Source organism: Durio zibethinus, chromosome 20, assembly GCF_047325235.1.
Source record: "Durio zibethinus cultivar Kanyao isolate XHJ-2024 chromosome 20, ASM4732523v1, whole genome shotgun sequence".
In the NCBI taxonomy this organism is placed as follows: Eukaryota; Viridiplantae; Streptophyta; class Magnoliopsida; order Malvales; family Malvaceae; genus Durio; species Durio zibethinus.
Genome location: NC_143181.1, coordinates 10,505,841 through 10,577,929, shown reverse-complemented (window position 1 = coordinate 10,577,929; position 72,089 = coordinate 10,505,841). Strand labels below are relative to the sequence as shown.

The window sequence follows — 72,089 nt, the reverse complement described above, 5'->3', positions numbered from 1 at the left end:
TGGGAGATTTATGAGATCAGTTCATAGATATTGAGGATCATATCCAAAATATGGACTCAACATAAGAGAAACTCTAAAAAGAGATACATGGTGCTTTGACCCGAGATATGAAAGTGCTCACACAGCACAACAAGGCTCTAATGGATCAAGTGATAGCTGTAAGAGAAGAACTAGAGCAACTCAAGTAGGAGTTTGTTATGTTTCAAGCTACTATGGTTGCAAAACAGTGGTTTGGGACTTAGGGTGGAAGTGCTCAAGCCAAAGCCATTCACTAAAAGTTATTTTATCAAAGAAGTTAACAATTTCGTATGGGGCATGGAGCAGTACTTTCAAGTGACTGGTATAGCTGAGGAAGCCAAGGTAAACACTATTGCTAGGTACTTAATTGATGTGGCCCTGTTGTGGTGGCGTCAAAGGTGCAATGGCATGCAATGAAAAGAGACTATGATCACCACATGGGATCAATTTGGGAGGGAACTAACGAGACAATTTAAGTTGGAGTATGTGAAAAAAAAAGCTCAAGCAAACTTTTACTGGCTCACTCAGAGGGAAAGAGTGCGAGACTGTTGTTGGGAGTTCTCGAAACCTGTCGCTTATGGTTCCCAGCATGGGTGAGTAAGAAGTCTTATTCTACTTCCTCGATGGGTTAAAGTCATAGGCAAGAATTGAGTTAAAGTGACGTAGAGTCCAGAACTTGAGTCAGGCAATTGCAATTGCCAAATTATTGGTCAAGTATAAGTGCACTAACTCTTTTGATTCTAAGGACAACGGCTTAAGTTGAGGAGACAAGAGTAGCAGCTTCTCATCAAAGAACGAGGATGAGGAGAAGCCCCGACATCGCAAGACAAGTGCCAAAGAGCCTAACAAAAACAAAGTTAAAAAGGACATTACCTTTAACTGCTTCTTGTATTTAGGATCACATAAGTCTAGGATTTACGCATAATAAAAAAAGCTCATAGCCATTGTGAAGACTTATGAGGAGTCTAATGGCAAGAATAATGGTAACCAAAAGCACTTTGAAGACTCTACAATTATGTTGAGGTTAGGTGCTATTCGGTTGAGTCGAAGGGAGAAAACCTCTTAGGCTTTTAGTGAATATGATAAAAGTGTGGTCGCAGAGAGCCATTAGTCAAGATAAAGAGATAAGTCAGACCCCCCATCAGAATGCATAGCTGGCAACTATTATAAATAAGTCAGTTCGACAATAGATGCATCGACGTTAAGGCAAGAGAAATGGATGATCACAAAAATGTGCCAAAAACCATTAAGACAAGGGACGGACATTGATCTAGTATGCATGTGCAGTGAAGGATCAACATTCCTCTAGCAATGAGGGCATTGCTAGAACAAGTGATAGAGAATATCACAGATCATGCACGAGTTAGAAACCAAGAGGGTCATGTGATAAGACTTGCTCGAAATGGTATGGGTAACGAACTAGGAAGGATAGGAACCAAAGCCTTAAAGGCACATACTTTACCCAAGTGTGCGACTAAGGCCAAGGTCAAAATGTAAAAGTACACTCAAGGTGAGCTACACAGTGCCAAGGATGAGAACTGCTCGTTGGAATGTTCTAGAAAGCCCTAGGATGTGGCACATGCAATCAAGCATAAAAAGGCCTAGAATTGCCTAGAGACAAGCCAGGCGCAAGGGTATCGAAGATTCTAGAAGGGCCAGGCATAGGCATAGTAACGGGTATTGTAGCACCCACACGATGAAGTTTCTAGAAGGCCCTAGCTGTGGGCAGAGTGGTGCCTATATAGAGAAAGCTCTAGAACCCACTAGGCGTAGGCACTAGTAGGAGTGCTCGAACTTTTCCAAACCTAAGGGCTTGGCAAGGAGCCTGAAACCAGTAGATCTCTAGAAAAGCCTTAGCCGACCTTATTGGAACCTGGGCACCCTAGAACTGTCCAAAAAGCCCATAGTATAAATAGGAGAGCCTCCTTCTCATTTGTAGAGAAGCAATAAACAAAAAGTGACAACATAAGGAAGCAAGAGTGTGAAGTATTAGGGACTTAGGCCTTAAGAGCCTTTGTAAAAAACACATAGGGATTGTATTCAAAGAGCAAGTGTACACACTCATCAAGTAAATAAACTACTCTTACCTTAATTATTCTCCTAAACTCTTAGGAAGTTAATCGAATTCCAGTACAAGTGCACGGCATAGTCAGTTAGTGCTTAGCATAGAGTCAATTTAAAAGCTGACTTAGGCATACGGATGGTAGTTTATCAAAGATATTTTTCACTCGCCGTTCGTTTTCTTATTCCTCTAATCCGACAGTCGGATTCTCGGATCTGCACGTCGTGATACCATTGACTTTGGCTTTTCCTTTTGGCTGCCTGGGCTGGTTTGCTAGTCTGTTAGTGGTTTGTGACTGATTACCTAAAGAGATTGAGCTACGGTTTTTTTTGCCCAGAGTTTCTTCTAGATCAGTATCGGTCGCAAGAGCAGCGAATCTTGAGTCGTTACCTTGTTTGCCATCTTTATTAACCCCTTGTGACTTCCTTATGTTCACCCTTGGCTTTCTCTTTTCCACAACAGTCCATTGGCCGAATGGGGAATCTTTTATTACCTTTTTCTTCTGCTGCTGGGTGGTTGTTTCTTCAATTGTGGTGGCTTTTGCAAGTGTGGTTTCTTCACCTGGGTTCAACTTTTCAGCTTTTGGGCAGGATTCTGCCCCTTTCTCATGTCCATAACTGCCACATTCAAAACAAATATTCTCAAGTCCTTCGTATTCCACCCTTTGTAGATGGGGCCTAATAGCAACAGCATCAACTATTGGTTTTGTTAAGTCTATTTGGACGCAGATTCTGGCAAATTTCCCTCTTGCAGAGTCTTCAATTGTTCTGTCTATTTTGATTGTCTTTCCTATTAAGTTGCCAATTCCATTAAAGATTCTTGGATAAAAAAGTTCCAATGAGAGTTCTGGTAATCTAACCTATGCGCCGTGGATGAAATCACCTCTTCATATGGCCTAAACAGTGGCTGCTATTTCCTTACAGTGAGATAGTATCCTCCCATGACTCAAGGTCCTTCGGTAAGGATTCTTAGATAATCTGTTGGGTTAAGCACCTTGACTAGATAGAAGTTACCTAGATCAACTAGGGAGAAGCCCTCCGTGAGTTCCCAGATTTGCTTTAATCTGGTTATTAAGAAGTTAAAGCCTAAGGATTTCCCTAGGATCTTGACAATAAGGGTTTTCCTTCAAGGCTCACAAACTTTTTTGTGCTCGTCATTAGAAAATTTGAGGATCGGCCATAAGTTAGCATTCGTGCCTGGTGTTGATAGATCAATATTCATTTCTTCCATGCTGCCTATTGCTTCCTCCCACGATAAATCGAAACTCGATCCACCCTGCAAGACTGCTGTCATGAAAGAGCGATTGTATTGCCCTTGAGGTATCACATATTTTGGGGCTGTCTTTTTCCATTTTGGAAGTTCCATTGTCGCAAGTTCTTGATCTCTGGATTCACACTATTCGGCGTTTAGGGCCGCCAATATTGTCTCCTGGCGGTTCAGGAAAGTGTGTTCATTTCCACACTGGATTAATTAAAAAAAAAAAAAGTTAAAAGACCCGAATCCGAATAAATTCAATTAAAATCAATCAAATCTGAAATAATTTAAATAAAAAACTATTTGAACTTGAAATAGTTCAAGTTCAAATAAAAAGTAGTTTGAATTTGAAATAATCGAACTTGAGACTAATTTAATTTGAAATATATAAAACCCAAAATTTTAACTTGAAAATACTAAAATATAATTAATTCAAAATTAATTGAACTTAAAAATTAAAACAGATGAAACTCAAATAATTTTGATTTTTTTTAAAGCAAATAGCTTTGAATTTAAAATATCAAAACTTGAGATTTATAATTTGAGCCTATAATTATTTAAATTAGAAACAAACTATTAAAATGATCTAAACATAAAATTATTTAATTTTAAAATTAATCGAAATACATGAACTAAAAGCATGATCAATATGAAATCGCTCAATTACAACATCTACTACACAACCCCACTGTTATAACCAATAACTAAAAGAGTACCACGGAAATTAAACAAAAAAAAAAAGAAAAAACTTAGAATTGAGTCTTTGACATAAAAACTATAATACTATTCTTATTGTCATTATTTTGGCCAAGAATATCATTTCTTTTTCTAATAGACTACAAAACTTATAATGGTTTTTTTTCCGGCAAAAGTAGTTACAAAACATATAATTATCTTATTATAATTTCTTTTTATACTCTAGTTACATCCCGTTCTCACCATTTTTAGGTAAATCTTGTTACAAGGCTAAAATATACCATAGTTTCCTAATTTTAAGTGACTTTATTTTGCTCACTCATTTAGGAAATTTAATATTTGTCATTAGTCTTTCACTTCGTGGCCTAATGGTCACAGAAATCGTTAAGAAAATATAATGGCTTGATTTCGGATCAAACCTCTCGTTTTCCTTATAATAGGGTATTGTCCCTTGAAAAAAAAAATATTTGTATATTTGAGTAAAAATTATTTAGGGCCCTTCAATTGTTAGTTTTTAACGGAATACTGACAAAACACATCATGTATGATTATGTTAGTGATCACATGACATGCATTGAACTAACGTGCCACTAAAAACTAAAATAAAATGGTTTGGTCCTTTTCTACATGTTTGCTGACAATTAGTGGTAGGAAAATAATTAGGTATTATGTAACTTAACAAAATATAGATACAAGTTTTTTAAAAATATTTATTTACAAAATATTATTTAATATATATAAATAATTTGATAAATTTTAATTATTTATTAATTTTGTAAATATTAAAAAATAATTTATATGTTAAATAAATAAATAATATAAATATAATCGTTTGTCATATATTATTCAGGTGACATCAATTAATAATATAACTAAAGACAATATAATAAAGGATGTAATTAGATAATAAAGATGTACACAACTAAATCAAACATAAGAGTCTAAAATTCCTAAAAATTTATCAGATAAAGTAATTAGGAGTGAATCACTCCCCCCCAAAATTTAACATTTTATGAACCAAATGCATCGTAAGGATTTTTAAAATTCACCCAAACATTCCTTATTGAAATACAATTGATAATTTTAAACCTTGTATCTATGTTGGTGAGATGATGGCTAAAAATAACCAATGATCAGCTAGCACTTTCACACAATTTAACAGTAAAGGTCTGGAACTATAAGATTAAATCCATTTTTACTGCAGAGTCTCCTAGAGGTAGAGCTCTGTAGGAATGAGTTCTAGTAGGAAACAAAATCTGCGTTCAAGATTTCTTCTGTGAAGTGACCTAGAGGGCTGGTAAGTTTAGTGATTAGTAGTAGTAGTAAAAGCGAGAAGGAAAGACTTCGGTAGTTTTAGCAGTTATCAGGAAGATGAGTTGGAAGGAGTTTAGAAAAACTTGACACTGACAGAGGAAGAGAATGATTGAAGCAGAAGGAATTGTTGATGGAGATTGTTCGATGGTGGGGAAACTTCTTACTAAACTCCCTTTCAACTGTGAAGCTATGATAAACACTTTTCTGGTTGCATGGAAACTGGTACAAGAAGTTCAAATCTGTGTCTTAGATAATAACCTCTTCCTGTTCAAGTTCGGCTCCAAGAAAGATAAGATAAAGATGGTGGATGGAGCGCCTTGATCCTTCGATAAAAAGCTTCTTCTATTCCAAGACTATAATGGAGATCTCAGGCCATCATATTATAGTTTCAACAAAGCTTTGTTCTGGGTTAGAGTGTATGATATCCCATTAAAGTCGATTAATCAGGAGGTGGCAGAACACATAGGTCAGAAAATCGAACTATCAAAGGGATAGATGACAATAGGGATAGCTTGGGTTGGGTACGCTTTTTACGAATAAAAATAGAGCTAGATGTCAGAAAACCTTTGAGAAGGTTCGTAGTGCTAGCTAAACCAGGAGGTGGGGATAACATATGGGGTAAACTGAAATATGAAAGAACCGAAATTTTAATATGTGGAATGCTGGACCATATAGAAAACGAATGAATAAAAACAGATGAAGACGGAATAGGACAAGAAAACGAGAAGTAGCATGGCGACTGGATGAGAGTGTCACCAATCAAAAAGGGATACCAACAATCACATAGCGAGGCTCGCAAGATTGATAGCTCTTGGAACACGGAGGCTGATGGGGGGAAGCTGCATACACAGGGAGATGGCGGAACTGAGGGGCACGAAACATGGCGACAAAGGGTGGCCAAGATGCATCGGTAGGGAAGAAGAGCTAGTATGGAATCAAACATGCAGAGCAATCTAAGCCGAGATTCTTGAAGACAGTTAGGATCAACTCATCAATCAAAGACCTAACAACTAATGTTAGGGGCCAAATCCACGGTGAAGATACTAATGAAAGGGTGGAAATCACATGTGGAAAATCAATAGAAAATGGAAATCTAAAGGAGGTGGCGCGACAACTATGGTGCTATAATGTGAGACAGGGCAGGAGGGACACAAGTCAGATGGCTGGTGACGTGGCACCAATGCATGTGACTATAAAGGAGGATATACTACTAGAGAAAAGTGGGGCAGATAAGGTGGCACTAACAGTACCACTAAGGGAAACAGAATCTAATATATTCAAAGAGAGGACATGCTGGAAGAGAAAAGCTAGTAACTAGACCATACGCTCGTGTACGTCAGAAATGAATATGGAAAAGCGGAAATCTGATGAAATGGATGAAGGACCTGACAATGACTTGATGATATATAAGAACCAAGTGAAGAAAAATAGATCCGAATGACAGTCCATGGAAGGAAGCTCTATTGAAACGGCGGAGGCTGGGTGCCAGCCTTGCCGAAGTAATGAAATTGCCTAGCATGGAACTGCCGTGAAAGTAAACATTCCATTTTATCCGAAAAATTTGTAAAAATTAAAATGGACTTTGAATTAAAAATTGAACCTCAATTAAGCAATTGAATTTTAGGTCAAAAATTTGAAAGCCCACAATTTTATTTTTATATGTATTTTTATTTTAGTTTAATTTTTTTTAGCTTCATTTTTATTTTTATTTTTATTTTTATTGTTTTTTAGTCAAAGTCAAAGAGTTAAAAAAAAAGGAAAATAAAAAAATATAAAATGTGGAAACTTTTTTTTTTTTGAAATTGGTAGAAAACCTTGGATTGAGTTTTGGTCTTTGGACATCATTTTTGGGGCTTTGGACCCACGTTTCAGCCAATCAAGACCCCCGTGCCAACCCGTTTTTGACTCGACCCGAATCTCAAGTTTTCTTTTGTTTATTTTCTTTTTATTTTTTATTTTGATTTTCTTTTGATTATTTTGGTTTTGTCTTTTTATTTTATTTTATTATTTATTTATTTTAATTGTGATATATATATATATATATTTGTATGATATTTTGCATGAATTTAATTTATTGCATGATTTACTTATGATATTTTGTATAGATTTAATTTAATTGCATGATTTATTATATATATTTTTTCATTATTATTTTTGCATGGTTTATTATATTTTTTATTTTTGTATGATTTATTGCATAATTTTTTTTTATATTTATTGCATGATGTCTTGGCATGATTTATGGTATGATTTTTATATTAGCATGATATTTATGATATTTGCATGATTGCATGGTTGCTTGATATTTTTGATAAAATTTTTTGTATGACAATGTTGTGAATTAATAAAAGGAATTTGAATTTGATAAGAAATTTGATAAATCCAATGATGGAGCCTCTTCAAGTGAACAAAAAGTTTATAAGGTGATAAAAATTTCTTTTTTGGTGAAAGCCTATAGACTTTTTTCCAATATTTTAAATATCGAAATTAATAAAAAAAAATCATCTTTGATTAAGGCTTAAATCAAATAACATGTGATTAATTTGGTACAAATTTTAGGTATAGTGGGGTGTTAAAACCTTCGTTGAACATAATTGACTCCCGAACTTAGTTTTGTTTATGTAGATTAGAATCTATTTTTTTTAGAGACCCTTTGTCACGTTTAGGATAATCTTAAAAAGGATAAATTTACACATGTGGTCAATTACAACTAAATAAAAAAGATTGGTAATGGCCCCATAACTTTTGTATCTAACAGGTAGGTTCTCCAACTTGAACAATATGATAGTTTGGCGGCTCCACTGGAGACTTTAGAGAGTTAAGCCATTAGTTAATTATATGTTATATTAAGCCTTGCTTTGGTGGTTGCATTATTATGATTTTTCATGTGTACTAACCTATTTGTTTATTTTGTTGCTTATGATTGTGTAAGTATGCTAATATATTTATTTATTTTGATTTTACATGTGTATCAATTTATTTGATTATTTGGGTTGACATATCCCTTTACACACACCACGCATGCATCCATGCATGAGTTATAGACTTGAGCTTTATTCTTTCTTAAGAGGGAGCAAGTATCTATACTCTCATGAGGTGATAAACTTTATGTGAGCTAGCAAAAACTCCCACTCAAATTGAACATTTTTCTTTGGAGTTTATAATGGTATGCGAGGATTGGGATGCCTTACCAATCTATAATGGACAATGATGTAAGGAACAATTTGGGCTTTAAATTATCAAACCTTTAAACCCAACATGTATATAAACCTTAGGATCCAAACCTAAGTTAGAGCCATGCCTTCCTCTTTGTTAGAAAATCCTAAGTAGGTCACATAAAAGGACATTTATTACTATTTTACTTGTTAAATTGTATCTTATTCCTTGTATATATTACGTTTGCTAACTTTTTTCATTTACTATGTTTTAATGCATTTACATCATCAAATTTATAACAAAGATTGATTGCCATAAAATAATTTTAACCAAAAAAATCTTAATACATCAATGGAAAGCCCAACATATTAGCCTGAAAAAGAAGTCTAAGTAATTGAAGGTTGCAAACAAAAGGCTTAGAAAGAAAGTTCAAACACTCAAACAAAAAAGGGATGAATGGAAAAATTTATTCATTGACATTAACATAATGCATTAACATCATCAAATTTATAACAAGGAGTGATTGCTACAAAATAATTTTAACAAAAACAATCTTAATACATCAATAAAAAGCCTAGCGAAATCCCCTATTAGCTTGAAAGGAAGTTTGAGAATTGGAACTTGCAAACAAAAGGCTTAAAAAGGAAGTACAAGCACTCAAACAAAAAATGGATGAATGGAAGAAGCTATTCATTGATATTAACATAATACATTTACATCATCAGATTTATAACAAGAAGTGATTGCCACAAAACAATTTTAACAAAAAGAATCTTAATACATCTATGGAAAGCCTAGTAAAATCCTATATTTGCTTGAAAATGAAGTCTAAAGAATTGAAGCTTGCAAACAAAAGCCTTGAAAAGGAAGTTTAAGCACTCAAATAAAAAAAGGATAAATGGAAGAATCTGTTCATTGACATTAGCACAACACAATTATCCACCACTTGTAAGTTGGCCCAACTCTTAAAAGAAAATGAATAGTTACCAATAAAGGTGCAAGAAAGAAATGAGGCATTCTCTAAGGCATAATGTACATCCAAATGCTGAATGGGGTTGTTAAAATTGAAACGCAAATATGGGCTGTGAAAAAGGAATGTGAGTAAGCAAAAGACACATATATGAAAAAACATGATCAATTGGAATACTTGCTTGATCAAATCACTATGACTACTTATGAAGCCAAAGACATGGTAGAAAAGGTCGAAGAATGGAAGATAAGGGTGCCATTAGTGGGAACACATGGCCAAGAACTACTAGATTTCTTTAATAAAGTATATGACCAATATGAACAAATTAGGAATTTCTTTACATAAAAAGCTTTAGACTTTCTATGAATGTAGTTTTGAATTTGATTAGAAATAACTTTTAATTTAATAAAGATTTTTCTTGTTAACAATTATTATGTGTTAAATCCTTTTCATTGCATTCATGCATTTATAATTTATCTAAAAATATGATGGTTTCATAAACATTTATCTGAATATGCACCATCATTATGGTAAATTAAGGTTTAATGATAGTTTAATCTTCAAACAATCTGAGGCATTACAACACTGATACCAAGCAAAGATCATGGAAGAAGAAAATAATTTTTGTTTTTAAAAGTTAGAAAAGGCACAAGAAGAATTGAAGGGACAATTAGAGGCTATTACTAAGTTACTGGAAAGCATGAACATGGAAAAAATGATGGAAGAGATAATGGTCCAAACTATAACTGATCCATTTTATTCTTTTTGGTTTTAGCCCATACTCAGCACAAGCATCTTAAAGAGCCATACATCAAATGTCGTTTATTGTAGACTACCTTTACATGCATATTAACATGCCATCAATAGCTATTCTTACTCATATTGCTTTTGTTTTTGATGTCAATATATCTGATCCAACCTAAGTTTTTAATCTAGATGATCTAAAAGAGCCAAAAAAAAAAAAAAAACTAAAGATAAGCTTTGTAAAAGCCAAAGAGGACTGGATTACAACAAAAGATAGACCTTATAAAAGAAAGGCTTAGAACCATTAAAGGGACATATTTTTATGGATCAATGGATGCTATTGGATTATACTTAGTTCCTAATGTGGTAATCCTATTCAAATTCAAAGTGCTTGAATTTAAGAACTATGATGGAACCAAATGCCCCATAATAAATGTCACTATGTACTATCACAAGATGGCTTCATTTGCATATAATGAAAAGTTACTCATCCATGTCTTATAAGACAGTTTCACTGGTTTAACTGTTAGATAGTATATGCAATTAGATAGGTCTTGCATCTATGGCTGGAAGGAACTACCAAAGGCCTTTATTTCTTAATATAAACATGTAATAGATTTGGCATCAAGTTGTTTATCTTTACAAAGCATAGAAAATAAAGATATTAAGAGCTTTAAAGAATATGCCTAGTGGTAAAGGGATGTTGTTGGCTAAGTTTAACCATCGCTCGCTAAAAAATAGACTATGGTCCTATTTATCAATATTCTCATGACATCTTTTATGAAATGATGATTGAAAATGCCATTAAAAATTTTGTTGATATGGTACTTTTTGGAGAAATCATTCAGATTGCTATAAAGAATATGAAGCTTAAAGGTTATGATGCAACTAATGTAAAGAAATTGGCTATACTAAAAATAAATAGATGTTCAAGCTGTAATCCATGAAGGAAAACTGGTTGAAAGCTTCACCTCATATTATCCTAATCGATGTACCAACCTTATTACCTAACCATAAACAACATCTTCCCTAAGTCCTTATGCTTATCAACTAGCCTTTTAGTCACTTACATATGTACCTAACCCCATCACTACACTATTTGCAAGACTAGACAACCAAGTAAATAGTTTGAAGAGATTTTGAAATAACCAATAAAAAGCTCATATTAATCCTATCCCCATGTCATATGTTAAGTTATTCTCAGAACTTGTTAAAAATCACTGGTAGCACTTGTTAAACTGGAACTTCTAAAGTCGTGCTATCTTAAATGGTGTGATACCAATGTCATATATGATTATCATAATGGAAATATAGGTCATTTCATAAAAAAGTGCCTACTTTTAAGCATAAGGAGCAAAGTTTAATTAAATTAAGCGTTGTAAGTTTTGATCAGCCAAATGGGCCAAACATTGGTAAAATCCCTTTACTTGACCGTACAATGGCATAATCATAAGAATGATAAGGAAAGTTAGAGTTAGGTGAAATTGCTGTCATTTTAGGATTTCTTTTAGGATAATGCTAAGATTTTTTTAATGTATTAGGATTTCATTTTATTTTTTATCATTTAATAAAAATAAAAAATATGATGCATTTTCATGACATTTCCTCTTTCATGTGAGTCATCATTATAATGCTTTTATATTCTTATATATTTTCCTATACCTATTTCATATTCCAAATAATGAATGTTTAGATAATCATGACAATAATTCAAGATTAAATTTTTAAAACATTATTCATATTGGTAATTTGAGACTCTTAATCTATTGAGGTTATTAAAGTAAAATGAGGCAAATTTTATAAAATTAGTCAAATCTAACAAAAGAGTTTTGCTCATTAAAAAATGAAAGTAATGTGGTATGTGGTTTTTATGATGGTTCATTCACAAATTTATTCTTAGTCAATAAATATTCTTTATTGAGAGTATTAATGTTCGAAATGAGAAATGATCATTTTCTTCTACTTTTTACACAAGGAGTAAAATTATACATTTGCTACCCCATTTAACCTTTTTTAAGTTTTTTTTGAAAAAACCCTAATCAAGGATCACCCCCCACATTAGAGGCCAAAGTTTGAAAAAAGCTTGTTCACAAGAAAGAAAGTGAAAGTCTTAAATGATTTTAGAGGCAAAACTTTTTTGTAATTACGAGATGTTTAATTCACAAAATCTTAGATTCTGAGGAAAAGTATGATACTTGGAAAAGTGTGATACCTAGGGTTTTGTTTGATTTTAAGGCCATCTTTTTTTCAGATTCAGTCATTTTATTTGGGAGAATGTCTATTTATTAAATCATGTCTATTTATCATAATATCCTTAACAACCTGTAGGCAACCTTTCATTTTGTTAAAAAAAAAACTAAACGAAAAATGATGCATTTATCATCAAATGAAATACAAAGATTTATTATTTTTTAAAAATTAAATATACTCAATTATGGCATTTAATTACTCATTATGCTGTAATTGAATATTTAAAAATAAAAAACCAAACTTTCAATTACCGTATTTATTGCACATTATATCGTAATTGAACATAAAAAAAAAAACCCACCAATTACAGCGCTTCATTTCAAAAAATGCCTTAATTGATGAAGTCTAAGAATTGAACTAAACTTTCAATGACAGTGTTTGTTTAATAGAAATGCCGTAACTGAATGAATATGTGTATTTATGGGTTTCAATTAAAAAATTTATATATCAATTTTTTAATTTCATTTATAAATATAAAAAAGTTATTATTATATATTAACAATTTTTGTCTTTCTTTTAGTCACATTAATTATTTATCATCTTTAGAAAAAGTAGAGGCCTGTACCATGTTAAATGCCATAACTTTAATTATGTTGTTGGTAGACAAAGTGCTATGTGTCAATTACAGCATTTTTAAGTAGTAAACGTTGTAATAGTTAGATTTAATATCAATTATGGCATATTTACATGGTAAATGTTGTAATAGCCAGATTTTAAATGCAATAAATACTCAATTACGGCCTAAGTTTAAGTAAAATGTTGAAAATGCAGTTATAATATATATATGAAAGTTTATATAAAAAATGTACCAATTATTACATTTTGTTCAAAAAAATGTCGTAATTGACTTAAAAAAATTTAATATCAATTCCAAACTTGTTTTTAAAAAGGGTAACATAGATAGAAGACATTTTTTATTTAGGTCAAATGTGGAATTCAAGTAACTTTTCACTCGGAATCTTAAAATACCATATGGAGATGTGAGTTTCCAATTTTGAAACTTTGAGTATTATTGGGAATTTTATATTTTTCCCATGAATTGGATAACCCTAACTAAATGTGGGAATCAAATACTCATAATCAAGATTTCGAAAAAAACTTTTTGGATTCTTTTAAACCAAACACTCTCTTAGATCTTTCGTGAAAAATGATTAAAAGTGCAAAATTAAAAATGAAAGAGAAAATATGACAAAAGACAAAAAAAAAAAAAAAGAAAAGAAAAAGAAAGAAAATTGATGAGGCAAAATGCCATGTCTATATGGTGAGAAATAATCCTTTGGTTTATAATCCTTTAAGCACATTTTAGGCCTATTTTATCCATTTTTTTTATAACCCCTCACCTTATCCTACATTACATACCTTAAGAAGTCTATTTGATCAAATATGAATGCTCAAATGGAAAATCTTAAATTAAACTAATGCAAACTTGTAATAAGAATGTTTAGGATATTGATTATTGTTGGATCAAGAAAAAAGGGAATGAGATGAAAAAATGAGAAAAATATGTGCAACAAAAAAAAAGAAGACTTAAATTGAAAACCTAAATAGGGGATTTAAGTGAAAAAAATGTTTAAGAAAAAGACTTGAAAACAACTTCATTTAAGGATCCCATGGGATATGGTAGCTTGAAGGCCTTATCACGACAATTAGAATTTTACGACATTGATTGACATTTGCATTACATGCATTGCATTCATAATAGTGGTTTGATGGATAAGAAATTTTAATTATGGATTTTGAAATTAAATTCAGTGAAAAGATGAGGAATTTTCTAAGATGATTTTGTTCCTGAGATTAGAAAATTTTTCAAAATAAGATTTTGACCTATGGATGAAAATTGTTAAGATTTTGACTCTTGATATTAAAGATTTTTTTGAAGTGGATAAGGAAGATAATTTGAAAAGATTTTAAAGTTGTTAAGCTTCTATTTAGAGGAGCTTTTTTTGTCACAAGATAAAAATCCCTAATGTGAATCCTTGAGACATTGATTTTTTAATGTAAACTTTTCAAATGCAAATCTTTGAATTTTGGATATGAATCTCTAAAAGTTCCAAACAAGAATCTTTGAACTTTCAAATGTGAATCTTATAATTTTGGATGAGATTATCTAAAAGTTTAAAATGAGAATTTTTGAACTTTTCAAATGAGAATATTTGAATTTTCGATGTGAATTTCTAAAAATTTTCAAATATGAATTTTTGAAATTTTGGATCCTTAAAATTTTTCAAATAAGAATCTTTGAATTTTAGATATGAATCCCTAAAACTTTCAAGTGAAATCCTTTGAATTTTATATGTGAATTTCTAAAATATTTCAAATGTGAATCTTTGAAACCTTGGATGAAAATCCTAAAATGTTTGTAATGAGAATGTGAATCTCTAAGATTTTCAAATGTGAACCTTTAAATCCTGGATATAAGTCTCTAAAATTTTCGAATGTAAATCTTTGAAATTTTGGATGTGAATCCAAAAAAATTTTCAAATGCAAATTTTAAAATTTTAGAAGCTTCGTTTGTTAATTTTCAAAATTTTTGCAAATCTTGAATCATTTGTGAATTTTGGATCTTTACAAATCTTTAGATTTTTGTAATCTTGAAATCTTTGTAAATTTTGAAATTTTTGTGAATTTTTGGATTTTGCGAACTTTAGATTTCTACAAATCTTTGAATCTTAAATCATTTGTGAATCTTTGGATATTTGTGAAATTTGAATCATTTGTGAATCTTCAGATCTTTACAATTTTTGAACATGTTGTGAATTTTTTTTTAATTTTTGCTAATCTTGAATCTTTTATGAACTTTGAAATTTTGTGAATCTTTTAATTTAATGGCAAAACGTTAAATTTCAAAGGTGTGAACCTTTAAATTTCAAGTTAGAAGCTTTTTGAGAATCTTTTTTTCATATGAGAATTTTTGAAAATTTGATTTTTCCTTGATCCAAACAAAATGTATGTCTTTTGCCTTTATACAATTCCCGTTTCATAGAAAATGTACAGAGAGGAGTAACTGTAGATATCTTATTTTGTTCAAAAAATATTTTGAGATCAAAATAGGTTTTGAATTGAAAATTGGACCTCGATTAAGCAATTGAATTTTGGGATCAAATTTTGAAAGCCTAAAATTTTATTTTTATTTGTATTTTTATTTTAGTTTAATTTTTTTAGCTTCATTTTTTTAATTTTTATTATTTTTCAGTAAAGTTAAATAGTCAAAAAAAAGGAAATCAGAAAGTAGAAAACATGGGATTTTTTTTTAAATTGGTAGAAAACCTTGGATTTCGTTTTTGTCTTAGATTTAGTCTTAGATTCTGAATTTATTGATTAATCATGCATGGAAATTCTTGGACCCTAATTCATGAAAGAAGGAAAGATTAAAAAATTGAAAGTTTTCTTAGATTCAATAGAACTAAAAAATTTCCAAGTTGAAAGGGATTAAATCCATATATAAAGACCCTCAATCTATGAACAATGGACAAGAATTAAAGAACAGAAATCAATTAAGAAGCTTAAAGAATTTTTGGGTTTAGTTCTAGGTTCTTGAGTTTCAATTTTTTTTTTTTTGGGATTTGATTCAAGATCTGAGAATCTTGGGATTATTTTGAAGTTAAAGTGTTTTTGGAATTTAAATTTGAAATTCTAGTCTTTCTTATGTGTTTTTAGGATTTTGTAATTGCTAGGATCTTTTCCAAATTTTTGTTAGATTTTTGGGTTTTTAGGAATTTTAGGGATTTTTTCTAATTTGGTTTGAATTTCTAGGTTTCTAGTTGAATTTTTTGGTGGGATTTTGAATTTTTTGGCGAGTTTCATAGTGGTCGGTGGATTCATGGTGGCAAGATTCTAAGATTTTTTTGGTTTTTGGGTTTTGACTGAACTTTCTAACACTATTTGAATTTTTCAACACTAGAATTTGAAATTATTAGTTGGTCGATTGAATTTCTTGGTAGGATTTTAGTGAAAGAGAGGAGTAAATTAAACTTAGGGAGAAACTAAGGCATTTTTAAGAAAAATCAAAGTTTTTTTGGCTTTTATATGTGATCAAAACGACACCATTTTTGGGGTTTAGGATCCACATTTCAACCTTTAAAACTTGTGTCTTAACACAATTTTTACCCAATTCAGATCCAAGGTTTTCTATTTTTTTATATTTTTTATTTTCAATTTTATTTTTAAAAAAATTTCTTTTGGTTTTGATTATTTTATTTTATTTTTTGCTTCATTTATTCTTTTTTTTTTTTGTGATTGAATTAAAACATATGAGAAAAGAAAAACTTTGATATGAATTTTTTATGTTATTTTGCATGATTTTTATTGCTTGATTTTTTTATTTGCATAAGCTTTTATTTTTTTGCATGAAAAATTATAATATATATTTGCATGATATTTTACATGAATTTAATTTATTTCATGATTTATTTATGATATTTTGCATGGGTTTAATTAATTGTATGATTTATTACATATATATAAATATTATATTTGCATGATTTATTATATTTTTTATTTTTACATGATTTATTGTATAATTTTTTTTATATTTATTGCATGATGCCTTGGCATGATTTCTAGTATGATTTTTATATTGGCATGATATTTATGATATTTACATGATTGTATGATTGCATTATATTTTTTATAAAATTTTTTGTATGACAATGTTGTGAATAAATAAAAGGAATTTAAATTTGATAAGATATTTAATAAATTTGACAACGGAGCCTCTTCAAGTGAACAACAAGTTTATCTTGAATTCTTTTAAGGTGAAGAAAATTTCTTTTTTAGTGAAAGCCTAATGACTTTTTTTAATATTTGAAATATCAAAATTAATTAAAAAAATCATCTTTGATTAAAGCTTAAATTAGATATCATGTAATTAATTTGATATCATTTTGGATGTAATAGGGTGCTAAAACTTTCTTTGCACATAATCGACTCCTAAACTTAATTCTGATTATGTAGACCAGAACTTATTCCTTTTAGGGAGTATTAGTCAAGCTCGCGATAACTTTAAAAAAGATAAATTTGTATAGGTGGCCAATCACATTTAAATAAAAAAGATTAGTGATGACCCTATAATTTTTGTACTTAATGGCAAGTTCTTAAATTTGGACATTATCATAGTGAGCTTGGGAACCTACATGCAGTTTGAGCACTTTGGCATCTGCTGAAGATAGAAGATCCCCATGTAGTGTTTTTTAGCTACAAAACTACATATAGGAAAGATAGACCAAGTTACAAGGAAGTGTGGGATGACTACATGTTTGAATGTAGATGCATATGGGACCGATAAGGGTTTAGCAATGCTCTGGAAAGAATAAATTACTATCAACCTGTTAAGCTATTCAAAAAACCATATTGACATGGAAGTGCAAGAAGGAGAAAGCACACAAGTATAGAGACACGACGTTTTATGGGTAACCTGATATAAGGCTAAAGTGGCAATCATGGAATGTATTGAGAAGCTTGGCAACAAACATATAATGCCATGGTTATGCATGGGGAACTTCAATGAGATAGTGTTGTCCCACAAAAAGTTAAGGAAATGTTTTCGACGTGGAAGATAGATGGAAAAATTTCGTGAAGCATTACATAAGGCCAGTCTTAAAGATCTAGGGTACAAGAGTTTATGGTACACCTACAGATGAGGTAATGACCCCATCAATAATGTGTGAGATTAGACAAAGGGGTCTAAAACCATGCATGGTGGGGAATGTTTCCATAATATACAGTCAATCATCTTGTGATGTTGGTGTCTAACCATAACCTAATTTTAGTCAATATTAACAATAGTCAATGATTCAATAGAAATGCAAGGAAGCAATCTCGATTTTGCTTAAAAAATATATGGGTAAAAGAGAGAGAATGTGAAAAGGAGGTTATGGGCACATGGTTAGCATGTAAAGGAGAACAGATTACTTAACAATTAGCATACACAACCGAAAAGCTTGCCAAATGGCATCAAGAATGCTTCTAGGGCATTCATGAGAAAGTGAAAAAAACTCACTAGAGAACTCTACTATATGAAAAACTTTAGGTCGAATAAGGAAAACTTAGAGAATGTGGGAGTGATTCGAGAGGAATTCAATTTGGCCTTCAAAAGAGAGGAATGATTTTAGGCCCAAAGATCACCGGCAGACTAGTTTAGGGCAGGGGACCATAATGCGGCTTTCTTTCATTCCAAAGCTAGCTAATGGAGAAGATGTAATAATATAAGAGGCCTGAAAAATAGTATGGGATAATTGTGCAAAGAAGAAGACAAGATTAGAGATATAGCCATTAGCTACTTTAAGTACTTATACCAAGGAAATGGACACATGGAAGAAATTTTAGAGGCAACTGAAAACCAAGTGTCAGACAAGATGAATGATCTCCTGCTAGCGGAGTTCAATGTCGAAGAGGTCCTGACAGTCATAAAGCAAATGCACCTAACAAAAGCCCCTGAAACAGATGATATGCTTGTCTTATTTTTCCATAAATTTTAGCACATGGTAATGATGTAATTTGATTTTGTCTATCTTTTCTTAATAGGGAAGGGAATTTAAGTGATGTTAATCATACCATCATTATCCTGATTCCTAAAACATGAGATCCTTGCAGCATCATCTAATTTAGACTTATTAGCTTCTGTAATGTATTATATAAAATTATTGCAAAAGTGTTAGCTAATAGGCTAAAGTGTGTCTTAACATCATGCATAAGTGAGACTCAGAGTGTATTTGTTCCTGGGCATCTTATTACTGATAATGTACCAGTTGCATATGAACTCTTTCATAGCTTAAAAAATAAGAGAGAAGCACAAAACAGTTTCGTTGCTCTAAAGCTTAGTATGAGTAAGGCTTACGATAAGGTGGAATGGAGATTCTTAAAGGCAATGATGGAAAGAATAGGATTCAAGTCTAGATGAATATTTTTTCAAAGCATTGTGTTGCATTTTGTTTCATATTCATTTATTGTAAATGATTGTATCACCAACAAAATTTTGGTCAGGAAGATGTCTCAAACAAGGTGATCCACTATCCTCGTTCTTATTCTTATTATATAGTGAAGGATTTGTTAGGAAAATGAGGTCCAGCTTCATGTAAGTGGTTTTGGACCAAGTAAAGGCCATAGACCTTGATTATTTATTTTACACAGAGCCCTAGCTACTTAATAAAAAAGAGGTGGGGCTATTTTAAGGGAGTGTCAAAAATCAAGTAGAGAAAGAAAAAAAGTAGAGAGAAAAAAAAGAGAGAGTTAGTTGAACGAAAGTCGATCCGTGGTCCGATTGAGTTGAAACCTTGTTAGAAAGTTTATGATTCAGAGTTCTACATTCTGAACGATGAAGATCAGATTTGAAGCTCTCTAGAAACAAATCCAGGGTGCATTGTTGAGTCACTTATTTGGTGAGATTTCTCCAATTGTTTCTCTAGTTGTTGATTAGCTTTAGTTTTAGCTAGAGAAGAACTTTATATACCTATTATTTGATAGTGAAGATTTTTTTGGTGGTCCGTGGTTTTTTACCTCTACACTTGAGGGTTTTTCACGTAAATCTTGGTGTGTGCTTTATTTTTTCTGTATTTTTTTTATTATTGATTGTTGTCTATTGCTTCTGTATTATTATGATTATTGCTTCAAGCGTAACAAGTGATATTAGAATGAAGGTTATTTTGAGACATCGATACAGAAGCAACCCAGGATAGAAGTAAATTCTATTTGAGATCATAGAGGGTGATACAGGTTTCATGATAAAAGTGACAGTATCGAATTATTCAATTTAGAAGCCTATGATGTAAGATCATCTATACTGCAAAGATTTGTTTGAGTTAGTATTAGGTGATTCGGCTAAACCAGCGATATAAAAGATGAAAGATAAAAAAAGCTAGGTAGAAAGACGCTGGCTACAATAAAAAAATGGGTTGATATCAGCGTGTTCTATCATGTAGCGCAGGAGTCAAATGCGCACATTGTTTGAGAAAAATTGACAGCATTGTATGAGAGAAAAATAGGTATGAATAAAGTTATGCTTGTTAAAAAGCTTACAACTTTACAGTACAGGGATGGACGATCTGTTACAGAGCACTTGAGTGATTTTCAAGATATATTTAATCGGATGACTACTATAGAGCTTAAGATGGATGACGAAATGAATGTGTTATTTCTTTTGGGTTCATTGCCAGACAGTTGGAATACTCTAGTTTTGACTGTTCTTAAAATAAACTACTGATTATAAGGTGACATTAGAGATGATAAAAGACAGTATGCTTAATGAAGAAGCAAAGTGAAAAGATGTAGACCTTGAGAATCAAGCTCTGGTCATAGAAAACAAGGGTAGAAACATCGACAGAGGTCAGGACTCAAAAAGTCGTAGTAAGTCTAAACATAGATTCAAGTCTATAGGTAAAGTGAAGTGTTTCTATTGTGGTAAGGCAGGTTATATAAAACGAAACTGTAAAATCTTGAAGCAATAGTAAAAAGATGAGAAAGGCAAGAGTTCAGATGATAGTAATGTTGCAGCAGTGAATTCAGATAATGATTCAGTTACTTTGATTTGTACACATGATAATTGTAATCATGTTAGTGATCCCGACATTGAGTGGATAGTTGACACAAGAGTGACATATCATTGTGTTTCTAAGAGAGAGTTGTTTACAACTTATAAAGTAAGAGACTTTGGTTGTACCAAGATAGGAAACAAGAGTGTGTTACAGACTGTTGAGATTGGTGATGTTATTGTACAAACTAGTACAAGCTGTATATTGATTTTGAGGGATGTCAAACACATTCCAGATATAAGAATGAACTTGCTTGCTATTAATGTCCTTGATAAGGAGGGATATAAAAGTCGACAAAAGAATGGACAGTGAAAGCTTCTCAAAGGATCTATGGTAGTTGTAAAGAGAAAACTATACTGCACAATGTATAAGACATAGATGCAATTGAACGGTAACCAGGTAAATGCTGTTGAAAATGATGCTTCAGTAAACTTGTGGCACAGAAGGGTAGCACACATGAGTGAAAAGGGGTTATAAGTTTTGGTAAGATAGTCTCTTATTCCCTTGACCAAAGGTATGTCTCTCGATTCATGTGATTATTATTTGTTTGGTAAGCATCATAGAGTTTCTTTTCGTACAAGTTTTCAGAGAAAATAAAATAGATTGTAATTAATTTATTCTGACGTATGTGGTCCCATTGAGGTTGAGTCATTAGGTGGTAGCAAATATTTTGTTACTTTTATTGATGATGCTTCACGTAAGACTTGGGTGTATATGTTGAAATACAAAAGTCAGGTACTACAGTATTTTCAAAAATTTCATGCCATGGTTGAAAGGATGATAGGGTTACCCTTGAAGTGTATTCGAACTGATAATGGTGAGAATATACATCTAAAGGCTTTAAAGAGTATTGTTCAAAGCATGGGATCAGGCATAAGATGACAGAACCTGAAACACCGTAGCATAATGGTATAGCTAAAAGAATGAATCGCACCATTGTGGGAAAAGTCAGATGTATGTTGAGGATGGTAAAATTACCAAAGTCATTCTAAGGTGAAGCAGTCAACACAGCTTGTTACTTACTTAACAGGTCACCATCAGTTCCTTTGGGCTTTGACATTTCAGAAAGAGTGTGGACAGGAAAAGATACTTCATACTCTCACTTAAAAGTTTTTGGGTGTAAAGCATTTCATGTATGTGTTGAAAGAACAGAGATCAAAGCTTGACAGTAAAGCCATACAATGTGTGTTTGTAGGATATGGTGATGAGAAATTTGGTTACAGGGTATGGGATCCAGTAAAAAAAAAGATAGTCAGAAGTAGAGATGTGGTCTTTTATGAAAAAAAAATTATAGCAGACCTTGAGAAAAATGAGAAGACTACACGGGTTACTGTTGAGTGTGATGTTTCAACACCGATAGAGATTCCATAAGAAAGAGCCACAGATGGTGGAAATGAGCAAGAAACAGAACTTGGGAATATGAATGAGCTAGCCACAGTTGGTGATGAGCCAGATGCAATTAGTTTTGAGTAGGGGGAGCAATCCTTTCTACCTGAGAGTGTTGAGTAGAGGGAGCTACCTTTGGCATAAAGTGATGTAAAGTCTCAGCCCAAGAGATCTACTAGAGAGCGCAAGCTATCTACCAGGTTTCCAAGTTTATATTTTATTTTAGTTACCAGTGAAAGAGAGCCAGAAAGCTTTCAACTGTGTAGGCTACTCCGGATAGAGAACACTGGTTAAAAGCAATGAAAGAAAAGATGGAGTCATTACGAAAGAATGGTACTTATGATCTTGTTAAACTTCCAACAGGAAAGAGGCCATTAAAGAATAAATGGGTGTTAAAGTTGAAAAAAGATGGTGACAAACTAGTGAGGTACAAAGCTCGATTAGTAGTAAAAGGTTTTTCTCAGAAACCAGGCATCAATTTTGATGAGATCTTTGCTCCAGTTGTGAAGATGAGTTCTATTCGAGTGTTACTGGGATTAGCAACTAGTTTAAATCTTGAGCTTGAGCAACTTGATGTTAAAACTGTATTTTTGCATGGTGATTTACAGGAGGACATTTATATGAATCAGCCTGAGGGTTTTAAAGTGAAAGGGAAAGAGCACTTAGTTTGCAAATTGAAGAAAAGCTTGTATGACTTGAAACAAGCTCCGCGATAGTGGTACAAAAAGTTTGATTCTTTTATGGTGAGTCATAGTTATAAAAGAACAGCAGCGGATTCTTGTGTGCATATTAAACAATTCCCTAATGGCAACTTCATTATCCTATTATTATATGTTGATGATATGTTGATTGTAGGACAAGATGCTAGTATGGTTTACAGGTTGAAAGAACAATTGTCTAAGTCCTTTGACATGAAAGATTTAGGTCTTGCAAAGCAGATTCTTTGTATGAACATTATCCAAGATAGGAGAGCTGAAAAGCTATGGTTGTCACAGGAAAAGTATGTTGAGCGAATGCTTGGTAGATTCAACATACAACATGCTAAATCAGTTAGCAGTCCACTTGCCAATCATTTTCATCTAAGTAAGAAATCTTGTCCAGTGTCTATGAAAAAGCAACTAGCTATGTCTAGTATTCCTTATTCTTCTGCAGTCAGTTCTTTAATGTATCTTATGGTTTGTACAGGGCCTGACATTGCTCATGCAATTGTGTAGTGAGCAGATTTATTTCTAATCTGAGAAAGGTTCACTGAGAAGCAATGAAATGAATTTTTAAATATTTGAGGGGTACCTCAAAAATGTGCTTGACTTATGGAGTTTCACAACCAGCTTTAGAAGGGTTTACTGATGCTGACATGGCAGGCGATCTTGATAGTAGGAAATCTACTTCAAGGTATTTGTTCACTTTTACAGGAGGAGCTGTATCTTGGCAATCTAAGTTGCAGAAGTGTGTTGCTTTGCAACTACAGAAACTGAGTATATTGCAGCAACCGAAGCATGTAAAGAAATACTTTGGATGAAACATTTTCCTCTTGAATTGAGGTTGAATCAGAAAGAGTATGTGGTATTTTGTGATAGCCAGAGTGCTTTAGATTTGAGTAAGAATACCATGTACCATGCTAGAACAAAGTACATTGATGTTAGATATCATTGGTTACGTTCAGTGATTGAAGAACATCAGATACTATTGAAAAAAATCCATACTGATAAGAATGTAACAGATATGTTGACTAAGATACTTCATAGGGAAAAGCTTAAGCTCTGCAGTAACTTGGCCGGAATGAGTTTCCTGGCCAAGGTAAGTTCCAAATGAAACTGCTATGGTGATGAATCTCCTCCTAATGGGGCTGGAGGGGGAGATTATTAGGAAAATGGGGTCCAGCCTCATGTAAGTGGTTTTGGACCAAGTAAAGGTCATGGGCCTTGATCTTTCATTTTACACAGAGCCCTGGCTACTTAATAAAAAAGAGGTGGGGTTGTTTTAAAGGAGTGTCAAAAATCAAGTAGAGAAAGAAGAAAAGCTAGAAAAAGCAGAGAGAAAAAAGAAAAGGGAGAGTTAGTTGAACAGAAGTCGATCCGTAGTTCGATTGAGTTGGAACCTTGTCAGGAGGTTTATGATTCAGAGTTTTACATTCTGAACGGTAAAGATCGGGTTTGAAGCTCTCTAGGAACAAATCCAGTGTGTATTTGTTAAGTCACTTATTTGGTGAGATTTCTCCAATTGTTTCTCTAGTTGTTGATTAGCTCTAATTTTAGCTAGAGAAAAACTTTGTATACCTATTATTTGATAGTAAAGATTTTTCTGGTGATCCGTAGTTTTTTTCTCTACACTGGAGGGTTTTTCACGTAAATCTTGGTATGTGCTTTATTTTTTCTATGTTTTTTTTATTATTGATTATGGTCTATTGCTTCTGTATTGTTATGATTATTGCTTCAGGCGCAATATGATTGTCATCTTTGTTAGCTAATGCTCAGAGAGAAGCCTTTATCCATCGAGTCTAAGCCAGTCTAAATGGCCCAAAGTCACTCACTTTTTCTTCGTAGATGATAGCTTACTTTTTTCCAAGGCAATAGCAACCAAGGACGAAAAGGTGAAGAGTATGCTACAAAAATACAAGGAACGCTCTAGATAACAAATCAATTTTGACAAATCAACTTTGTTCTTTAGCAAAATACTAGAATGGAACAAAAGGAGCTACATAAAGAAATGTTTGAAGTCCAAGCTACAGTGAATTCTGAGAAATATCTTGGTTGGCTATCAATGGTGGGGCGAAATGAATTGATAGCATTCAGAGAGATTAAAGAAAGGATCAAAGCAAAGGTGAGTGGATGGAGAAATATGTGCCTTTCAGAAGATGGGAAAGAGGTCTTCATTAAGTCTGTCCTCCAAGCTGTACCAGCCTATGCTATGGATTGCTTTATGCTGCCACAAACCCTGTGCTAGGAAATAAATAACATTATTGGTAAATATTGGCGAAGTCATGGGACGAGGGCGAAAGGCATTCACCGGCTAAAATGGAAGGATCTGTGCTTGCCAAAGTCTAAAGATGGACTAGGGTTTAGAGAAATAAAGGCATTTAATAAGGGGGAAACAATGCCGGAGGCTCGTGTCAAAGACGAACACTCTCGCATATTAGGTCCTACAAGCCAAAAACTTCCTGAACGTTCCATTCATGGAATCCAAGATGGGACATAATCCCTCTCACAAATGGAGGATCATATGCGGTGCTAGGGCCGTGATAGCAAGATGGTTGGGATGGAGGGTGGGCAATGGGCAATGTATTCGCATATGGGAGGACAGGTGGCTTCCAACTAATTGGCCATTCAAAGTATAAATCTCACGAGATCAAAATGAAAACGGTTTAGTTGCAGAACTAATGGACCACCAAGCACTATTAGAAAAAGTTGATTTAGCAACACTTAATGTCATTTCAAAATATCAATTTATCGTTGCAAAAATCTTTTTATAATGACAAAAAATCATTGTAAAGTCGTTGCCCATACTTCCATTGTTAAAAATATATGCAACAATTTTTATCGTATAAAAAATCATCTAAAACATATTTATTGCAATGACTTTTTGTTGTTAGTAAATAAACTATATTTTAAGTAACAAGTTGTCAAATCTTTTTTTGACAACCATATATTTGGTTGCTAAAACTTTTAAGTAACAATAGTATTTTAGTTAAAATTTTTTGCAACACTATTTGTTTTGTTGCAAATAATCTTTGACAACAATTATTTTATTATTGAAATAGTTAATTTAATAACGACAATAATTGTTACCAAAGTTCTTATGAAACCACAATTTTATGCTTTTAATTTTTATTACAATGATTTAAAAATTTTAATAACCAGTATTATTGTTACAAATAATCTTTGCCAACAATATTTTTGTTGTTATAAATAGTAAACAAATATTTAGCACTAATTTTATTAATTTTAAAATGTTTATTTAAATACATCAAAGAACTTAAAAATTCATGCAAATATTAAAAAATAGAAAATAATATTAATTTGAAAGGTAATATATTTATTTATTATTAATTACAATCTTCTCAAAGTTTAATATAACAAGTGGCATAATCTATATAAACTTGAAACTGGTTTGTCGATGAAAATTCAGTATTTGACAAATCGGTATTTAACATCTGCTTTGAAAAGGCTCGTAACTCAATTGGTTTCTTAGGAGCACCGACAAGAACAAACTTCCCATGAGTCTTCGACAGCCCAATCAAAGGCAGCAAAGGGTTTTTGAACAGATACCGTAGGAGAGGTTTCGATTTTTACCGAAAAATGTTGCGACAACTCTGCCCCAACCCTGCAACAAAATTGAAGTTCAATCAAGTTAATTAGGATCTTTACTACAAAGTAGGCAAATAATTCTTTTTAATCATAGATGCCAACAAAAAGAATGGACCAAAAGTTAAAAGAGAAAAATCAGTAGCTTCCACTAACAAAATTGTGAAAGAAACTGGAAAAAAAGCTTTCACTTGCAAAATTGTGAAAGAAACTGGAAAAAAAGCTTTCACTTGCAAAATTGTGAAAGAATTTGGAAAAAATATAATATTACCAGGAAAGAAGATCATTCTAGCATCTCTTGCTGCTTGACATGTTGAACCAAAGGAATCAAGACAACTCTTTGACTCTAGTTTCCACAGCTTTTTTGATAATCATTTTGTTCATAGAGAAACTTTTTCCACGCCAATAATTAAAATTCATTGCTAGTGCTAGAAAAAAAAAAAAGGAATTATTTAGCATAAGCATTAAATAACAAAATATGAACTTAAATAAAATATAAATGAATTAAAGGACAATTCAATCGTATTATTAATACTAAATGACTACTAAAATCCTAATTATCTTAAACTTTCAAATAAACTTAATCAAAGCCCACTACATGTTCACTGTTACCGAACTAACAAACTAAAACATTGAAGATTTAAACTAAAGGGGAGCTCCTCTCCTGGTCCTAGTACCATAGTTATATGCATTACCAGACTTATCATTAGATAGCAAACAAATGAATATCTGGGTTTGAAGCTTAATATTCATAGTCAATGCAATTTCAAATGCCTTGTTTGAGTTAAGCATAACACTTTATCCATAACTTTCATCGCAAAGTACAAGTCAGTCCCACATAGTTCCTCCATATGCACACTACCAAAAAAATATTCAAGCCTTACCGTATAGAGGTTTCAAGGAGAAGGGATTAACATTCAAGCCTTACCGTATTGGCGCCAGGAAGATCCCTCACTGCTTCATCAACATTTGTTTCACCTGCAAGCAGCAATTATGCTCATTTTTCAAATCAATTCAACAAAATTACAAATATTTGATAGAATACACAAAAAACGCATATACCCATAAAACAAAAAAAAAATTATTCAAAAGTCTAGCTTTTTCTAAATTGATTGGTTAATTAATTAATTGTGAAGCAAAGAAATATAATACCCATAAAACAAAAATCAAATAATTGTTATGGCAAAATCAAAATATAATAAAAATGTAGAATATAAATTATTTTTATTGTTCAAAGTCCAGAGATCAAGATGCCCTAATATAATTTAAATTAAAATTGAAGCAAATAAATTACTTCAAAATTATGAAAATAAAAGAAAAGTTCCGTAAAAAAATTAAAAGCAAAAATAATAACAATGAAATAATTTTAAAAGGAATCAAATAAAAGAAAAGGAAGAGACTCGAAGGAGGAAAAGGGGGCAAAGCTCGCTGAAAGAAAGGGGGATGGAATAGGGTACTTGCCGTCTCTAGGGAAGGGGAGGCAATCGGGTTTCCTTGAGGATTATGGCCGTGTCTCTCGATGATTTTGGGAGAAGAGGAAATAACGGAGGAAAGGGACGATAAATGAGAAGTGTTGGTCGTCGGCATATGGGAAGAATGGGGACTCGCCGGCGACGGAGAGGAATAGGGTTTCGGGTTGCTCAGAGGCAGTTGCGTGATATGTTGGCAGTTGTGATTTTGGAGAGAAAGAAGAATGTAAAAAAGACGGTTAAATGCTTAAATAAGGATCATGATGTTACTCAATTCAGGATTTAATGTTTTAATTCGTTCAAATAAATATTAAACGTCAGTGATTTATAATAATATAATATTTATTTCAACGGTAAAAACAATACAAGTGTTACGCACAATTAAATTATTTGTGTAAAAATCATCACAGATATGACATAAAATATGATATGAAATTAATTTATTCATGTGTAACGATAACCTAGTTAAGATTTTGATTGTTTTTTTAAACTTATTATGTTTTTTATTTTGGTATTCTTTTTTATTCTTTTTGTCAATAATAACGTGAGACACCTTCAACTTAAGATTTTTCCTCGTTTTTCAACTTAAAGTGAGAAAAAATTTTCAATTGAAATAACATCTGAATACAATATTTTTTTCAAATATTAATTCAATTAGCAACTTAAATTCAATATTAGTATAAATTTTAGATTTTTCTCATGCTCTGATTTTCTCTGAATTTATTTTTCAAAATATTAAAATTGTAAGGTTTTTAGATAAAGGTCTTATTGTATAAACACGTATAAGTTAATTTCAATTAGTTACCCTATAAAATGGGACTTTGAAGGAGAACTCATTTTCTATTACAACAATGTGAAAGTAGCTAGGTGGACGTCATGGACGAATAGTAATATTGGTAAAAAATTTTATGGATGTCTACATTATCCGATAAATTTGTTGGTATTTCTTTAATATTTTTACTAGTATTTTTTGGTATTTTTGTTGGTATTTGTTTCATAATATTTTCTTGATGTGATTGTAGGTCGGTAAATTTTTTTATATTTTTTTGGTGTTTTTACTAGAATTTATTTGCTGAGATTTCTTTAGTGTGATTGTAGAGCACTATTTGTGGATTTCATTTATGGCATGATTCTAAAATTTTTTAAAAAGTAAAAGAGATTATTCTAGAGCTGAAAAAAAGAAAAAAAAATTTTATATAGTCATGTTCAAAGTTTGAAATATGAAGTTTCAAAGTGTAAGAAAAATGTTGATGAAGCTAATATTATCACAGAATATATGTAGTTGAAGAGAGGCTAGTTTTTTTATGTTAAAATTGAAAAAAGTAATAAAATTGCTGGTGGTGGACATGGTAGAGATGGCAACTGAAAAATAATTTGGTTTATCTCATTCTTTTTTATATTTGTGTTTTGTGTAATATTTTTTAGTGCCAAAAAATTTTTGAAAACTTGATTTATATACTTGATAGTGGGTTAGGATTGTTATGAGGGTCTGTAAATGTTTGTTAAAACTCTTATTATATCAATGGCAATTGAATTAATGTTATTAGCTGTGAATTTTGTTGCTTTATATTATTAGTTGTGAAAATGTGATTTAGTGTAATATATTCAACTTGCAATATGTAACTAGAAAGTAATCTGAGACACTCTGATAATAGAGGTAATCTTATAACAAAGTAATCTGATGAATGTCAACAAAAAGTGTTCTTACACAACATTTAGTACAAAAAACATTTAGCCAATAGAAGGTTGAATATAAAGTGTTCTTACAACATTAACAAAAAAAAAAAAAAGTAGTTAACATCAGCAGCAATAATTAACAAAATAGAATATAACTTCTCAGGTTTTTTGTTTCCCCTTATTTCTTTTGGAAGCAAGAACTTGATTTTCTTAAGTACCAATTACATCATTAACAACATTTCTCTTGCCTTTGCTTGTCCTAATTACTATCACTTTCTTAATTCTCAATCCAGGTTGTTGAATAATGTTAGCCTTGAATTAATTATTATTTTGAAATGACAAAACATTAAGCCAAATAATCTTGATCAAGATTTTAAAAAAGATTTATTTAGTACAAATTCTTAAGTTTTATATTTTGGTACTAAACAAATAATACAATTTTCAAAGTTTAAACAAACATTTTCTTATGTTTTCTTATTTCTCAAATCAAAAGTATCTTTAAACATTATTTATTTGAGTTTAAATGGAAGTCTAATTGTTGTTTTTAAAGTGACCTTATTCATTTTGGACTCAATACAATTTCGATAATATTGGTTTTGAAAATTGATTAAATTAAGAAAGTTGTTTTACAAGAATAAAGTTTTCCAATATTGAAATTGTTTTATTTTTCTGTATTAATTCACAAAGCTTTAATATTTAAATTTAGAATGGTTGGAAAGCTCTTTGAGTCTACTTTCAAATGGATTAAACAAAATCAAAATCCAAATTTTCTAACAAAAGATTTTCAATTTTTACTAGACACTTTGCAGTTGTCTAAAAACTACACAGAAAGTAGATTTGAAAATTCACTATAATTTGTATACAATAAATTAGGTGATGAATTTTTATTGATACAAAGCCCTTTAAGTCTAGTTTCTAAATCTTTAAGTGGTTTTTGATTTGGAATTGTATAACTCAAGATATGATCAAATTAGTAAGTAGAGTATAAATAAGAGACAACAACTCAGCCTGACCGGATCGATCCCCTTCCTATAGGGATCGATTGGTTAAGGTTTGAAAATGCCCTGATCAATCCCCGCTTTAAACAATTGATCCATTTTTTATACAGAAAGCTTTTTGGGTCAAAAACATGTAAAAGGGATTGATCCCTCTACCTAATCGATTGGGTTTGCCTAGAAATGTGTATAACAATTAGTTTTTCAAGCTTCCAACAGGCATTTCTTCTTCTAAACTATCCCCAACGGCTAGTTCTTCAATTCCTCTATAGATTGAGCATTCCAAAATACCAAAGAGGTTGATGAATCAGGAGAGCAAAAACCAACAAGCTATATTTTCATTCTTTCAAGGAATTAAGAGTTGATATAGCTTAAAAATCTATATCTTTTGTATTTATTGTATCCAAATATATTATTGTTTATTCATCATTTTCTTATACTTAAACTTGGCAAACACTTAGCCTTTGAGGGTTGTTTTAAGGTTGCATTTCTATTAAGTGATTTTGTAATTAAGAGGTAAGGCATTCTCTTGAATTTGTGAAAGTGAGAGGTTGATACCCAGCCTAGAAAGTAAAGAGTATTAGGTTGCTATCCAAGCCTTAAGAAAAAGATAGAGTTGTAATTTCAATGCAAGAATAGTAGATTGAAGCTTTAGTGCAAACAACCAAGAAGAGATGATGTAAGTACCTTGTGAAAAATGACCAAACCTCTATAAATCCTTGTGTTTGATTTCTATATTCCTATCTCTTTACTTTGCATTTGGTTTAAGATTATCAATTTATTGTTATTTGCATAATATTTTGATATTGATATTAATTTTTCATTTAATTATATTAAAATCATTATTTTTGAAAAATTTAGAGATCTAATTCAGTCCTTTTTTAGATCACCATCTCACCTAAAAAGTTAAAATTTTATATAAGAGCTTTGGTCTCCTTTTGTAGGTTTAACCACCTTGAGTAAAGATCTTATGGCTCAATTTAAGTTTCAAGGTGGTGAAAAAATCCTCAAAGCTTCCATGTTTGATAAATATGAATTTTGTGAATGAAGAATGAGGATGAATGTGTTTATAATGGCCTATGATTTTAAAGCTTGGAATGTGATAGAAAAAGGGCTTAGAATTTCTTCAAATGATACAAACTATATGATGTAAGTGATGAATGATGCCAAGGCAAAATGCTTACTTTGTAGAGCTCTTGACTCCTACAACTTAAACATGGTATCAAGGTGCTCAACCTCAAATGAGATATGAGAGAAGTTGGATGAAAAACATGAAAGACAACAATCCAACCGAAATGCATCATATCTCATGGCTCTTAAAGATCCGGAGGCAACCTTAAATTTTATTGATTTAAATTCAGATATTTTTTATGAATTACAAGATGCTTATAATGAGCTATATGTTGAATGTGAATCAATGAGAGAAAATATAAGAAAATGATTTCAAAATTGAACGTTGAAAATGATTTTTTGATGAATGCAAAAATATTTTGAAAAAAATATGAAAAAATTGAAAATAGATTTTGAAACCTCCCAAGGTAGAAATAAATTTAGAAAAAGAAAATATTGTTTTTAAAAAGAAATTTGATAAATCGATGAATAAAAACAAAATCTTTTAAAGAGTTCATTAAGTACTAAAATGATTAAATGTAATTTTTTGTCATTTTCATAGTCATACTATACATACTTGTCCTATAAAAAGAAAAATTTCATTTAGAATTAAGCAAGTATTGGTTCCAAAAGGAACTAGAGACTTGGTCACTAACTCTTAAGGACCCAAAACAATTTAGGTATAAAAAATCAAATGAGAATGTTTCTTGTAGGTGTGTTAGAGTAATGAGCTACAATGTGCTTTTGAAGATTGGATACTCTAGACACACAATAAAAATGGGTAACCTTTAAGCCTAATATTTATTTGAAGAGTATTTGAAACTGGCTACCTATTCTTAGTTGAATGTTGAAGTGCTTAATTGCTATATGTTTTATTGATATATCTTGATTGATTCTAAATTGTTTTGGAGAAAATATATATCCATATATACTATGTTAATATTGCAAATTTGATTGAAATTGATTATATGTTATAATTTGCATGACTTTGAAAAATATGAGCATGATTGTGTATGTATTTATGTTTTCTTTTGAACGTAAAATTTTAATAATTTCTCATGCTTGTTATTGTGTTGAATACTTATTTGCTTGAGATACATTTTTTGGAGAATTATGTATGCTCTAATGAATTTGTAAGATTACATGTGAATACTCTTGATATTGGGATTGTATGAATGATCTTGATATTTTGATGTTATTTGTGAAATCGATATTCTTAAGAACTTGTGCTTATGCATGATTGTGTATATGAATGTTGGATATTGATGATATCAGGCATGCTTTGTGAAATTGTTATTGGTGCTTGATATGATTAATTGTGTGCTAAATTATTTTTATATTTATGCACAAACTTAGGGAGAATACTCAAAGCTTAATAATTTTGAAATTTTATGTTTTGCTTTGAAAGTAATTTTTGCTAAAGTCAAGCCTTAAAATATGAAATTTTGTTTTAACAAGTTTTTAATTGTAAAATGAATTTAAATATCTTGAATTCAATGATTTAAACTTGCTTAAACAAAGATAACTTGATAACTTGTAATGGTTTAAAATTTCATAACTACTACATGCAAGTTTCAAAAGATTGTAGAACTTAAAATATCAAATCTTATTTTTGAATATTTACGGGCATAAAAATCATTTGGACTTTTTCAAAGTGTGATATAAAACTTTTCTTAATAGTTTGAAGAGCTTATATGTGTGTTTAAACAGATTTGCCCATCTTAATAGCATTTTTTAAAAAAATATAAGGATTAAGAGTTAACATTTTGATTTCCTTATTCTAATGCCAAATGATCACTTGAACAATTTTGTTTTATCATTTGAAATTTGTTAGAATGGTTCAAGTTGGTTAAAAATGAGCTTGACTAGTTTTGAGATTTATTAAGGTATTTTTCAAGCAAAAATGAGTTTTAAAGTGCAAAAATCAAAATCCTAAACATATTAAGCTTTGAATGGATTATCCTATGGTATTCTGCATAAATATATTTTTTTAAATGATTTTGGCATGATGAAAATAATTTTTTGATTTTTATACATATTGATTTGTGATTATTAAACATACCTATATGACCATGATGTTTAAAATTGCTCAATTTATTTATAATGCTTGGATCTTGTGAATTCTTTAAACTTGATGTGTTACACATAATTGTTTTGATTATTGATTTGTGTGTTGATGAATTGACGAATATCTTGTGCTTAAAAGATATAAATTGATTCTTAGTTCATTTATGATCTTAGTTAAGATATATGCTCATATGATTATTGATTAAACTTGACTTTAATCCTTGTAATTTGAAAGTGCTTAAAATTTTGTTTCTTGATTTTTAAAATATTCTTAAATATACTTGCTTTTGTACTAAATTAATTTATTAATTTTGTGAAATATTTTGGATCTTGTGCTTAATTGTTTTATCCCTAAATTTTTTAATTTTGATTTTGAATTGATGAATTACTTGTTCTTAAATAATAGATATTGTTTGTTCATCTATTATTCTTATCAACTATATGTGCATATATGATAAATATGATTTTTTTTGACTTGACATAGTTGCAATATGACTTAAATAAATGATTTTCTTATGATGCTTATTTTTAGCTTAAATCATTAGTGATTATGACTTAAAATTTGTGTAGATATATTTATGTTTTTGTGATGAAGTTTTTTTTATTTTTTTTATGATAAATGTCTTTCTTAAGTTTTTTTTTTTTAATTTTATAAGGCCTTAAATTGGTTTTGATATATTCTTTATTGATTTCTTGAATATACATGATTATTGAATATGTCTTATTTGTGTTCATAAATAATCTAGAAATATTGATGTTTTGTACATTACTTAAAAACTTTTGCTTTAATGCCACCATTGTGCTATATGATATTTATTATGATGAATAGTCTATAGCTTTAGTTAATATTGAATGATTTGCTAGCAAATTGACAAATTGTACCTAATGTGCAAAATTTTCTTTTGCCTATAATGACTTTGAATATGGAATTCATTTTCTAACCATTAGTATAATTTTTATCAATTGATATTCATGATGCTATTAATGAACATTTCTTTGTCAAAAATATTTTCTAAGTCTATGTTAGAAAAACTTGAAATGAGCATGAATAAGCCTACATTTTTAGAATTTCAAGTATAGCAAGCAATACAAGTCATCTTTAGCAATCAAACCTAGTTTTACTCAAATGAATTAGATTTGAGAATTCAAAGCCAAATAAGCATAACAACAAAGTTTGACATGAATGGAGGTAAATGTATCGACTTTATGATATGATGTATGAGTTTGAATACATATACATGCTTGTTTTGATATGTGCAAATATATGATTTTATGGTTGAACATATGAACACGTTGTTTAAATTAGTCACCAAGCTATTGGATAAAAATTATCTTAATATTTTTTTAAAGCTTGGATTGTTTAATTCACTTTGATTAATATTCATGCATAGTTCTTGATTGCCTTGATGTGATTAATATATATATATTTTGCATGAATATTTGTTTAAGATGATCTTTGAACATGGCTATGAGTTAGCTATGTTGATTTTTTCATCTTTAAATTGATTTGACTCATAGATTATGAATTATAAATTTGAAATTTATATATATGTTCATTGATTAAGATCACTGAGATGGCAAGTACCAAATTGTGCCTAAATGTTTGCATATTTTTTTAATTAGATATATTGCTTATATATTTTGTATATGCTTGTATGATTTTGATTGAACTATATGATTGAATACTTGCATATGTTTGAGTTAAGTACATTGCTATGCATTGAAAATAATTTGGATTATATTTGAATAATTAGGCTTTCATTATTTCTTGGCTTTCATCATGCTTGAAAAATCATGATTGTATAATCTTTGTTAGGACATGATGATTGAACCTCATTGCTCATTAGTACTTATGATTTATTATATACATATGAGCTTTGGGTTCTTATTTGGATAGGATAACTTATGAAATATTATAATTATCATTTATCAATATATTGAAAGAATATTTCATATGATTAAAATATGTGTGTTTTACGAAAGTTATTGAATAAAATTGTTAAAAATTGGTAACAATTGATATCAAAATTGTTAAAGAATTTTTTTAACTTTAATTGACACATGTTTATGTGCCTATCTTTGATATAGTTTGTACCTTTTATGCAAAATTGTGTATGCCTTAAATTGATTAATCCTTATTTTGAAAAGGAAGAGAAATCTTAGAATACAATTTTTCTTGATTTGTTTTGTGATAATAATTGGTATGCTTTGCGATAACATTTCTTTAATAATTGGTATCCTTAACAATTAGTATGAGCTTGTATGCATGTGCTTGAATTTATGCTTAATTGCTATTGATGTCTTATATTCTAAGCACATCTTATGATAACATGATTTATGAGTAGGTTGCATATCATTTATTATCCTTTTGTTCATAAATTTCATATGGTTAGGTTAAATGACTGATTTTGTTGTATAACATTTAAATTAGATACATTTATACTTTTGTGCTTGAATACATGTATGTGAACTTTATTGTGCATATTACAATTGATTACATACATTCAATATACTTTTGATATTATTAGTATCATGTAATTTGTCCTATGCCTTGACTTGATCTCTCTTTTCTTTTAAAGTAACAAAAAGAGGGTAAGTTTAAAAATATTTCTTCTTGTATGCTTATAGCAATTGATATAGGAGCTTAAACATTTGGTGTAAAGAATATAAACAAAAAAGATGTGAAATGTTTCATGAATATATTTGTTAATGATGACTCTTTATGTTTATTTGCTCATTAATATGCTCATGACTTTTTGCTAGGATAAAAAGGAAAAAAAATATCATATAGGCAAATTTGCTTGTGTTTGATATGCATTTGTTTGATTGTGCTTATTTCATATATTTGACTGATATATGTTTGTTAAGTTGTTTTAGATTAGAATGCATTAATTGAGAAGGAGTTTTGCCTTGTAAAGTCTGAAGGGAGTTTTTCAAAATGTTTTTCAAAAATCTTAAATGTTTTAAAAAAAAAATTTTCACCAAGTAAATTTATTTTTAAATTTTATCATATAAAAAAAGAAGAGATTATTAGCCTTAACCTGATTATTATTTTGAAATGACAAAATATGAAGCCAAATAAGCTTGATCAAGATTTTGAAAAAAAAATTATTTAGTACAAGTTTTTAAGTTTTATATTTTGGTACTAAACAAATAATATAATTTTCAAAGTTTAAACAAACATTTTTTTTATGTTTTCTTATTTCTCAAATCAAAAGTACTTTTAAACATTATTTATTTGAGTTTAAATGGAAGTCCAATTGTTGTTTTTAAAGTAAACTTATTTATTTTAGACTCAATACAATTTTGATAATATTGATTTTGAGAAATAGATTAAATTAAGAAAGTTGTTTTACAATAATAAAGTTTTCCAACATTGAAATTGTTTTATTTTTCTATACTAATTCACAAAGCTTTAATATTTAAATTTTATATGGTTGGAAAGCTCTTTGAGTTTACCTTCAAATGGATCAAACAAAATCAAAATCCAAATTTTCTAAAAAAAGATTTTGAATTTGTACTAGACACTTTGTAGTTGTCTAACAACTATACAGAGAGTAGTTTTGAAAATTCACTATAATTTGTATACAATGAATTAGGTAATGAATTTTATATGGATAGAAAGCCATTTAAGTCTAGTTTCTAAATCTTCAAAGGATTTTTGATTTGGAATTGTATAACTCAAGATATGATCAAATTAGTGAGTAAAGTGCAAAACAAGAAACAACCACCCAACTTGACTAGATCGATCCCTTTCTTGTACGAATCGATTGGTTAGGGTTTCAAAGCAACCCAATCCATCCCTCTTTAAAGGATCGATCCATTTTTATACAGAAAGCTTTTTAGGTCAAAAACATATAAAAAAGATTGATCCCCTTACATAAGGGATCGATTGCTTGGGTAGGGGATCGATCGGGTCTCTTACCTGATCATCGAGTTTGCCCAAAAATATGTATAACGGCTAGTTTTTCAAGCTTCCAACAAGTATTTCTTCTTCCAAACTATCCTCAATGGCTAATTCTTCAATTTCTCTATATATTGGGCATTCCAACATACCAAGAAGGTTAATGAATAAAAAAAGCAATAACCAACAAGCTATATTTTCATTCTCTCAAAGAATCAAAAGTTGTTAGAGCTTAAAAATTCATATATTTTATATTTATTGTATCCAAATCATATTTGTTGTCCATTCATCATTTCCTTGTACTTAAACTTGACAAACACTTAGCCTTTAATAGATGTTTTAAGTTTGCGTTTCTATTAAGTGATTTTGTAATCAAGAGGTGAGGTATCCTCTTAAATTTGTGAGATTGAAAGGTTGCTACTTGGCCTAAAAAGTAAAAAGTGTTAGGTTTTTATCTAAGCCTTAAATAAAAGATAAGAGTTGTAATTTCAATGTAAGAATAGTGGATTGAAGCCTTGGTGTAGACAACCAAAAAGAGAGCATGTAAGTGCCTTGTGAAGACGAACCGTACGTTTATAAATCCTTGTGTTCGATTTCTCTAACCCTATCTTTTTATTTTGTATTTATTTTAAGATTATCAATTTATTATTTTTTACATCATATTTTGATATTGATCTTAATTTTCCATTCAATTATATTGAAATCATTATTTTGGAAGAATTTGAAGAAATCTAATTCAACCCACTTTTGGATCACCATTTTTCCTAAAAAGCTAACAAATAACATTTATCAAGTTATAATAGATAATAGTTAAAGAAATAAAATAAAAAAAAATTTGTATTTAGTAAAAAATCACTAACATTTAAGATTTGTCTTCATGTTTTTGAGTTTGTATCTAATTCATAACCTTGTAAAACTTTTGTCTTGCTTTTAGTGGCAGCTCTAACAGTGTGCTTATCATTATGACTTTCAATGTTGTTTACTGAAATTGCTCTTTTCCTTATAGTTGTTATAAATGAGTTGGACTTTGATAAGGGACTTATTTTTTCACTAGTCATCCTATAAAATCTCTTATCCTCATCTGTAAAACATCTTTCAATAGATTTTGTTGGCCTTTTAGACTTCAGTTTTGCATTTTCAATGGCAACAAAAGCAACAACATTGATTGGATTTGAAACTTTTGTTAAAACTAGAATGGAAAGTGGATCTGAAGCTGGAGTTGAAATTTGATGAAAACTAGATTTGTTGAAGTTAGATTTGAAACTAGATTTAGGGTTTATACAGATACAGTTGCAATGCAATCGCAGATGCAAAACCATTGATATTAGCTAAAGTAGATACATATACACAACCATATCTAAATGCAAAAACAAAAGTTAATGCGAAAGCACCATAAGCAATAGCTGAAGCAGTAGCATAGTTGCTTGGATCATGTGCAGCTTTAATATGATCCATAGTACTTGATGCACTTTGGTCCATGTTTTGGTTTCCTGATCTAAGCACATGATAATCTTGCTATCATGGATAAAATAATAAATTTGAATTGATGTGTTAGGGCATTTTAACAAGAGAAGATCCATAATAGTATAATATTTATAATAATAAATAAAAATAAAATAAAATGAAATTACATGATTGCCTATCACAAGACAGTCTTTTTTGTTATGACTTGATTGATAACATAGTTTATATGTCATTATCTTGCTCTTCTTGGACAAATTTATTGAATTATTGGACCTTTTTTTCTTAGGCTCATCATGATCCTTTTTTTTTATTGGTTTTGGGCCTGTCTAACATCTTTCTAAACTCTAGGGGTAGAAATTATCTTCTATCCTTAGTTTGGCCTAATTTATTTTTCTAGGCATAAGTTGTAAAAAATTATTAAAAAATTACAGATACACCTTCTTATGATACCAACTAAGTACAAAATCTTTAATATTTCTATCTAGATCTCTAATTGCACATATGGCATGTGCACATGGGACATCAGAAAATTGGTATATTCTAAAACTACATGTTTTCTCATCAAGCTGGACAAAGAACCTATTTACACCCACATCTATTTCTTATCCATCATCTCCATTAAATGCAACTACACATTATGATACTATAGTTACATTTTTTTCTATCACTTTTACAATTTTAGGACCAATCACACATCTCTACTTAAAGCATTCTTTCTTCCTTTTTTTTTTTAATTCTTACCATCAGAGACTTTCTTATGCCTTCAAATAAAGAAATCATTGATTTTATCCTTGTATCTAGCAATGTCCCATTAAATGCTTCACATAAATTATTGTCAATCAACTCACATTTCAAGTCTGTTTTGAAGAAGGCTCTACAACATTATTGAGATAGGGCTTTTATTATGTCTATAATTGCAGTCTAATTCTTTTCCCACAATTTTTTCTCTTTTTTTTCAAATTGTCTGACTATTGAAGACTTAGCAATTGTCTAGAAAGCCCTTTTCATCTGTTCACCCCTTTGTCCTCTCTTAGCCCAATTAACATATACATGCCAAGCATAGAATCTATGTTTAACATCTGGAAGTAATTTTACAATTGCATTATCAAGTCCCTATACCATTTAATTACTTAAAATATTCATTACATAATTTAATTTGATTTCAACAATTCAGTATATCTGAAAATAATTAATAATGAGTTAAAGTACTTAGTACATAATTTAATTTAAATCAACATATAAATATTTACCTTTTATTGATCTGTCATTATTGTCCATCTTATACCATTTCCTAAAGACACCTGGTCTGATTACAACAAATCAAGAAACCATTTCCATGAAGCTGTGCATTCCACTTCCACCAACACCTAAGCCATTGAAACATTTAATTGTTTCCATCCCTACCAACAGTATATAGCAACTCACCCTTTGTCAAACTTTTAAGCCAACAACCATCTAGTTCCAAAAAAAGCCTATAACCAGTCTCTAAACCTTTTTTAAGTGCCTCGAAACAAATATAATACCTTTCAAATATAGGTGGAAAACTTGGCAATGGCCTATGAACGTGCATTTTCACTATGCTACCTTTATTAGATTTTCTAATCACATCAGCATAATTTCATAAAAATTCAAACTCATCCTTATAATTAGTAATAACTTTATTAGCAACATTTTTTTATCATACTAATATTCACCCCTATATCAAACTCTTTCTTAACTAACTCCTGTATTTTTGCATTTTTAATAAAAATGATCTTTTATAAATCTATTTGCGTACAACTCAGCCAACTCATCCTTGGGTTTTTGAAAACCTTGTTGTATTTATGATTGTTATTGCGAGTCTTCACTTGAAATAATTGCAACTTTCTAGCATATATTGCATAAATTATCCAAGGATATTGTTTTGTAGCATTCTTATCTCTAACAAAATTTTTAAGGTTCTTTGCCCAAATGATACCCCTATTTGTCCTAATAGATAGTACAACATACTTAACTCAATGTAAAAGGTTTGTGCATTGGGATCATACGTTAGGAACTTACTTCTCATCCTAGTAGCATCATTAACCATTTCATCCTCATCACTAACAGGCTCACCATACTCATCACAGTCATAGTACTCACTCTAATATCCATCATCAACATCTTTATTGATTGGTGATGTTGAATCTAGTTCCATCCCAAAGTCATCCCCTTTATTGCTATTTCCATCAGTTGCATCTTTAACTTTTATCCTAGCCATATCTTTATTTTCTACCCTTGCTGCCCTTTCCACCCTAACCACATTTTCATTTCCTGCCACATATTTATTTTTTACTCCTGATGCCTTAATATTATTTTTAATTCCTACCCTTGTTGCCTCAACCACCTCTTCAATTCCTATCCTTTCATTCCCTACTGCGTCACCTATATGTTGATTTTCTACCCTTTCATTCCCTACTGCATCAACTACATGTTGATTTTCTACCCTTTCATTCTTTATTATCTCAACTACATCTTCTACTTCAAGTCATGTTAACAGCTCAGGAGCTAAAATAGCTTCGTCTATATCATATACTATATACACATTAACTACACCTAGATCTATCATTTACCTAATCATATCAAAAGTACTTCTATCATCATTTACTACCATCAGGCCATCAGCTAGTGTTTTTTCAAGTTTTAAATACAATATCTCACTAATATTCATTTATCCAACCTCATTACAAATGTCTAATAACTTAAAGTAAGATATCTTATCAGGATCAACTGTCAGTTCCTCTACTATCTCATTTATATATATTAGATTTATGATCATTACCAACAAAAGCCCCATTATAATAAAATCGCAAAATAAAATAATCAAAACTGATACTGTAAAACTAAAATTTTTTTTTTATCATAATAAACCATAAATTCTAGCAATAACAATTGATAAGTGCTATAAGAATCATTTTCAGCAAAAATTTATGTTATAAGTGTTATAAGAAATCCTAAATCCCTGACAATGAAAATTATAGTTAGTTTAAGTGTGCATGTCCCTTACATTATTATCTAATTTTTGTTATAATCTTTTACTTTGTTATAAAATTTCTATTATAAGCTTTTACTTTGTTATAACCAATGGTCTTTTTTCAAAATGCAATTTTCTTTTACAATAAGTTTTTTATGTACACATTCTGACTCAAAAGTTTAGCATGTTTTTCTTGTGTTATTTTGTTTTTAGAATTAGAATTCACATGATTGACTTGATGTTGTTATTTGGTAATGCTTTTGGCAAGATAATTTATAAAGTGGACTTAAGGTTGTGATCATGCTTATAATTAAGCTTGGCTATCTTTCTAGTGATTTTGTAGCCTGTTCCATGGCTGGTTCTTATGAGGTTGTGATCATGCTTATACTTAAGCTTGGTTACTTTTCAAACTTAACCCTATTTATAATCCTAGCTGCCATGAATTATTAGTTTTTTTTTTGTTTTGTGTGAAATAATATTTATTTTTATGCTGATTAATTAGCTTCACTTACACTATAAATTAAGACAACAGTGATGGGTGATCACTTATGCTAACACTAGTTGAGGCCTTTGAGATAGGTAAGAATCAAAAGGCTATATAACAATTACGTTTAAATAGAATATGCCCAAACAGTAGAAAATCTTAACTATAAATTCAAGTAAATAAGAACAATAGTAGAAAACCCTAACTATAATTTCGAGCAATTAAGAACAATAGTAGAAAACCATAACTATTATTTCAACCAATTAAAAACAATAACAGAAAATTTCAAATATAAATTTGAGCAATTAAGAACAACAACAGAAAATCTTAATTATAAATTTGAGCAATTAAGAACAACAATAAAAAAATCTTAACTATAAATTTAAGCAATTAAGAACAAAAATAGAAAACCGTAAATCTGAATATGTCTAAAAATGAAGAACTGCAAAAAACCCTAAACTACAATATGCTTAACTTCGAAGAACAAAAAAAACCTTTAAACATAAAATGGCTAACTATGAAAAACTACATAACCCAAAATATACGTATATATTATTCACTATATTATTCACCTTACAAAAATTTAACAAGAAAATAACAACTAACCTTCCAAATTTCCAAAGCTCAAACAATTAAACCCTAAAAAGAATCAATTATTGAAATGTAATTGATTGAACCAAATATTGGTTAGCCTAAAATAGAGTTTAAAAAAATGCTTACCTCACATAAATTAATAAATGAAATTGAATCAATGATTGAAATAATTTGTGTGGGTGATTAAGGTTAAGGGCAATCTGCTATAAGTTTGGGACCTTTTAGTTTTTTTTTATTTGGTTAAACGTAATTTTTTTTGCTAAAAACTTTTCATTTTTTTCTTAGAATTATAATAAAAAATCCAAATCAGCATGAATTTGCCTAGTCAATTATTTCCTATTCTTTTTACGTGTTATAACGACGCATAATATGCGCATCCCTTTTACCGTTGAAATAAATCATACATTGTTATAAGTCGATAACGTTTGATCCTTATTTGAATAAATTAAAATGTTTGGTCTTGAATTGACCGATTGTTTAAACATTTGATCCTGATTTGAGCATTTAGCAAAAAAAAAAAAAGTACTAACGCTAACACAAGTTGCTACAATATAAAATTTTTTATTTTTTAATTTATATATGAATTAAAATAAAAAAATTAACTAATAAATGGCCAAAAAATTAATAAATTACAATGTTAATTTTAGTAAAATTTTAATTGCACAGAAAGCTTACCAATTATGATATTTTGAAAAGTAATGTTAATATTTATTTATATAACCAATCATAATTTAGATTAAAAAAATATAATTTTAGTTCATAATTCATTAAGTTTACTTCAACTAGAATTTATTAATCCATTGTAATTCATAATATAATCAAATATGGATAAAAAGAAAAAGTTAATGAAAATATAAATCATATGAAATCTTAAAAGGTTTGTTGTAACTCAGTAAAGAATTTAGAGATGTTTTCATACTATGATGCTATATATATGTACTAAATTATTTGTTTTTGATAGTGAGAAAATACTTGTTCCCATTCTTTCTATTCAAATAGTATTTGTTTTATATTTGTTTCATGTAGTATTATTAAGTGGGAAAAGATCAAGATATAAAATTTTAATACGATGACACTTTTTTCATTTTTGTTCAATATATATATATATATATATATATATATATATATATAGTAGGGATCCATTTATATTAGTATAAAAGTTATAAATTTTTTTACCTTTGGATCAAAATTAAATTCATAACACTTACATTTAGTCATTTTGATAAAAATTGAAAAAATATTAATAATTACAATAATATAAATGGATCACTCCTTATATATATATATATATATATACACACACATATATTGATATTTTTTCAAACCTCAAAGAGATCTTTGATTGAAACATGAGAATATTGATTCAGGTTTAGTTATATGAAAATTTCTTCTAGTCACTACTTAAAGGCCTTTACATTAAAAGAAAAAAAAAATTTATCTTGATGTAAAACATTTTGATTAAGCAACTGAGAAGTTGTTTCAAACACAATGCAATTTCACAATAACTTTTTCAATCGTTACAAATTGGAGAAGATTTTACAACAATAACATTTTATTTTCAAAAAAAATAAAGATTTTGTAATAAGTATTTTGATTATTGTATAAAATATTTTTAAAAAATTAATTTAACAACAATTAAAAAAGTTGTTACAAATTTAATAATCTTTCATAATAATTTTTTTTATCGTTATGAATATGATACAAATATTATAATTACTTTTTTTTTTATCGTATAAAATATTTAAAAAATTAATTAGACAATAATAATAAAATATTGTTACAAACATAAAATGATTTCGTAACAAACTTTTTATTATCATTATCAATCTTATAAGAATTTACAACAATAAAAATTATTGTTGTATAAAATATTTAAAAAATCAAATAAAAAACGACTACAAAAATTGTAATAAATAAAATAATATTTTGCAACGAGATTTTTAATCATTACAAATTATGGTTGCTAAAAGTCCATTTTTTAGTAGCAAAGGGAGGCATTGGAACAGAGATAAAGCTGCGATAATATGTGTAATGCCGATTAGCTTACTAGGTAGTCCTGATGTACTCGTGTGGCGCCACGATAACAAAGGAGAATATACGGTTAAAAGCGGGTACAAACTCCTTAAGGAAGAAGAGTAACTAGGTTGACAACATGGAGGAAATTATGGGAGGCAACTGTTCAACGCAAAGTTTGAATGCTGTTATGGCGGTTTTGTCGCGAGATTATACCAACCAAGACGAATCTCAACCGAAAGAAGGTAAATGTAGCTACAGCATGTGCCAGATGTGGTGAAACGGAAGGATCGGCTCTACATCCAGGACTAAACTGCCCGCACGCCGTAAGTGTGTGGAGGCAGTTAAAACTATACCAGGAATGGAACAACTTACCAGATGCTGCGACGTGATTAAACAGGCATGCAACCTTTTAAAAGACGGGTAACTGGAGTTGTTCATGACAGCTTTATAGGGGATATGGTGGGAACGAAACAAGGAAATGCATGAAGACCGCAGGAAAACACCATAAGAAACTGCTGTGTTCATCCAAAACAATAATGCAGAATTCGCCATGGCACAAGTGAAGAGGGGAGGGCCAGTTGATATCACCACCGCAATGGACTTAGCCCAGAGATGGGATGGTGAAGATAAACCTTGATGGATCATTCAGTCACCAAGGGCGAACAGGAGGTACCGAGATTATTATCAGAGATCAAAACGGTGGAGTTCTTGGAGCTGCAGCAATCTGCATAGATAAAGCTAACGATCCCTTCCAGGTTGAAGCAAGTGCTGCAGTGAGAGCTTTAAACTTTGCAAAAGAGATGGGTTTCACAAAAATTATGCTCGAGGAAGACTGTTTAACAGTGATCAGGAAACTTAAGGAGATGGAGCAAGATCTCTCCCCCATTGGTACCGTTATAGAGGAAGCTAAGTGGAGGATGTCTAGGCTTCATGAGTGCCACGTAATGCATTTACTGCGATCTGGAAATATGGTAGCTCACCAGCTTGCATGTTACAGTTTACATTTAGCTAATGATGAGTACCGCCTAGAAGACTATTCTAATGTAATATCTGCAGCTTTGCATGGAGACTGTAATCAAGTTTGTAATGAATTCCATTTTACTTTAAAAAAAAAAAAGAACAATAAAGGTCTGAATTTATTGAATTTCGAGGTGAACAGAATAAACCGTTCAACACAAACTAAGGAAGATTCATCAAACATGAGGAAAAAACTAACATCCACGAACCCATTGAACATCCATGAATAGCAGAAGAAGAAACTTTTCCCTGAATAAGATCGGACACGGTTGATAGAATTGAAAGAAAGATTGACAGAAAAAATAACAAAAGCCAAGGGCCAACATTATCAACATTCATGCAATTCAATGGCACAAGGTCAAATTAAATATCGTCAGCACAAACCACCAAAACTATTATTACTGAATACACTAAATTAGTACAGTTTTTACATATTCTACAGCAAGATTATCATGCAGTGCTGCATGTAAAACTGTCAAAAAGTGTAAATGGAGTATAATACATTTCTAGAAAAAGTTGACTCCCAAATGTTTGTAAATAATCCAATTGGGAGATGATTTGAGTTAGCATAACATTAAATAGGAAAATGAAAGGAAAAGGAATTTCCCGTGTTTTTCATAATTTGTGTCAATGCTAGATCTTCAATATTCTGAGGCACAGATAAGGATCTATCCTCTATTCTTTCTTGGATCTTAAACTTTGTTTTTGGTGCATTTGGATCTTAAATTTTGAAGTTGTCAATATTTCTATTCTTAATCCCCATTGTCAGGAGGATGCCACAGACTTCACCGACATAACCTTTATTCATATATTCTCTTTCTCTTCAGAAGGGTAGGAAATATGGAGATTGATCCAATAAGGAAAAGCACAGACAAAGTCTTAAAATCGTAGAGATCCTTGATGGACCTAAGATCCCCAAGAGCAAGGCCAGCCTGAAAGAAGATATAAGGAGAATCATAAATCAGTAAAAAAAGTTAAGCCAACATGTATGCAACACCATCAAGAAAGACCTTATAAAAAGAAATAAATAAGACACATATAACATGAACAAAAAGAAAAAGAAGGGGCTATCAAATGAACATAATAATGTTCATTGACCTTTCTACTTTAAATTTATGTGCTTCAGGCCTAGTAGGGACAATCAAAACAACAACCCTTCCTTGCTGGACTTTGAGACATCACATCCATACTTCATTAAGCTTACTATCTACTTGCACCTTTTTTAAGCATCAAATTATTCATAGAAAGAATATGTTTACAGATTTGAAAATAGGAAAAGATTAAAAATTAGTTCTCCAAAGCATTACAGATCTCTTCTTATCAATCCCTTCAGAAAATTCACAAAGATAAGGCATCTAAAGATATGATTGGATCTTGTGATGTTATCATCCAGTTGCAGAAATGATACAATTGGGCTGAAAGGTAAAGAGGTGATCATGAAGGAAGTTGGCAGCAGAATGCTAAGTGAGGTTAAAGGAGCTATCACATGAAGTATGACGACCTTGTTGAGTAATTTAGGGATAAGGAAGTTGTTGATTAGTTATGCATAACCGTGTGATAGTGACACTAGGGAATGAGCTATAGTTATGCATAGTGCTACAAGTAATTTAGGGAATGATTTATAAATATGTAAAACGATCATTTCAAGGTCATGAATTCTCTCTCAATTTCTCTTTCTTTTCTGGTCTCATACTCTACTCTCTTTTGGTCTGATCTCTCTCTTCCATCACTATTCATTTTATCACAAATTGGTATCAAAGCTGTATAGATAAAAACACCATGGAAAAACATAAAAAGCAACCATCCATGGTAGAGGGTATTCGATATAATGTCCTCCATGATCAAGTTCAAGTGTTGAAAGAAAAAATGAAAGCAATGCAAGATATTGTTCCAAGATGGTGGACGTACAAAAGAAAAGCATTGAGGCAATGTTAGTCGAGAATCAGAAGGCCATGCTAGATAAAAATAAGAAGTAACTGCAACACATTATGGATTTGTTGAATCCAAAAGGAATATCGCAAGCTCAATCAGAGCTAGTAGGTGCAGCCAACGACAACAGCAACCAACCTGCCACCTCTTTACTCAAAAAAGATGGTAAGTCTCCTGTTGTAATCACTGTGATTGATGACCAAGGGAAATATGTCTGTAAGACTAATGAACCGAGGTTGTTATCTAATACCTAGCTTGAGTCTACTAGTAGTATTCTTGAAGATAGAACACAGCAGTGCAAGAACCATGAATTTATTGAAGGTAGTAACCCTTATACTGCTATTAATGCATATACCCCAAAACCCAAGATTGAACTACCCAATTTTGATGGACATAACACCAAAGGGTGGATCAAGAAATGTCAAAAGTATTTTGCTATTTTTTTCCATTTCAGACCATCAAAAATTAGAAGTGGCAGCAATATGTTTGTCAGGGAAGGCAGAAACCTGGTTTGATACAGTGACTTGGTCAGAGTTTGCTCAGAATTTGTGCAACAGGTTTTGTAATAGGACTTACGCCTATGTGATAGAAGATTTTAATAAGTTAGTTCAGAAAAGTACAGTGGAGGACTACCAGAAGAGGTTTGAAGAATTGAAGTCATACATGCTACAATTTAACCCCCACCTAAACGAAGAATACTTCATTTCCAGTTTTGTTAGTGGGCTCAAGGAGGACCTAAAACCTAGGGTCAAAGCTAATGTAGAACATGGTGAAGTCCCAATTCCCTTCTTTTGACACTTGGGGATAAGGATACCTTTAAGGGGCTGGTAATGTGATGTTATCATCCAGTTGCAGAAATGATAAAGTTGGGTTGAAAGGTAAAAACACCTAGACCATGAAGGAAGTTGGTAGCAGAATGCTAAGTGAGGTTAAGGGAGCTATCATGTGAAGTATAAGGATCTTGTTGAGTAATTTAGGGATAAGGAAGTTGTCAATTAATTATGCTGAGTAATTTAGGAATAAAGAAGTTGTTGATTAGTTATGCATAGTCATAGTGGTGCGAGTAATTTAGGGAATGAACTGTAGTTATGCATAGTTGTGTGATAGTGGTACAAGTAATTTAAGGAATGAGCTATAACTATGTAAAACAATCATTTCAAAGTCATGAATGAAAATTACCACTGAATTCTCTCTCAACTTCTCTTTCTTTTCTGGTCTCATACTCTACTCTCTTCTGGTCTAATCTCTCTCTTCCATCACTATCCATTTTATTACAGATCTTATTGAATCATCATTTACCTCTTACATATGACTCTCCAATAAATTGCATCAAATTGAATCTCAACACAAACTCTATAACTTTTATTTCTTTCCAATACGAATAGACCTGATTCAATTACAGTCAACGATTAACTAAAATGGAGACAAACCAAATGACCTATTCATTGAACCCCTACCTGATATATATTCAGTTTCACTAGAACAAGGGATCCCTGAATCTTCAATAATATATAATACTGTAAGAAAGCTACCATAATTATAATGAGTGCTTTATCAACAAGCATCAACTTTAAACTCACAAAAAATTATGTCTTAAATTTTTCTTGGAGAGTTATAGTTTAACAAATCATTTGACAAACTGTCTGATTGAAATCTTCCTAAATGGTTAATACAGTCCAATGACTCCAGGCATTTGGCTCAAGGTAGGAACCCAATTTAGACATACTATAGCCTGACCTTATGTGCTATACAATCTTGTAGAAACTATTCTCCCTCCAAGTTGTTAAGAGTGCACATCAATTATTTTAAAACTTTCAAGAAATCCTCCAATATGTAGTTTGCCAAGGCAATGAAAAAAATGCTCAGAACAATATTGCCATTAATCTGGGCTTTAGAACAGAGTTAACTTAGAAAGCCCTGATATTTTTTCCTTTTAGCAATATGTGACCAAACATATTTGCCCTTCACAAATTGTTCAATATCCATCATCAAAAACTGTTTTAACTAACACGTTATCTAACATCATTTACACCTATGCATTACAGGGCATAGCAATAAATTGGACAAGATAGAGTATCTGCTTTCTTTCAACAAATCAATTCAGATGACAATTCCAATATTAACAGAAAAAGAATAGAAAAAACAAATCAAATCCATAAGCAAGGCAAGAAAACAATTGTGGCACAGGTGCAGGACACTTACTTTCACCGTTATATAGGAAGCTGGGATTAGGCCAATAAAAGTTGCTAAAAAGAACACATGAAACGGTATGTCGACTATTGGCGAAGCCAAATTAATAAATAGGTTGGGTAAAGTTGGAGTAATTCTCAGAAAGAGCATGTAATTCAGCAACCTTTCCCTTCGTTTAGCAATCTGATTCCACAAAAATACAGATTAATTTGGGTACAAAGAGGATGGTAGCACAAAACAAATGAAAGATGCTAAATTAGGAGAAAACAAGCATGGCAAGTTCCAAAGATGGTAACAAGGATAAAAAAGTACCTCTGCTTGAAAAAATCTTAATTTATCAGGCCACAACCAACTAACCAAGGGCCTGCCAATCAGCTTTGACAGAAAAAAGCAGGAGCATGCTCCAGCTGTGGCATTAAAGACAACCAAGAAAAGGCCTTTAACACCAAAGAGAGCTCCAGCTAGCAAAGACATGAAAATTGTTCCAGGAATCATAAAGGTTTGCATGAAGATATAAGTTGAGCAATAACCCAAAATGAATTGTGTTGGGTAGTCTTTTGCATATGTTGCAATATTATCTCTGAAAAAGATTAAAAAAGAAGACTTTAGTAAAATGAGTTGCATTAAAATATGAACATGTTGAAAGAAGTAGTCAGCAACAAAGTAGAAATGCCTAGCAACAAGAAAGTAATGAATAAACAAATAAATTAAAACAAATGACAGCAATAAATTAAGAATGGTAAGTTGGGCAACAATGCATTGTAAATATACAGATGGAGAAATTAATGAAACTCAATGATGGAATTTCGCAAAAGAAAAAATCAAAGCAGAAGTCAGATACAACCAAATAAAATCTTGACAAGTTATTTTACATAAAAAAAAAAATGGAATTATACTCTAATTGAGATTTGATCCTTTCAAAACATGATCACTCAGAATATACAATTTCTATATGAGAAATATTTAGTACTTTGCCGTATCTACTCCATTGATCTACTCAGCATGTATTCCCTCGCATGATAAACAGATGAACTAAACACTCTTACACATAACAAAGTGAAAAAATAAGCACTAGCGGACAGTAAAATCATGATTAACCATAGATTGCTTTTTAAGCTCTCAGTGATTCAGTATTAATGTATATGCGATAGTGTAAGTATCATTGTAAGGATATGCAACCATTTACTTTCTCAGGGTCCCATCCTCTGGCACAAATTTGTCAATTTCCCTTGGCTGTTTGTATTAATGTTTGTTTTTTTCCAAAAACTATTGACATTCTTTCCGGATAGAATAGAAATGATAAAATGCTCATCCACAACTATCTTCATTGTTTTAGCAGCTTAACTCCTCCAATCTAATACAAACAGAGGACTGTTTCACGTTCAAACCACTCCATTTGTGTTAGAATTATAAGCTAAAACAATCCTAACAGTGCTTTCTAGCTTAAAATCATAAAAAGCACAAGAAATTTAAAATGGGCATTTCGAAAATCTACAATATTCATCAAATCCAAAAAGATTCAACACAAAAGTAAACTTTTCTAAACTCCAAGAACCAAGCATTCACCAAAAGAATAAAAAAAAAAATTTTTTTGAGGTTAAAAACCAGGAAGGGACCTACTTGAGCAAGCGGAGATCCGAGATGGAACGTGGGATCTTGAGTTTCCCATATTCGGTGGCGGGCATGGTAAGGTAGATGCAGAACAAACCGGTAGAAAAGATCAAGAAAACCCCAAAAAAGGCAGCCAATTCCCATCTTGAAACCGGAAACCTTTCCGATTTTAACCTCTTCCCCGTTGGAGAATCGTAGTCTTCCTTGCTGTTGTTCAACAACCCCGCAACAGCACTCTCTTCGTCCCTCAACACATTCCTCGGCGCCGCCATTTTACAACACCGATAACATAAAAGGCCAAAGACAAAGCTGTTGGGAACTTGGGATCCCGCAAATAAATAAATAATAAATCGTCGAATTAAAGAATCATTGTTATGGCATTTTCATGAAATTGAAAGTGTTGTAGGGGTGTTTTTAAGAACCCTAATTTGAAGAAATGGAAAATAGAATTTGCAAGAGAGAGAGCGTTAAAGCAATGCGCTTTTATTTTTGAATGAAACGAAGAGAAAATGAGGAATTTGGAAGACAAGTTTGACGACGAAGAAGCTGGAAAATTATTTTAATTAATTCATTAATAGGATTTTGGGAGAATTTCAGCAAAGGTGATTTAATAAAAAGTTTTATTAATTAATATTTGTAACTCAATATTACAAATAATTATTATATAAATATATAAATATGTAACCAAAATTTATGTATAATCTTACAACATATGTACACCAGTAATTATAAAAAAAAACAAAGTTAAATGCGTTTGTTTTTTAATTGCGCATTTAGTTAATTTTTAAAAATATTTTACTTTTCAAAAATGTGATCTTAACCCGAATAAAAAAACGCTCAACAATTACGTAAATTTGTCTAACAGGGAATGCAATGTACACTATTTATAATAAATGCACATTTAACAGAAAGTATATGTACAATGAACTTAAGCTATACGTACATCAGTAAAAAATTTTATATTCTCAATTTTAAAATATACACTATTGTATGTTTGTCTAAAATATTATAAAAATGAAATTTTTATAATTGTAGTTATTTTAATATATTTTTCTTGTTAAATTCATCTATAAACATAAAATTTTGATATTTTATCGATATACATTTATTATCAATTAATTGTACATATGTGTTCATTAAATGTACATATAATGTTTCGTAAAAGTACATACGACAATATTTTATAATTGCGATTTTGCATCATTGGATGTTGAGTTATACAAATAATTTTAATTTTAATTTTCTTTTTATTAATTTTATGTAATAGATATTTCTATTTCACTAATTTTTTTTTATCGTAATACCTAATAATAAATGTTGCTAGTACGCCACCCCATTTTGTAATTTTTTTTTTCATTTTCCAGTTTTCCTCATCTGTCTTTTGGGTTGGGTGTAGAATATTTAAGTTTTTAGAGAGAATTTGACTTATCATTTTTTCCATATTCTATCCAAAAAAATTTCTTTAAAACACATTCACTTGTATCTCAAAATGTAAAAGACATAAGAAATAGATATAATTGATTGTACTATTCTACAATAAAACAAATACACACAATTGCCCGTTCAAAAATAAGTGAATTTAAATCATATTTTCAAAGAAATTAAGAGATTACCATACGCTTATTAATTTATACTTTATTGTTATATGATGAAAAATATTTTTCTTATATTTCATAAATATAATTTTATATTTTGTAAAATTTTATATTTGCAACATTCAAATTGAAAGTATTATTTTTATCTAATTAAACATTTCAAATATTTTTTAATTTAAATAAACTCATATTTTTCTAATCAATTTTGGTGATTTTCATGCAAAATAAAAGTTTACTTCAACAAAAATAAAAATGTGAAAAGCTCAATTAGGTACAACAAAAAGAAGGCCGTTTATCATAAAATTTTAAAAAAGTATAAAAACCTTTTAGTATTTTAGCAAAATTTTAAGTATTACTTACATTGAGAAATATATATATATATATATATATATGATTTATATTTGATTCATTATCAATAAATTAGATGATAATATCTCATTAATAAGATAAATCATATGATATCAACTTGTTAATAAATAAATTTTTTTAAAAATTTTTTTTAAAATATTTATTTTAAAAGTTGATATTTATTCATTAATAAAATGATATTATCTGATTTATTAATAATATATAAAATTTATATATTATTGTGCATCAAATATAAATTCATATATATAATAGAATAAACTTGTATAGAAAATAGTTATTTATATCAGTACATTTTATAAATCTTTTTATATGCATGTAATTACTTATTTATTACTCATAAAATGTTATTTCTTATTACATGGATATTGCAACTTTTGTAAATTCAAGAATGTTACAATTTTGACTGTGTAAAAAATATTGAAACATTAGTAAATTCAAGAATATTAAAAAGTCATAATGTTATAAAATTCAAAACTAATTCAACTATTAATGCTAACTCTTTAATAGAAAATTAACGTTTTATTAGATTGAAATCTTCCATTTTTTCTCTAGATCTTTGATTTTCTCCCTCATAATATCAACATCCTCAATTTAGTTAAAAAATAAAAGGATTGTTTTGCTAAAATAATTTTTTTAAGATAATAAAAAATTAATTGATATCGTGCTTTTGTATAGGTTTGTTAAGTATTAATACATTCTTCATTTGTAAATGACTTCATAAACTTAATTTTATTTAGTAGATTAAATTATATATTTTAGAGATCTTTAATCAAAATTAAAATATCTTTAAAAAGATAGATTTGACCAATAACATTTAACTGAAAAAGATTAAAAATACTAATAAGGTTTTGATTTAGTGGTAAGAAGGAGGCTTTAAAACTTTAAGATTGCCAGTTCAAGTCCACTATGTATAAGTTTAATTGTTTAGTTAAATTATACTTTATTAGTTTATTATTTAATAATATAATAATTCATTATATGAATGTAATACTTGATTATGAGTGTAACATAAATAAAAAAAAGTTTTATATGAGCGTAATACTTGATTATAAATATAATTTAAGAAAAGATTAAAAAATAATTTTTTATTTATGTTTAGCAGTCAAATTTATGAACTTGTATTTGTCATAAAAGATGGTTGCTAACTTGAGAATAGATATATATTTTATTATATAGAAACCCTGGTTGCATAACTTAAGAAACCTTTTCATAAGTACCAATAAAAATTTTAAGTAGAATAAGGATCAAAGTAAAAAAAAATAACGTTTATAAAAAAAGACCTAATAACTTAATAAAAAAATGCAAAAACTCATAAAATTAAAACGTGAGAAAAAAAGACTAACATTATTACATAGACATATGCACTATTGCGCAATATACAAATTTGTAAAGATAATAAATGAGAAAAAGGTGAAGTGAAAACTTTCTACATACACCCTCAAGCTTGCAGGAAGTCTTCTCTCTTTATCATAACAAATCCATTCTTAATTTCTCTACTACATGTACTCTACTTTTAGCAATGCAATTATATTTTAAAATCTGAAGGACTTTTCAAACTTAGTTCCTATTAGTTTGAGATAAGAGTTTTATATGATCAGCACCTTGCATAAAAAATTGTAAAACTTTAGGTTTTTACTATGATCCAGGTAAGCAACCAAGCAGATGGCTAACGTGTTCTTCAGCATCTAGTTCGTAGTTTTGGGGTATTAGTGCTGCAGTTTGATATGGATAAGAAGTTGTATCAGCCAGCTGTGAGGCAAACAAGTTGTCCAAGTTCTTCCAGTCAATGTATTGGCCACTGTTATTGCTCTTTGCTTCATCACAATCCTCATTTGTTACAAGTTTCCCCTGGAAACCATCTTTTGTTGCTAAAGTTGGTGAAAGAGTAGTGGGGCTATCCAGTTGTGGAAGTTCCATTACTTGTTGGCTGTCCAAAAAATTATGGTTGGAAACAAGCTCTTGTCCTGAACCATAGGATTCATAAAAACTTGATCCTTGTTTCGTGTGAAGATGATGATGAGATGTACTTCCTATATCTGAAATTGGTATTGGAGGCCTAACTTGGCCGTTATCTCTGATATAGTAAGCATGGTTCCATGCTTCAAAGCCTTGCCTGTGATTAGGACTTGGTTTTCTAAATGCCCGGCAGACCACCCATCCTTCTTCCTGCAATTGGCAAAAATATTCTGTTAGTAACATATTTCGAAGGGAACAATAAGTTAAATCCTTTGTTGTTTCTCGATGAAGTAATCATAATGTTCTTATTCGGTAAAATAAAAATGATTTGTCTTTGGGAAGATTGAGTCAGTCAAGTGAGCGTCCTTGCAAATTTGTGCAACTAATGAGTAATGACTGATTACTTTTTCATTCCCCAAAAATATCCTTTTAACATGTTTTGACCTTTTCCCCTGGTAATTAATTCTCTATACAAATTACAGTAATTATAAATGGATTAGTGACAGACTTTGCAGCCATGACTAGGAGTGCGGAGTATACAAATAGCACTGCTTGATTAGTGACTAACATGCTTAATAGGATGCGAATAATTGTAATCAGCGGATTCAAGAATTTTTTAAAATCTTCATTTATTATAGTGAGTGTCTGTTGGGTGCTAAATGTTGACTGGTTTGGTGCTATAACTGGATATTGAATAATGGTAGTGAATGAAGTATTAAGGAATTGAAAAAGATACGTTCAAGGAAAATTTCTGGGGTGTCTAAGAGAAAGAAAAATTTTCCTTTAAATTTTCTTATTTTCCAATCATGGACACCCTACTATATCATTTGCATCTGCCACTGATCCTCAGTAATATATTTACGTTGAAGAGTTGAATAAACTTGCCTGTGGCGGTCCATTATGGGCAGTTTGGAGTCGATACTCATGCATGATCCAATCTGTCTTCCTACCATTAGGTGCACGACCCTTGTAGAAAACCAGGGTCTTCCTCATCCCTATAATTTTGTTCTTTGAAAGCACAGCTTTGTCCCTCCCTGTTGCCTTCCAAAATCCAGCTGCAGTGGCTCTATTAGTCCGTGTTCCTGTTGGATACTTCCTGTCTTTATGACTGAAGAAGTACCAGTCATTTTGTTCATCATAGCCAAGCTTACAACTAGCTGCAAACACCAAGCAAAACAAATATATCATGTGTCGGGAAAATCTGGTTTTGTAAATCAACCAGAACCATATACGTATTTCCCACTTAAAGTAGTCATTTTCCTGGTGCAGTTGGTCCATTAGATATTTTACAATTTTCTTTGCATCATAATAATACTGTCGAACATCGGTGTCAACTTGTAAAACAATAGTACCTTTAAACGGGAAAATACCCCTTTAAACTGTGGCATGGCTTGGTGATATTGATTAGTTTACGACTAAGGAAAAAGTGGACTAAAAAGAATGAGTGCTTTTTATATTTTATTGTACAAAATTTCAAACCCTAAGACATAGGTTTCTGCCAATTAGTTAAATTCTGATCGGTTCAAATCAAAAAAAGAAACCAATGAAAAAATGTACCAAAAAAATATAAAAAGCATACCTTGGATATCCCATGGCTCCATCTTGTATAGATCAATGTCCATAATAACATTTAGATCAATTTTCAGCGAGTTAATCTTTCTCCTGAGGTAATAACCTACCAGTTCTTCCTCAGTGGGGTGAAATCTAAAGCCTGGTGGGACGCATGACTCCAGTTCCATCATGGATCTACTCCTGAAAAACAAAACCAAAAATCAGAAAGTATGAGTGAAAGCATAAATTAAGTTTCGTCCAAGGTTTTATAACAATGTTGTTTAGTTTTGTTATGAGCTATTTATATATATTAATCACCTAATTATAATGTGTGGGATTATGTGAATATTATTCCTCTTCCAACAAACACAGGCACAGCCTTGAAGTTTGCATTTGGCGTAAGCCTAAAATAGAAGGCAAGTTGGAAGAAATCAGACATGACTCATCAATGAAATGAAATCCCAAAGCCCACAACACAAGGGGATAGTGAAGTAAACACACATCTTTGCCCATATATGTTATTTTCATAATCTATAGAAAGCTCATTCCTCAACTCTTAAGCTGCAAGAGTAGCTATTTTTGATTAAATAGTGGGTGAATGATGATGATGATGATGGAACTTTATGGGACCCAAAGCTGATTGGTCGACCCTTCATTTTTTTTTCTTCTTTTATCTCAAAAAACAAAAAGAAAGAAAGAATGTCAGGCTATATATATATATATATATATATATGTATGTGTGCGTGGAATCCACCAAAAGAAGGGTTTTTATCCCAAGTATAGTGTTACCTTATATATTTTGTTGAGTTGCATGAGCTTAGGCAAAGCAAATGGAGAAAAGTTACCGAAAAGCTTGACTTTTCTGGCAAAAGCATGTTGTTGTTGATGTGTTTCTTTGAGTGCAGTGCACTCCGTGCCCTCGTGGAAGTGGAAAATGTTTTCACACCCACCTGCTTGCTAGCTATAACTATTCCACTCATCATTAGCTCTCTCCTCTCTATCTCTACTCATTTTTCCAACACTATGTTAGGCTAAAATCCATCCTTGCTAATTCTCTCTCTCCTAGAAATTAGACCCACAAATTTTACGTGGTGCGACATCAAAGATTTTTTTTTATATTTAAAATTATCATAATTTAAATCTTAATTATTAAAATTAAAAATTTAATACTTTATCACGGTTCGCAAAAAATCAATATCTATCTTACTTAACTAATTAATATGACACCTTATTATATGAATTCATTAATTAATACAACTCTTCCATTTAGATCTTAACATTGATACTGGATGTGATTTAAAGACAAAACCAAACCCAGAAGTCAAGCATATATCTGTTAATTATCCATACACTTCCAAACATGGGGAGGGAAGATCACTTCATATGCATGCAACCCTAATTATATAGCAGAAAATTCACCCACTAAAAAGTAAAAAGAAAGAACCCCCTATCACAATTCACAAACAACCGCAGATTAAAGAAGGGATGAAGCTCCTATATATACAAGAAAGTTTTTGGCCGGTATATCAGACTAAATATATACTTACAAGATGAATTGGCTTGCGTTTTGATTGGATCTGTTTCCGGATTATCAAAAAAGAGACAAAAAAGAACAAGTAATTATTAAGAGAAAGTAAGAGGCAGCTGTATGTAGCTAAAAGAGAAGTAGTGTTGGAAATAGGTGAAATTAAGATGTTGGGCAAAGGAAGTTATATATGGGGAGGAGCTGTGAATCTTTTGAATTGCAAAGAAAAAGAGTGAGGATATAAATATATTTATAGCAAGAGAGAAGAGGTTATTGATTGCGCGTGGGGTGGCAGATGAATGAAAGGCTTGTTTGGACGGCGTGACACCAAATTTTCACGCCACCCCCACCCTCTCCCTCTCCCTCTCCCTCTCCCTCTCTCCCCACCGCAATTTTGTGTCCTAAGATTTTCCGCACTTTAGAAACAGCGACTGCCCTGAACCTCATCTCTTCCAAAACATAATAAAACCAAAACCATATAAAATTAGTCGTACTATTACTATGTAACAATGAATTGGACATTCCCACAATCCAGCTCCTCCTGTCTGTTTGGTGCGCCGCCCTTTGCCATTTGGCACCACTCCTTTTGTGCCAAGTGTGTCCCATGTCAGAATTACAAGCTGTCTATATCAAATAGCTCTAATCATTTCTGTTCTCGCTATCTCTCTTCAAGTATATAGTTTCAATGAGTCCCGCTAAAGCCACAGTCCTTTTCATCATCTCCTGCCCTTGGCTTTATCTCCTTTATTCTTCATAACTGAGATTTTCGATCTAATAATGACAACTTACTTAATTTTTTCCTTTTTTTTTAAATACAAGTTACTTTTCTTACTCTTTTGCATAATCATAACTTAGAGGAATTTACTTATATTTCTTATCTTAATATTTTTTGCTAAGTCCTACTTCTATCTTAATTTTGTTTAAAGTAAATTAATGCCTAATTTTTGCAATGCATATGGTGTATGAGAATGTTCAAAATAATTAAGGTCAACCATTAGAGAAATATTTACAGTAATTAGAGCTTCAGATCCAAATCAGATCCCAAGTTTGAAGGGCTACCATTTATAAAATGTGAGTGTTATCTACAAATCAGAAAAAAAAAATGAAAGATAATCAATTAAACTTAATGTGTTAATCAATTGATCGGGAAATTAGTGTTTGAAAATTAGTTAGATAATAGCTTTGAACTAGTTTCAAATCAAGACAATTGGTTAAAGTCATGAACCAATCTATTGGAAAGGCTTGTATTACAATTGAATGCCCATGCATGGCAATCAGATTGTATGAGTTTCAGAATGAAAATAGCCTCTGAATTTAAAATCTTGAAATTATGGAGGATGAGTTTTAAGGGCAAAGACATGGTTGTCTCTCTTTGTCTAGCCTAAAGTCTCGTGGATATGTAATGTAAAAAAAAAAGAAAAATTACTCGCTCTATCTCATTGTATTTGCTTTCATTGATTTCTTGAATCAAACAAACTTAACTTTGATCATTATTTTTAATGAAATCATAAGATTATAAATTTTATAAAATTTAAATTTCAAAAATTTCAAAAACAACTTAAAATTTTAATTGATAAGGGATCAATTTATACAGTGTAAATTTTTTTTTAGTTTTACATTTTTTTAATCATTAATTTTAATAAATCCAAAAGATGAGATTAAATCATTTTTTCTTATTTTATTAGACAAAACTTATATGAATTTTTTTAGATGAAATTTATGAAGTTCCTTTTTAAAATTATTTAATAAAAATTTTAATAAAAAATTCAAACTAATAGATTGATAAAATTCAATGTGAATATCAATGATATGTAAAAAATTACTAAAATATTATTTATAATTTAAATTTAACTGATATTTATTCAACGGTAAAAATTTTATTAACATTTTACTAAAAATGTCTATCTAAAAAATTTATTAAACTTTTTTTAAAATTTTTTCAAATTTTGCAATTGATCGATGTAATGAAGCATTTCAATTTATCATTTATCATTTTGATTTTAATTTTTATTTAATTGTTTCTAGTAGAAAATTTCACGAACTTCATTTAAGAAACTTCATCTAAATCTTTTCCATTTTTACTTGTTTTCTTAGTCATTGGATCAATTAAAACTAAAAATTAAAAAAATGTGTAAAACTAAAAAAATTTTACACTGCATAAATTGATCCTACTTCATTTTAATTTAATATAATATTTTAAAAAATAATGATCAAAATTGAATTCCTTTCACTGATTCTTTTAATCTCAAACCTCAATACCTAACCAGCCAAAAAGATTAGTGATTCTATGAAATTCATGTTGTTGTACGCAAAGTTTACTCACTGGTTAAGCAAGATTATTAGTTGGCATTCTCTTCCCATTAGTAAATATTCTAGAGGAAATTTAGGTTACAAGTGACTTGTAATCTTACTGAGATGATGCTAGCTTTGATTTAAACCTCATCTCTCTTAAACAGTGGTCATCAAATAAGGCTAAAATAATAAAAAAATTTCAAATTTTATCATTTTATTTAGATAAGTTTTTATAGCACCCAATTAAGCCATTGTCTTTACTTTGTAACTAAATAAACTCTTATACTTTAATTTGTACATAAATAAATCTTAGTTTTTAATTTTTACATAAATTAATTTTTTGCTTGAAATAATGATTTATTTAGATATAAATCGAAGAATAAAAACTTATTTGAATACAATAAAAATATAAAAATTTATTTAAATAAAGTAATAAAATTTTAAATTTTTTTTATATTTTAGCCTATAAAATACTCCTATATTTTAACAATAGCTCAATTTCCACTATAATTGTGAGATTTGAAACTGTTTCCTTATAAACCAAATATAAATAAAAAGTTGAACCCATTATTAATTTTATTAGTTCATACAGCCATTTTACGAGGTGTCATATAATATTTTTAAAATTAAAATCATAACATATACAATCATTTTTTCTATTCTTTTATTCCTAAATTACGGTAAAAAAAAAAAAAATCAAAAGTTGATATTTCATTTTCAAAGGCTATAATAAAGAAGAGTCCAAAATCCGACCTACAATATTAGGGTGGTCTAATGTTTTTACTTTCAAACTTTTTCTGAACAAGGAATTATATCATATGTACTAGCAAGCACAAAAAGGAAAGATAAATCCGAATTACTCCAATGGATGAAATTTACCCGTTGACATTAACTTATCTTTTGACTTTGTAGCTTACCTCTCATTTTCAAAGAAGTAAACATGTCTCCCATTTCTGTTTACCCTTCCACTTACCAAACCAAAGAAAATGGCGTTGTTGTTTATTCCCATCCTTATATCGTCATTATTAATTTCATATAGTTCCCTATCATTATCTAATTATCTTCCTATGTCTCCACTCTAAACTGAACTTATTCAAACCTCCTTGGATGGCCGGTGCATAATGCAATGCTCCAAAAAGTTCACCTCAAGCATTTGACAACACATACATTACTCTTATATATTCATGGATCCATCTATGGCTCTATATGTTGACTTTTACCGTGGTCGATCCCCCTTTCTCATCTCATTTCGATCGATCCTCACTTTAAATATTATAACAAAACGTCCTTAAAAAACTCTTAAAAATCTTATAATTAGATTCCATGAATACATATAATTACTTTCCCATCTCATTTTGATCCTTACTTTGTGTGTTATAACAAAACGTGGTGAGGAAAGTTTTAAATTTTATAATTAGATTAATGAATACAGTAATTATCAATGTGATGGATTTCAAGATACTAAGCAAATATGTTACTTTATATAAGGTTTTTTGTACTTTAGATTGACAGTAATTGATATTTGATTACTGAAATTAAAAAATTTAATACATTACTTATAGATCACATAATTTGATTACTTTATGTGTTAGACGGATAGATGTGATATTATCCGAATTTCATCAAATCTTAAAAGTAAAAAAAGAATAGCCTTTCCATGGGTTTGTTTTTATAAAAGTAAAAATTTTATTTGCTAAGCAACAATTCTATAAGATGGGGCCCATCTCATCAACCACTGGAATCATCAACCACTGGAATCATGATCCTAATCTGATAAAATCATCACAATCTGATGCGATCTACCGACTTGCCCTTTTAATGTTTTTAAAGAATTGTTTGATGGACCACTCATCAAACTTCTAATACACATGGTACTATATTATGACCCCTTCTCATAGGTTAGATTTCTCTTTCAATGTTGATTAGCATTTAATTAATTTTGGCTTTACTCATCATTTCAATTGGAAAAAGTTGTCGATCAAATTAATTATATGGAAACAAAAACAAAGAATAAAACTTAAGAATAAATATGATAATTCGTATATTTATATCGGATTCATATCATATTAAATATATAAAATATAAAAATTATTTGTTAAATTTGTTTTAATACAATTAATTTAACATATTTTTTATTTTTACTGAGCTAAAATTTTAAATTGTTTCACTTTAATATTTTTTGTATTAATTTTATATTATATGGCTATATTTTATTTAAAATTATAAGTTCGTAAAAAGAAAACAAAATCTTAATTGAAGAAAAACCAGCAGCCCCACTTTTGATTTGGATTTTGGGAATGGATAGTTATAGTAGTAGAACTGCTTAGGCAGGCAAATAAAAGCAAGTGATTATTGGTAGGGTGGTGAAAGAGTTAGCAAAGGATCTTGTAGTAGATTCTCTTACTAATACAACCTGATGAAGCTTCTAAGCCTCTTTCTCTGACTTGGACGTGCTACCTATAGTCCTTTTATTTGTAAAAAAAACAAAAAATGAATGGAAAAGGAATAATTAGATGAAGCATCCATCATCATCATATTTGCGAGTTCATGAATTCCCATGCAATATCAAAGTTTTAATTTATCATCCTTCAGCCTTCAAAATTATAGATGACATTGATCTACTTTAAGCAATTGTCTCCGAACAGAGTAAAATTGCTGTGAAAAATGATCAGTTATTATAATTTGGATAATTGAAATTAAAAATTTTAAATTAATATAACAACAATTACGATACTATTAGTTGCAGATTATTATTATATTTATTTATTATATAATTACAAAAGGAACCTTTCCTTACTATTGAATTAGCAAAGACAAGGAGTGAATAAAAGGAAATTTAATTAGATTTTACTAGTGCGCCGCCTGGGGCTTGGGGCTTGTTAAAACTACACATATCCTTATGCTCTTTTGAAAAAAAAAAAAAACAATTTTTTTTTGGTTACTTGAACATCATTGCCAATCTATAGTGAAGCAATCTCAAAAAAAAAAAATAAAAAAATGCAGGTTATATTAATTGAACCCAGTGATAAGGGCTGGTAAAAGGAATAAGGCAGTGAGTGAGTCGTATATTTGAAGCAGCCAAATGTCAGTATGCATCATTCATTTATGAAGCAAAAACTTGAGAGTATGAAGAAAATAAATAATCTTTCAAATCATATGAAAAACAGAAATGTTTATATATATATATATATATATATATAATATATATAGAGGAATAGTGAGCGGCTCCAGGATTTTTTTTAATTTTTTTATGTTTAGCTATAATATACACAAAAAATCATGGATAGATTTATTAATTTTATGAATGAACATGATATCCAGTGAAAAATTTTGAAATGTAAAAAATAAATTCTTCAAATTTTATTGTGTTTCAATTTTTGGAGGTTTCCATGAATACATTACTATCCCATTTGAATCCGCCTATCTTTACAAAAACCTGAGCCTATTTTTTTTCGAATAATGTTTAGGCAAAATTTGATAGTTGTAGACATTGATTTTGTTTGGATCTACTATTAAAATTATTATTATTAATAATAATAATAATAAATATATATTTTAAAAAAATAATTATTAATTTTATAAAAAAAAAAAAAAAGAAAAACAAAAAACAGCAGAAAAGCAGGGCGGTTGATGCCTGGCACCAGCCACCCTGCAGCCACCACTAGCTGCCCACGCTCACCAGCCTACAGCCACCTTACAGCCACTACCTGTTCTCCTTTTGAACTCCTTAAAAATCCTTAACTCCTTTTCCTTGGCTCTCTCGGACCCCTCCTTTCCGAAAGTTCTCTCAGACGCCAAGGAGCCCATTTTTTTCACCTCTACCAAAAATCACCAAGCTCAAATGAACTACATCACGCCAAACCTCTTCCTTCAACAACCCCAAACAGAACCCACACCAACCACAAAAAAAAAAATAAACAAAAAAACAAAAACAAAAAAAAGGACAAACATAATCCTCCCCGTAGGGAGGAACCCAGATCCAAAACTACTTGCAAAAGCAAAAAATCACGTCAGTCTTGTTTCAACAAAACAAAAAAAAAGAAAAAAAAAGAGGAAACAGAAACTTTGAGCCTCGATCTACGCTGATCGGGGCTGTTTTCGACAAAAAAAAGGTCAGATCTAGGAAGAGCGCATTGAAGAGCGCTTCTGAGAGTATTTTGGTATTTTTCGATCACCGACGACCACCGGCAGTGACTGTCAACTGTGACCCAGATGGCGACCAACGCGACGATCCGGTGACCGGACTACGAGAGAGCTCTAGAGCTCTCCCTTTTTTTTTTTTGAAACGGATAAAGAATGAACAAAAAATTTTTTTTTAGTTATATATAAAAGACTAAAGAGCAAAACGACGTCATTTTAGGCCAAGGATGATCTGTGCATTGACTTGATCCGACTTGGGATCCGCGTAACCCGACCTATGAACCTGTTCTTCCAACAGCTGTTGACCGGTCCAATTGAACCGGTTTGAACCGAACCGAACCGAACCGTAGACCGAACTGTAGACCGCTAGCCCGAACTATTGACTGAACCATAGAACTAGTCAGACCGGTCCAGACTAGCGTTGACTGGATCGTTGATCGATCCGGTTCAAGTAAAAAAGAATTTTTTTTGAATTTTTAAAATTTTTTTATATATTATTATTTTTGTTATTTGAGTATTTTTTTTATTTATGCATGATAAGTTCTTAAATTTGTTAGGATAAATTTTTAATTATTTTAATAATAATAAAATTGAAAACAAGTAATAATTAAAAATATATATTAAAAATGCTAAAAAAAAATTATTATTATTATTATTTTCCCTACCCAGATGTTGGAGGGAATAAAAAATATTTTTCTAAAGAAATAATTTCGCCTAGATGTTGGAAAATTATTATTAATAAATTTTCATAAAAAGAAATATAAGAAAATTTTAATTAATTTTAAAAAATCATTAAAATCGAACTTGCTTCAAAAATCCGCCTAGATGTGGGAGATTTTTAAGATGTTCGTATTTTCTTAAAAACGAAACCTTAAACACTAATTTTTAATTTTCAAAATCTTAGGTTTCTAAAACCTCTAAAATCCAAAACCCCCCAAAATCCAAAATCCTAAAATCCGAAACCCCTAAAAATCTAAAATCCCTTAAATCCAAACCCAAAAAATTCGAAACCCCTAAAATTCATACCCTAAAATCTCCAAACTCTAAAATCAAAACCTTAAACCTTCTATATCCTAAAATTCAAGCCTTAAAACCCTCTAAACCTTAAAACTAAACCTTCAAAACCTCTACTCAAGTCCTTACTCAAAACCTCCTAAAAATCCAAAGGACACGTGTGAAAATTTCATTTGAAGCAATTTGTTCCCGAATGCTGCCTAGATGATGGGGTATTTAGGAAATTTTACTTCGTTAAATCTTTTCACACGATTTCTTAATTCGCATTAATAATAAAATTAATAAATAAAAAGTATAACAGGAAATTGGGATATTAAATATAAACTGTCGCACCTAAGGTCTGCCTAGATGTTGGAGAGTCAGGGTGGTCTCATTATATTTAAGAATCCAACTTTTAAATTGCATCTCATCTACATAATATTCATTAGCATACATACGTTAGCATGTTAGTATCAGTAATTATTTGCACTATTCTGTCTTTAATTTTTATTTACTACTTGGTGATAAAATATTTTATAATAAAAAAAATAATACTTTTTAAAAAAATTGTGATATTACAAAATAAAATAAAAATAACATTCCGAAAGAAATAATTTTTGGTACTCTGTCTAGATATTGGAGAGTCATCAACAATTTTCTATAAAGAGTGTTATTTCATTTTAAGGATTGTTGTGTTAAATCTTAAGTGAAAATAGTTATTTTAAATTCTGTCTAGATGTTGAAGAATTTTAAAATAATTCTTTAACTTAACAATTTTCTCAATATTTCTAAATAAAAATTTTAGCAAAATTTTATTTTTCCAAATGAAGAGAATTAGTGTTAAATTTCAAATTAAAACTATTTTTATCTAACACCGAAAATAGTGCGTAATTAAATGGTACCAATTTATGGGCATTGCGGAGGTGTTAATTGTTTTCTACACGTAACCGACTCTCGGACCCAACCTGATTTTTCATAGATCAAAATTTATCTTTTTGATAAACTTTAAATCCGTTTTTATAATTTTATTAAAAGGATAAACTTTTGGGTGACTAATCACACTCTAACAAAGATTAGTAACGATTTCTTCTTATTTTTCTTGATTTTAAAATATATTTACGTCTGACAATTTCAAAACTGTTACGACAATAATATATTTGCTACCAAAAATATCTTTAGGCAAAACCTGAACCTAATTCTATTTTTCCGAGCGATGTTTAATGTGCATTTTTGCTTCATGCATGAGTGACGATCTTATAGTGCGAACAAGCTACATGAGAAAACCCTTTGAGATGAAAGCAGAACGGCTCAATGTTCTCTTCAAGATCACAAGAGAATAATTGAAATCATGGTGACCCTACACCCTAATTTCAGCTGATATAATTGCCTCATATATATATATATATATATATATATATATAATACCTAGCTACAAAAAGTATACTAGTAAAAAAATATGATCTTTCTGAGAGACATAATGAATCGTTGATCAATTCTTGTTATCGATCATTAATTGTTGGCTGGCTACCTCTTCAACTCGTTTGCACTGTTCACACATTACTGCAACTTGGTTAATTAATCCAAGCACTTCAAATTCGTTTGATTATCATTAATTAAGACATTTTTTGAAATTGTTTATATATATGCGCATACATGCATATATAAATATCATGTATTATTCTGAATCGACGGGTATAATCCTATTCTCAAAACGTGAAATGGGCCGTATGGTGATTAATACAGAAGGAAAGGGTGTTTGATTGAACCACGGCTGGCTCCGTTCACTTGTCAAGTTAATTAAATTACATATATAGCTTCAAGCTAGATAAACCTCACGAAGCAAGTCAATATGTCCTTTTCATGGCCGCCTGGCCGGTTATGGGGGTTGCTTTCATCATGGCCAGACTGTACCATTAAGTCTAAAAGAGTGCCCTCTACAGGGCTTCGTTAATCCGACCACATTAAACAATGATGCTCTATTTCCTAATTCTTAAGATAAATCATTTTCTTTTTTTATTCTAAATTATTTATCTTTTTGTTTCTTTTCTTTATGGGAAATTGGAATTTCTTGCAGAAAAAAGTCCATTTGTTTTGGACAATTACAACAAAACATTTTTTTCCAAATTAGAGTAGTGTAAACACTACCATGAATAAACGTCAAAGATGTGAACACTGGTGATTTTCATTGTTTTGTCCAAGTACATTGGAGCATTTTCAATCACCACTTGATTGGACCATCATGCTTAAATGTAAAAAAATCTAGACATATCTCCGTAAATAAAAATCAGGTCTTCAATTTGATGTTAAGTTAAGAAGGTGTCAAAATTTTGAACATCAATTAGAATATTTTGATTATATGTTTGATTTATGAAATATTTATGATTGATATTATCTTATTAAATTAATCGATCTATACGTTATTGTCATAACATCAAATAATATTATTAGAACTCTATCACTCGAAAAGCACGGACAAGAGAGAGGCTCAACATATTTTAACAGAAGAAAGGGCGGGGTTTGCTTTAGCAAACAAGAAAGTGTAAACCAAGTAAGTGGGCATTGCTGGGGCGGTTTGTGGGACTGCCATAGGCTGCTGCGCTTTTGAGTTTTGTGTCCCACATTCATTAACATGTTTATTCAGCACACAGTATTTTCAAACCTCCTATAATTTTTTCCACATATATTTTTCTTTTATCAGTGTTTCTTTAACAAACAAGCCCTTCCATCAGAGACTGGAAGAGACAATGAAAGCTTGACAAAGGTTGAAAATGACTTAATTAAACAAACAAAACCTTCTAGAGAAATAGCTTTAGGCTTGAAAATAAACCAAGGTTTGATAATGACTTGTGCCCCACCTCCAAGCACTAGTTGTTTGCTTTCCGTTGATGTACAAATTGCTTTACTCCTTTTGTCTGTTCTTGCTCTTTTTCTTTTAAATATTTTTGTCTTTATGTAAATTAATTAACTTATTAGGACTTTGTACTTGTTTAATGAGAATATTAAGGAATTAGTACGGAGACGTTGCTTATAATATATATATATATATATATTCTAATACATAAAAAATAAAAAATTAGATATAAAAATAAAAAAAGTAATTATAAGTTAAAAGTTAAAAGTTTTATTTTTACATTTATTTAAAATTATTTTTTAAAATTATTATATAAATCAATCAAACTGATTTCGAAGAAAACTCTTTACTTAGTTTTCTTTATTTGTTTTTTCGCCTTTTTTTTGGGTTACGAAAAGTTCACTTTGCCAGTTTGCTGTTTTCTTTGTTTGAACGATAAACAAAGTAGTCCTTTTTTTTTTATTAAAAATAAGGAATGTTGTATTCAGACAAAATCTACTTTATTTTATTTTTCTCAATTTTTTAAAATTTGATTTATAATTTTTAGCATTGGATAATATTATAAAGTGAATAGCTTTTCAACGAATTAGTGTATCGGTTCGAGACTCAATAGCTAAACGTAATAATCAAAAAGTTATCATCAATTTTTTTAGATGTAATTGATTATTGATTTCATTTTTAAATAAATTTATAAATTAATTAAGATTTATTTAAGAAAAATTTTTTATTTACGAATCAAAATTATGTTTGTGAGTACGATTACGTATAAAGAATGTTATAGCACCACCATAACTTTCATCTAAAGATAATATCAATTGATTTTGTGTTATTCATTAAGTCTAATAAATTTTTTTTTAAATTAAAAAAAATTTAATATTGAAAATTAATCTTAAATTACTTTAACATTTTAACAAAAATTTAAAATTATTTCATTACCTCAAAAGTATTTAAGATATCTACTGACATTCTTGAAGAGATTCTATTGTTAGATTTAAAAAAATATTTTTTTATTAGTTTTTTTTTAGATTCTTTTTTATTAGATAATTTTCTAAATACTCTAATATTTTAACAATATTTAAAAAATAATACTTCACCTAGGAAATTGTGCAAAAATTGCTATCGCAATTTTTTTAATAATTTCATCATTGAAAGGTCAAGAAATGATATTTTATTTTTTATAACATTGTTTTTTAATTTATTATAAGGAAAATTTTATATTAATCTTTTCTTTAATTAATTTTGTTTGTTTTATTTTTATTTTTATTTTTATTCTTAAAGAATTTTAGGAAAATTTGATATTTCAACTTTTTTCTATATATTTTAAAAATTTATTCTAAGGAAAAATTGATATTTCAATTTTTTTCTAAATATTTTAAAAATTTATTCCAAGAAAAAATTGATATTGCAACTTTTTTCTAAATATTTTAAATTTTTTATTTTAAGGAAAATTGATATTTTAACTTTTTTCCTAGCATTTTTTAATTTTGTTTATATTTATCTTATTTTATTTTTATTCTTAAAAAATTATGAAAAATTGATATTTCAACTTTTTCCTTTGTACTTTGCATAAAACAAAATTGTTATTTTTCCTTTTTTTTTTCACAAAATTGATATTTTAACTTTTTTCTTAGCATTTTTCTAAATTTATTTTATTTTTACAAACAAAGTTCACACAAAAATAAAATAAAAAAATAACAAAGAAATAAAAACAATAAAAATATATAAAAAAATTGAATGAAAATATAAAAAATACAAAAAATGCTTCTGGTCAACATGATCAATAGTCTAAAGGTAGTCTGGTCGGTTCATCGTGTTTCAGCTAGTTTGGAGTGGTTCAATCGATTTAGGGTGGTTCAGTGCAATTTAGGGTAGTTCAACCCAGTTTAAGTTGGTTTACTAGGTTCAACTCAAAGGGAAGCCGGTTTTTAAGTTGGATGCACAAAGCTCGAAATAGGTCATAGGTCAGCGTGTGGATCCTTCCCCTAAAATGATGTTTTTCTTTTCTTTTCAACTATAAAAGCAAAAAGAAAAAATTATTTCATTTATTCTCCTTCCCTCTCTCTCTACCTTTATCTCTTTATCTCCTAGTCGATCTCTCTCTCTCTCTCACTAAAACCTAGTTTTCAGTGATCATCGGCCATCGCCACTACAGGTTCCATCATTGGTCAATGTCGTCGATTGTTGAAAAATTCTCAAAAAATCCCCAAAAATTCCTATTTGCCTCATTTTCCTTCTTTCAACCTTTTTTTCGGTAAAACTATCCCAAAATTACTAGATCAGCCCTTAAAGTTTTGACCAAAATATTTTTTTATTTTTTTTGGTTGAGGCTTGTTCTTAGCATTGGGTCCTTGTTCTAAGGGTTATGTTTTTTTGTGTGTTTATGTGATTGGGTTTTTGTTTTCAGTAAGCCAAAAATAAATTTTTTTTGTTTGGTTTGGTATATTTTTGGTTTTGGTAGAAAGGTTTTTTTTGTTTGGTTTTGATCTGTCGGAGCTTTTTTTTCAAATTCTTTTAGCATGGTTGTCTTCTTTTGGCTTTTTCTCCGTCTATTGGCTCTATTTATAGAGCCAATTTGCAAATCAAATCCTAAATTTTCTAGGATTGTTGTTGATTTTTTTTTTT

At 30.1% G+C, this 72,089-nt stretch overlaps 3 protein-coding genes, 1 long non-coding RNA gene and 1 pseudogene across 4 annotated transcripts; 1 reads left to right on the top strand and 4 right to left on the bottom strand.

The window, feature by feature from the left end:
* Positions 1-2,057: 2,057 nt before the first annotated feature.
* Positions 2,058-3,445, bottom strand: LOC149513108 (uncharacterized; annotated as a pseudogene).
* A 22,921-nt stretch (positions 3,446-26,366) lies between these two features.
* On the bottom strand, positions 26,367-28,407 carry LOC111315047 (uncharacterized). Its single transcript, XR_002693260.2, has 4 exons — positions 28,138-28,407; positions 27,605-27,654; positions 26,948-27,104; positions 26,367-26,695 (listed from the first exon to the last, which is right to left on the bottom strand). It is a non-coding gene; the product is annotated as an uncharacterized LOC111315047 (long non-coding RNA).
* A 17,658-nt stretch (positions 28,408-46,065) lies between these two features.
* On the top strand, positions 46,066-46,964 carry LOC111315181 (uncharacterized). The gene is made up of 2 exons (XM_022916756.1): positions 46,066-46,527; positions 46,908-46,964. The coding sequence occupies exons 1-2, from the start codon at positions 46,066-46,068 to the stop codon at positions 46,962-46,964; spliced, it is 519 nt and encodes a 172-aa protein (XP_022772491.1).
* Positions 46,829-52,771, bottom strand: LOC111315775 (putative membrane protein At4g09580). Its single transcript, XM_022917780.2, has 4 exons — positions 52,205-52,771; positions 50,897-51,164; positions 50,597-50,767; positions 46,829-47,397 (listed from the first exon to the last, which is right to left on the bottom strand). The coding sequence occupies exons 1-4, from the start codon at positions 52,465-52,467 to the stop codon at positions 47,266-47,268; spliced, it is 834 nt and encodes a 277-aa protein (XP_022773515.1). The 5' UTR covers positions 52,468-52,771; the 3' UTR covers positions 46,829-47,265.
* Positions 52,772-55,380: 2,609 nt separating this feature from the next.
* On the bottom strand, positions 55,381-59,503 carry LOC111315046 (NAC domain-containing protein 30-like). Its single transcript, XM_089749350.1, has 4 exons — positions 59,214-59,503; positions 57,695-57,867; positions 56,997-57,272; positions 55,381-56,321 (listed from the first exon to the last, which is right to left on the bottom strand). Exons 2-4 carry the CDS (start codon positions 57,855-57,857, stop codon positions 55,795-55,797), a joined length of 966 nt encoding a protein of 321 aa, XP_089605476.1. The 5' UTR covers positions 57,858-57,867; positions 59,214-59,503; the 3' UTR covers positions 55,381-55,794.
* Between the last annotated feature and the right edge of the window lie 12,586 nt (positions 59,504-72,089).

Excerpts from the sequence above, each read along its gene's own strand:
- LOC111315181 (XM_022916756.1), top strand. The coding sequence starts at position 46,066 with ATGGTGAAGATAAACCTTGATGGATCATTCAGTCACCAAGGGCGAACA. Across the intron at positions 46,528-46,907 it reads TGCATGGAGACTGTAATCAA|CAAGATTATCATGCAGTGCT; the intron begins GTTTGTAATGAA and ends CATATTCTACAG.
- LOC111315775 (XM_022917780.2), bottom strand. The coding sequence starts at position 52,467 with ATGGCGGCGCCGAGGAATGTGTTGAGGGACGAAGAGAGTGCTGTTGCG. Across the intron at positions 51,165-52,204 it reads TCGGATCTCCGCTTGCTCAA|AGATAATATTGCAACATATG; the intron begins GTAGGTCCCTTC and ends AATCTTTTTCAG. Across the intron at positions 50,768-50,896 it reads TAAGATTTTTTCAAGCAGAG|ATTGCTAAACGAAGGGAAAG; the intron begins GTACTTTTTTAT and ends TTGTGGAATCAG.
- LOC111315046 (XM_089749350.1), bottom strand. The coding sequence starts at position 57,857 with ATGATGGAACTGGAGTCATGCGTCCCACCAGGCTTTAGATTTCACCCC. Across the intron at positions 57,273-57,694 it reads GGAGCCATGGGATATCCAAG|CTAGTTGTAAGCTTGGCTAT; the intron begins GTATGCTTTTTA and ends TGGTGTTTGCAG. Across the intron at positions 56,322-56,996 it reads TAATGGACCGCCACAGGCAA|AAGGATGGGTGGTCTGCCGG; the intron begins GTTTATTCAACT and ends AATTGCAGGAAG.